The 72089-nt window shown below is 41.5% G+C and overlaps 11 non-coding genes across 11 annotated transcripts; 1 reads left to right on the top strand and 10 right to left on the bottom strand.

Annotated features, from left to right (window-relative positions):
• Positions 1-20677: 20677 nt before the first annotated feature.
• Positions 20678-20760, bottom strand: TRNAL-CAG (transfer RNA leucine (anticodon CAG)). Its single transcript has one exon. It is a non-coding gene; the product is annotated as a tRNA-Leu (tRNA).
• A 1184-nt stretch (positions 20761-21944) lies between these two features.
• TRNAF-GAA (transfer RNA phenylalanine (anticodon GAA)) lies at positions 21945-22017 on the bottom strand. The gene has a single exon. It is a non-coding gene; the product is annotated as a tRNA-Phe (tRNA).
• A 6093-nt stretch (positions 22018-28110) lies between these two features.
• Positions 28111-28193, top strand: TRNAL-CAG (transfer RNA leucine (anticodon CAG)). The gene has a single exon. It is a non-coding gene; the product is annotated as a tRNA-Leu (tRNA).
• A 15304-nt stretch (positions 28194-43497) lies between these two features.
• On the bottom strand, positions 43498-43580 carry TRNAL-CAG (transfer RNA leucine (anticodon CAG)). Its single transcript has one exon. It is a non-coding gene; the product is annotated as a tRNA-Leu (tRNA).
• Positions 43581-44764: 1184 nt separating this feature from the next.
• Positions 44765-44837, bottom strand: TRNAF-GAA (transfer RNA phenylalanine (anticodon GAA)). Its single transcript has one exon. It is a non-coding gene; the product is annotated as a tRNA-Phe (tRNA).
• A 6657-nt stretch (positions 44838-51494) lies between these two features.
• TRNAL-CAG (transfer RNA leucine (anticodon CAG)) lies at positions 51495-51577 on the bottom strand. The gene has a single exon. It is a non-coding gene; the product is annotated as a tRNA-Leu (tRNA).
• Positions 51578-52760: 1183 nt separating this feature from the next.
• Positions 52761-52833, bottom strand: TRNAF-GAA (transfer RNA phenylalanine (anticodon GAA)). The gene has a single exon. It is a non-coding gene; the product is annotated as a tRNA-Phe (tRNA).
• Positions 52834-53767: 934 nt separating this feature from the next.
• TRNAL-CAG (transfer RNA leucine (anticodon CAG)) lies at positions 53768-53850 on the bottom strand. The gene has a single exon. It is a non-coding gene; the product is annotated as a tRNA-Leu (tRNA).
• A 1184-nt stretch (positions 53851-55034) lies between these two features.
• Positions 55035-55107, bottom strand: TRNAF-GAA (transfer RNA phenylalanine (anticodon GAA)). The gene has a single exon. It is a non-coding gene; the product is annotated as a tRNA-Phe (tRNA).
• A 2200-nt stretch (positions 55108-57307) lies between these two features.
• On the bottom strand, positions 57308-57380 carry TRNAF-GAA (transfer RNA phenylalanine (anticodon GAA)). Its single transcript has one exon. It is a non-coding gene; the product is annotated as a tRNA-Phe (tRNA).
• A 935-nt stretch (positions 57381-58315) lies between these two features.
• Positions 58316-58398, bottom strand: TRNAL-CAA (transfer RNA leucine (anticodon CAA)). Its single transcript has one exon. It is a non-coding gene; the product is annotated as a tRNA-Leu (tRNA).
• Between the last annotated feature and the right edge of the window lie 13691 nt (positions 58399-72089).

Genomic DNA, 72089 nt, shown 5'->3' with positions numbered 1-72089 from the left:
GTTGACGTGCTTCCAGTACTACGTCACTGTCCAGGAAGGCGCAACCTGACCTCGTCGTCACTAGCATCTTCCTCCACCTCCTCTGCTGACCTCATCTCTTGGCTGACTGTGGGTTGACAGTAAGTGGGATCTCCAACCTCATCATCATCACCCTGTGCGTTATCTCACCCGTCGTCCTCAGAGCCAACCTGTTCCTGCCCTGACAAAAAACTAAAGTTGTCGCTACAATCAGGTATTTGAGTCTCATCATCGTCTTCCTCATTGTCTCCACCAACAGGAGTTACAGTTTGGGAATGAGGGTCTACATTATGGTCAGAACCTTCTGCGTCTGGTCCTGGATCCGACTCATAAAGATTCTGGGCATCAGTGCAGATCATTTCCTCGTCTGAATTCACAGAAGCGCTGGAGTCGACCTCTGATTCCCAGGCTATAGTATGAGTAAACAGCTCTGCAGACTCAACCATTTTTTCTACCTCATACTCAGACGGACGGCTGGAGATTTGGGAGCTGTGAGGAAGCAAGTGCGATTGGGGTGACACCTTTGAGGACTGGAGTATTTGTGATGTTGAAGTTGATGTGGAGGAGAGCCCACTTAAAGGAGCACTTGATATCCGTTGAAGCACCTGCTGTTTTTGTGCCTCATCTGGAATTTGTAGCGATTGGCGTGGCTGTTAGAAAGGGATCTTATCACATTGTCCGCTAAAAGAAGTAGACATTTTAGTTTGGCTGGAAGATGGTCTTTCTTCTGCAGATGTTACTGTTGCTTTAACACCTACCCCACGGACACAACCTTTTTTCCCCTTCCCAACACGCTTATTCCCCTTTCCACCAGCAGCAGGCCTTTTTCCACTCATTTTGGTGGTTAACTAATTCACAACTCTGGAGTTGTTTGCACAAAAAAACAATGGATGGGAACCGAGCAGAGCTGAGTGGACAAACTGTGGTATTAGGCCAAAACTATTGGCTGGGTTAGATGCAATAAAAAATTATATTCAATTTGCAACCTGATGGAGGTCAGTATAGATGGACTAATACAACAAGTCCCACACACAGCTAGAAGCCCAAATATTTTTTCAGAGGTAGATGCAGAAAAATTTTTTATTCAGTTTGCAACCTGATGGAGGTCTGTATAGATGGATTAATAGAACGAGTCCCACACACAGCTACAAGCCCAATATTTTTTTAGAGGTAGATGCAGAAAAAAAATATATTCAGTTTGCAACCTTATGGAGGTCAGTATAGATGGACTAATAGAGAAAGTCCCACACACTGCTAGAAGGCCAAATATTTTTTCAGAGCTAGATGCAGACAAAAAATTTTTTTGAATTTGCAACCTGATGGAGTTCAGTATAGGTGGACTAATAGAACAAGTCCCACACACTGCTAGAAGGCCAAATATTTTTTCAGAGCTAGATGCAGAAAAAAATTATATTCAGTTTGCAACCTGATGGAGGTCTGTATAGATGGATTAATAGAACAAGTCCAACACACAGCTAGAAGCCCAAATATTTTTTCAGAGGTAGATGCAGATAAAAATTATTTTTAATTTGCAACCTGATGGAGGTCAGTATAGATGGACTAATAGAGAAAGTCCCACACACTGCTAGAAGGCCAAATATTTTTTCAGAGCTAGATGCAGATAAAAATTATTTTTAATTTGCAACCTGATGGAGGTCAGTATAGATGGACTAATAGAGAAAGTCCCACACACTGCTAGAAGGCCAAATATTTTTTCAGAGCTAGATGCAGATAAAAATTATATTCAATTTGCAACCTGATGGAGGTCAGTATAGATGGATTAATAGATCAAGTCCCACACACAGCTAGAAGCCCAAATATTTTTTCAGAGGTACTGTAGATGCAGATAAATATTATTTTTAATTTGCAACCTGATGGAGGTCAGTATAGATGGACTAATACAACAAGTCCCACACACAGCTAGAAGCCCAATATTTTTTCAGAGGTAGAAGCAGAAAAAAATATATTCAGTTTGCAACCTGATGGAGGTCAGTATAGATGGAGTAATAGAACAATCCCACACACAGCTAGAAGCCCAAATATTTTTTCAGAGGTAGATGCAGATAAAAATTATTTTTAATTTGCAACCTGTAGCATCGGCGTCTCTGCCCCGTTCTAGGCAGAGACGCCGTCCCTCTCACCTCCCCGCTCCTGGCGCGGCGTCCTCCAGCGCTGCTCTCCCCGCTGCTTCCGGCAAGCGCTCCTTCCCCGGCAGTGTGCTTAGGGCGCGCGCGCGCGCTCCCCCTCTCTTAAAGGGACCGCGCGCGCCGTCCTAAGGAGTCTTCGGCCAATTGCCGGAGGACCTCCCATATAAAAGGCACCTCCTCCAAAATGGAGGTGCCCGAGCAATATTGTAGCACTGTTCACTACTCTGCTTCAGCCCTCAGGTCCCGTTGCCAGTTACCTGCCAGATACCTGCCAGTCTGCTGTCTAATTCCTGCCTGATATCCTGCTACCTGCCTGCTTGCCTGAGGTCCGACGGTCTGCCTTCCAGCTCCTGTCAGTCTGTCTAAGGACCAGCTTGCCCGCTCACCTGGGAGCGCACATCTGCTATCTGCCTGCTAGCCTACCTGGAGGCTCCGCCGTCACGTGCTGTGACCACCCGCCTGTTCAGAGACTCCTGCCCGCTCACCTGGGAGCGCTCATCTGCTACCTGTCTGTTGGTTCTCCTGGAGGCTCCTCCGTCACATGCTGTGACCACCCGTTCATCCAGAGACTCTCGCCTGCTCACCTGGGAGCTCAAGTCTATCATCTGCCGCCACAGGTCGTACCAATCCTTTACCTAGAGACTGCCCCGGTCACTTGCCGTGACCTCCTGCCCGTTCATCCAGAGACTGCCCCGGTCACTTGCCGTGACCTCCTGCCCGTTCATCCAGAGACTGCCCCGGTCACTTGCCGTGACCTCCTGCCCGTTCATCCAGAGACTGCCCCGGTCACTTGCCGTGACCTCCTGCCCGTTCATCCAGAGACTGCCCCGGTCACTTGCCGTGACCTCCTGCCCGTTTATCCAGAGACTGCCCCGGTCACTTGCCGTGACCTCCTGCCCGTTCATTCAGAGACTGTCCCGCTCACCTGCTGTGACTGCCTGCCCGTCTACCCTGGTTGCCACCCGCTCCCTTACAAGGACCGCCCCCTTGTATAGTAGCTCAGAGGTTCCGCCTCCCAGACCCGTTACACAACCTGATGGAGGTCAGCATAGATGGACTAATAGAGAAAGTCCCACACACTGCTAGAAGGCCAAATATTTTTTCAGAGCTAGATGCAAATAAAAATTATATTCAATTTGAAACCTGATGGAGGTCAGTATAGATGGACTAATAGAGAAAGTCCCACACACTGCTAGAAGGCCAAATATTTTTTCAGAGCTAGATGCAGATAAAAATTATATTCAATTTGCAACCTGATGGAGGTCAGTATATATGGACTAATAGAACAAGTCCCACACACAGCTAGAAGCCCAAATATTTTTTCAGAGGTACTGTAGATGCAGATAAAAATTATTTTTAATTTGCAACCTGATGGAGGTCAGTATAGATGGACTAATAGAGAAATTCCCACATACTGCTAGAAGGCCAAATATTTTTTCAGAGCTAGATGCAGATAAAAATTATTTTTAATTTGCAACCTGATGGAGGTCACTATAGATGGACTAATACAACAAGTCCCACACACAGCTAGAAGCCCAATATTTTTTCAGAGGTAGATGCAGAAAAAAATTATATTCAGTTTGCAACCTGATGGAGGTCAGTATAGATGGAGTAATAGAACAAGTCCCACACACAGCTAGAAGCACAAATATTTTTTCAGAGGTAGATGCAGATAAAAATTATTTTTAATTTGCAACCTGATGGAGGTCAGTATAGATGGACTAATACAGAAAGTCCCACACACTGCTAGAAGGCCAAATATTTTTTCAGAGCTAGATGCAGATAAAAATTATATTCAATTTGCAACCTGATGGAGGTCAGTATAGATGGACTAATAGAGAAAGTCCCACACACTGCTAGAAGCCCAAATATTTTTTCAGAGCTAGATGCAGATAAAAATTATCTTCAATTTGCAACCTGATGGAGGTCAGTATAGATGGACTAATAGAACAAGTCCCACACACAGCTAGAAGCCCAAATATTTTTTTAGAGGTACTGTAGATGCAGATAAAAATTATTTTTAATTTGCAACCTGATGGAGGTCAGTATAGATGGACTAATAGAGAAAGTCCCACACACTGCTAGAAGGCCAAATATTTTTTCAGAGCTAGATGCAGATAAAAATTATTTTTAATTTGCAACCTGATGGAGGTCAGAATAGATGGACTAATAGAGAAAGTCCCACACACTGCTAGAAGGCCAAATATTTTTTCATAGCTAGATGCAGATAAAAATTATATTCAATTTGCAACCTGATGGAGGTCAGTATAGATGGACTAATAGAACAAGTCCCACACACAGCTAGAAGCCCAAATATTTTTTCAGAGGTACTGTAGATGCAGATAAAAATTATTTTTAATTTGCAACCTGATGGAGGTCAGTATAGATGGACTAATAGAGAAAGTCCCACACACTGCTAGAAGGCCAAATATTTTTTCAGAGCTAGATGCAGATAAAAATTATTTTTAATTTGCAACCTGATGGAGATCAGTATAGATGGACTAATAGAACAAGTCCCACACACAGCTAGAAGCCCAATATTTTTTCAGAGGTAGATGCAGAAAAAAATATATTCAGTTTGCAACCTGATGGAGGTCAGTATAGATGGAGTAATAGAACAAGTCCCGCACACAGCTAGATGCCCAAATATTTTTTCAGAGGTAGATGCAGATAAAAATTATTTTTAATTTGCAACCTGTAGCATCGGCGTCTCTGCCCCGTTCTAGGCAGAGACGCCGTCCCTCTCACCTCCCCGCTCCTGGCGCGGCGTCCTCCAGCGCTGCTCTCCCCGCTGCTTCCGGCATGCGCTCCTTTGCCGGCAGTGTGCTTAGGGCGCGCGCGCGCGCGCTCCCCCTCTCTTTAAGGGACCGCGCGCGCCGTCCTAAGGAGTCCCCGGCCAATTGCCGGAGGACCTCCCATATAAAAGGCACCTCCTTCAAAATGGAGGTGCCCGAGCAATGTTGTAGCACTGTTCACTACTCTGCTTCAGCCCTCAGGTCCCGTTGCCAGTTACCTGCCAGATACCTGCCAGTCTGCTGTCTAATTCCTGCCCTATATCCTGCTACCTGCCTGCTTGCCTGAGGTCCTACGGTCTGCCTTCCAACTCCTGTCAGTCTGTCTAAGGACCAGCTTGCCCGCTCACCTGGGAGCGCACATCTGCTATCTGCCTGCTAGCCTACCTGAAGGCTCCGTCGTCACGTGCTGTGACCACCCGCCTGTTCAGAGACTCCTGCCCGCTCACCTGGGAGCGCTCATCTGCTACCTGTCTGTTGGTTCTCCTGGAGGCTCCTCCGTCACATGCTGTGACCACCCGTTCATACAGAGACTCTCGCCTGCTCACCTGGGAGCTCAAGTCTATCATCTGCCGCCACAGGTCGTACCAATCCTTTACCTAGAGACTGCCCCGGTCACTTGCCGTGACCTCCTGCCCGTTCATCCAGAGACTGCCCCGGTCACTTGCCGTGACCTCCTGCCCGTTCATCCAGAGACTGCCCCGGTCACTTGCCGTGACCTCTGCCCGTTCATCCAGAGACTGCCCCGGTCACTTGCCGTGACCTCCTGCCCGTTCATCCAGAGACTGCCCCGGTCACTTGCCGTGACCTCCTGCCCGTTCATCCAGAGACTGCCCCGGTCACTTCCCGTGACCTCCTGCCCGTTCATCCAGAGACTGCCCCGGTCACTTGCCGTGACCTCCTGCCCGTTTATCCAGAGACTGCCCCGGTCACTTGCCGTGACCTCCTGCCCGTTTATCCGGAGACTGCCCCGGTCACTTGCCGTGACCTCCTGCCCGTTCATTCAGAGACTGTCCCGCTCACCTGCTGTGACTGCCTGCCCGTCTACCCTGGTCGCCACCCGCTCCCTTACAAGGACCGCCCCCTTGTATAGTAGCTCAGAGGTTCCGCCTCCCAGACCCGTTACACAACCTGATGGAGGTCAGTATAGATGGACTAATAGAGAAAGTCCCACACACTACTAGAAGGCCAAATATTTTTTCAGAGCTAGATGCAGATAAAAATTATATTCAATTTGCAACCTGATGGAGGTCAGTATAGATGGACTAATAGAACAAGTCCCACACACAGCTAGAAGCCCAAATATTTTTTCAGAGGTACTGTAGATGCAGATAAAAATTATTTTTAATTTGCAACCTGATGGAGGTCAGTATATATGTACTAATACAACAAGTCCCACACACAGCTAGAAGCCCAATATTTTTTCAGAGGTAGATGCAGAAAAAAATATATTCAGTTTGCAACCTGATGGAGGTCAGTATAGATGGAGTAATAGAACAAGTCCCACACACAGCTAGATGCCCAAATATTTTTTCAGAGGTAGATGCAGATAAAAATTATTTTTAATTTGCAACCTGTAGCATCGGCGTCTCTGCCCCGTTCTAGGCAGAGACGCCGTCCCTCTCAACTCCCCGCTCCTGGCGCGGCGTCCTCCAGCGCTGCTCTCCCCGCTGCTTCCGGCACGCGCTCCTTCCCCGGCAGTGTGCTTAGGGCGCGCGCGCGCGCGCTCCCCCTTTCTTGAAGGGACCGCGCGCGCCGTCCTAAGGAGTCCCCGGCCAATTGCCGGAGGACCTCCCATATAAAAGGCACCTCCTCCAAAATGGAGGTGCCCGAGCAATGTTTTAGCACTGTTCACTACTCTGCTTCAGCCCCCAGGTCCCGTTGCCAGTTACCTGCCAGATACCTGCCAGTCTGCTGTCTAATTCCTGCCTGATATCCTGCTACCTGCCTGCTTGCCTGAGGTCCGACGGTCTGCCTTCCAACTCCTGTCAGTCTGTCTAAGGACCAGCTTGCCCGCTCACCTGGGAGCGCACATCTGCTATCTGCCTGCTAGCCTACCTGGAGGCTCCGCCGTCACGTGCTGTGACCACCCGCCTGTTCAGAGACTCCTGCCCGCTCACCTGGGAGCGCTCATCTGCTACCTGTCTGTTGGTTCTCCTGGAGGCTCCTCCGTCACATGCTGTGACCACCCGTTCATCCAGAGACTCTCGCCTGCTCACCTGGGAGCTCAAGTCTATCATCTGCCGCCACAGGTCATACCAATCCTTTACCTAGAGACTGCCCCGGTCACTTGCCGTGACCTCCTGCCCGTTCATCCAGAGACTGCCCCGGTCACTTGCAGTGACCTCCTGCCCGTTCATCCAGAGACTGCCCCGGTCACTTGCCGTGACCTCCTGCCCGTTCATCCAGAGACTGCCCCGGTCACTTGCCATGACCTCCTGCCCGTTCATCCAGAGACTGCCCCGGTCAGTTGCCGTGACCTCCTGCCCGTTCATCCAGAGACTGCCCCGGTCACTTGCCGTGACCTCCTGCCCGTTCATCCAGAGACTGCCCCGGTCACTTGCCGTGACCTCCTGCCCGTTTATCCGGAGACTGCCCCGGTCACTTGCCGTGACCTCCTGCCCGTTCATTCAGAGACTGTCCCGCTCACCTGCTGAGACTGCCTGCCCGTCTACCCTGGTCGCCACCCGCTCCCTTACAAGGACCGCCCCCTTGTATAGTAGCTCAGAGGTTCCGCCTCCCAGACCCGTTACACAACCTGATGGAGGTCAGTATAGATGGACTAATAGAGAAAGTCCCACACACTGCTAGAAGGCCAAATATTTTTTCAGAGCTAGATGCAGATAAAAATTATATTGAATTTGCAACCTGATGGAGGTCAGTATAGATGGACTAATAGAACAAGTCCCACACACAGCTAGAAGCCCAAATATTTTTTCAGAGGTACTGTAGATGCAGAAAAAAATTATTTTTAATTTGCAACCTGATGGAGGTCAGTATATATGTACTAATACAACAAGTCCCACACACAGCTAGAAGCCCAATATTTTTTCAGAGGTAGATGCAGAAAAAAATATATTCAGTTTGCAACCTGATGGAGGTCAATATAGATGGAGTAATAGAACAAGTCCCACACACAGCTAGAAGCCCAAATATTTTTTCAGAGGTAGATGCAGATAAAAATTATTTTTAATTTGCAACCTGATGGAGGTCAGTATAGATGGACTAATAGAGAAAGTCCCACACACTGCTAGAAGGCCAAAAATTTTTTCAGAGCTAGATGCAGATAAAAATTATATTCAATTTGAAACCTGATGGAGGTCAGTATAGATGGACTAATAGAGAAAGTCCCACACACTGCTAGAAGGCCAAATATTTTTTCAGAGCTAGATGCAGATAAAAATTATATTCAATTTGCAACCTGATGGAGGTCAGTATAGATGGACTAATAGAACAAGTCCCACACACAGCTAGAAGCCCAAATATTTTTTCAGAGGTACTGTAGATGCAGATAAAAATTATTTTTAATTTGCAACCTGATGGAGGTCAGTATAGATGGACTAATAGAGAAAGTCCCACACACTGCTAGAAGGCCAAATATTTTTTCAGAGCTAGATGCAGATAAAAATTATTTTTAATTTGCAACCTGATGGAGGTCAGTATAGATGGACTAATACAACAAGTCCCACCACAGCTAGAAGCCCAATATTTTTTCAGAGGTAGATGCAGAAAAAAATATATTCAGTTTGCAGCCTGATGGAGGTCAGTATAGATGGAGTAATAGAACAAGTCACACACACAGCTAGAAGCCCAAATATTTTTTCAGAGCTAGATGCAGATAAAAATTATTTTTAATTTGCAACCTGATGGAGGTCAGTATAGATGGACTAATAGAGAAAGTCCCACACACTGCTAGAAGGCCAAATATTTTTTCAGAGCGAGATGCAGATAAAAATTATATTCAATTTGCAACCTGATGGAGGTCAGTATAGATGGACTAATAGAGAAAGTCCCACACACTGCTAGAAGGCCAAATATTTTTTCATAGGTACTGTAGATGCAGATAAAAATTATTTTTAATTTGCAACCTGATGGAGGTCAGTATAGATGGACTATTAGAGAAAGTCCCACACACTGCTAGAAGGCCAAATATTTTTTCAGAGCTAGATGCAGATAAAAATTATTTTTAATTTGCAACCTGATGGAGGTCAGTATAGATGGACTAATAGAGAAAATCCCACACACTGCTAGAAGGCCAAATATTTTTTCAGAGCTAGATGCAGATAAAAATTATATTCAATTTGCAACCTGATGGAGGTCAGTATAGATGGACTAATAGAACAAGTCCCACACACAGCTAGAAGCCCAAATATTTTTTCAGAGGTACTGTCGATGCAGATAAAAATTATTTTTAATTTGCAACCTGATGGAGGTCAGTATAGATGGACTAATAGAGAAAGTCCCACACACTGCTAGAAGGCCAAATATTTTTTCAGAGCTAGATGCAGATAAAAATTATTTTTAATTTGCAACCTGATGGAGGTCAGTATAGATGGACTAATAGAACAAGTCCCACACACAGCTAGAAGCCCAATATTTTTTCAGAGGTAGATGCAGAAAAAAATATATTCAGTTTGCAACCTGATGGAGGTCAGTATAGATCGAGTAATAGAACAAGTCACACACAGAGCTAGAAGCCCAAATATTTTTTCAGAGGTAGATGCAGATAAAAATTATTTTTAATTTGCAACCTGATGGAGGTCAGTATAGATGGACTAATAGAGAAAGTCCCACACACTGCTAGAAGGCCAAATATTTTTTCAGAGCTAGATGCAGATAAAAATTATATTCAATTTGCAACCTGATGGAGGTCAGTATAGATGGACTAATAGAGAAAGTCCCACACACTGCTAGAAGGCCAAATATTTTTTCAGAGCTAGATGCAGATAAAAATTATATTCAATTTGCAACCTGATGGAGGTCAGTATAGATGGACTAATAGAACAAGTCCCACACACAGCTAGAAGCCCAAATATTTTTTCAGAGGTACTATAGATGCAGATAAAAATTATTTTTAATTTGCAACCTGATGGAGGTCAGTATAGATGGACTAATAGAGAAAGTCCCACACACTGCTAGAAGGCCAAATATTTTTTCAGAGCTAGATGCAGATAAAAAATATTTTTAATTTGCAACCTGATGGAGGTCAGTATAGATGGACTAATAGAGAAAGTCCCACACACTGCTAGAAGGCCAAATATTTTTTCAGAGCTAGATGCAGATAAAAATTATATTCAATTTGCAACCTGTTGGAGGTCAGTATAGATGGACTAATAGAACAAGTCCCACACACAGCTAGAAGCCCAAATATTTTTTCAGAGGTACTGTAGATGCAGATAAAAATTATTTTTAATTTGCAACCTGATGGAGGTCAGTATAGATGGACTAATACAACAAGTCCTACACACAGCTAGAAGCCCAATATTTTTTCAGAGGTAGATGCAGAAAAAAATATATTCAGTTTGCAACCTGATGGAGGTCAGTATAGATGGAGTAATAGAACAAGTCCCACACACAGCTAGAAGCCCAAATATTTTTTCAGAGGTAGATGCAGATAAAAATTATTTTTAATTTGCAACCTGATGGAGGTCATTATAGATGGACTAATAGAGAAAGTCCCACACACTGCTAGAAGGCCAAATATTTTTTCAGAGCTAGATGCAGATAAAAATTATATTCAATTTGCAACCTGATGGAGGTCAGTATAGATGGACTAATAGAGAAAGTCCCACACACTGCTAGAAAGCCAAATATTTTTTCAGAGCTAGATGCAGAAAAAAATTATATTCAATTTGCAACCTGATGGAGGTCAGTATAGATGGACTAATAGAACAAGTCCCACACACAGCTAGAAGCCCAAATATTTTTTCAGAGGTACTGTAGATGCAGATAAAAATTATTTTTAATTTGCAACCTGATGGAGGTCAGTATAGATGGACTAATAGAGAAAGTCCCACACACTGCTAGAAGGCCAAATATTTTTTCAGAGCTAGATGCAGATAAAAATTATTTTTAATTTGCAACCTGATGGAGGTCAGTATAGATGGACTAATAGAACAAGTCCCACACACAGCTAGAAGCCCAATATTTTTTCAGAGGTAGATGCAGAAAAAAATATATTCAGTTTGCAACCTGATGGAGGTCAGTATAGATGGAGTAATAGAACAAGTCACACACACAGCTAGAAACCCAAATATTTTTTCAGAGGTAGATGCAGATAAAAATTATTTTTAATTTGCAACCTGATGGAGGTCAGTATAGATGGACTAATAGAGAAAGTCCCAAACACTGCTAGAAGGCCAAATATTTTTTCAGAGCTAGATGCAGATAAAAATTATATTCAATTTGCAACCTGATGGAGGTCAGTATAGATGGACTAATAGAGAAAGTCCCACACACTGCTAGAAGGCCAAATATTTTTTCAGAGCTAGATGCAGATAAAAATTATATTCAATTTGCAACCTGATGGAGGTCAGTATAGATGGACTAATAGAACAAGTCCCACACACAGCTAGAAGCCCAAATATTTTTTCAGAGGTACTGTAGATGCAGATAAAAATTATTTTTAATTTGCAACCTGATGGAGGTCAGTATAGATGGACTAATAGAGAAAGTCCCACACACTGCTAGAAGGCCAAATATTTTTTCAGAGCTAGATGCAGATAAAAATTATTTTTAATTTGCAACCTGATGGAGGTCAGTATAGATGGACTAATAGAGAAAGTCCCACACACTGCTAGAAGGCCAAATATTTTTTCAGAGCTAGATGCAGATAAAAATTATATTCAATTTGCAACCTGATGGAGGTCAGTATAGATGGACTAATAGAACAAGTCCCACACACAGCTAGAAGCCCAAATATTTTTTCAGAGGTACTGTAGATGCAGATAAAAATTATTTTTAATTTGCCACCTGATGGAGGTCAGTATAGATGGACTAATAGAGAAAGTCCCACACACTGCTAGACGGCCAAATATTTTTTCAGAGCTAGATGCAGATAAAAATTATTTTTAATTTGCAACCTGATGGAGGTCAGTATAGATGGACTAATAGAACAAGTCCCACACACAGCTAGAAGCCCAATATTTTTTCAGAGGTAGATGCAGAAAAAAATATATTCAGTTTGCAACCTGATGGAGGTCAGTATAGATGGAGTAATAGAACAAGTCACACACACAGCTAGAAGCCCAAATATTTTTTCAGAGGTAGATGCAGATAAAAATTATTTTTAATTTGCAACCTGATGGAGGTCAGTATAGATGGACTAATAGAGAAAGTCCCACACACTGCTAGAAGGCCAAATATTTTTTCAGAGCTAGATGCAGATAAAAATTATTTTTAATTTGCAACCTGATGGAGGTCAGTATAGATGGACTAATAGAGAAAGTCCCACACACTGCTAGAAAGCCAAATATTTTTTCAGAGCTAGATGCAGATAAAAATTATATTCAATTTGCAACCTGTTGGAGGTCAGTATAGATGGACTAATAGAACAAGTCCCACACACAGCTAGAAGCCCAAATATTTTTTCAGAGGTACTGTAGATGCAGATAACAATTATTTTTAATTTGCAACCTGATGGAGGTCAGTATAGATGGACTAATACAACAAGTCCTACACACAGCTAGAAGCCCAATATTTTTTCAGAGGTAGATGCAGAAAAAAATATATTCAGTTTGCAACCTGATGGAGGTCAGTATAGATGGAGTAATAGAACAAGTCCCACACACAGCTAGAAGCCCAAATATTTTTTCAGAGGTAGATGCAGATAAAAATTATTTTTAATTTGCAACCTGATGGAGGTCATTATAGATGGACTAATAGAGAAAGTCCCACACACTGCTAGAAGGCCAAATATTTTTTCAGAGCTAGATGCAGATAAAAATTATATTCAATTTGCAACCTGATGGAGGTCAGTATAGATGGACTAATAGAGAAAGTCCCACACACTGCTAGAAGGCCAAATATTTTTTCAGAGCTAGATGCAGATAAAAATTATATTCAATTTGCAACCTGATGGAGGTCAGTATAGATGGACTAATAGAACAAGTCCCACACACAGCTAGAAGCCCAAATATTTTTTCAGAGGTACTGTGGATGCAGATAAAAAATATTTTTAATTTGCAACCTGATGGAGGTCAGTATAGATGGACTAATAGAGAAAGTCCCACACACTGCTAGAAGGCCAAATATTTTTTCAGAGCTAGATGCAGATAAAAATTATTTTTAATTTGCAACCTGATGGAGGTCAGTATAGATGGACTAATAGAGAAAGTCCCACACACTGCTAGAAGGCCAAATATTTTTTCAGAGCTAGATGCAGATAAAAATTATATTCAATTTGCAACCTGATGGAGGTCAGTATAGATGGACTAATAGAACAAGTCCCACACACAGCTAGAAGCCCAAATATTTTTTCAGAGGTACTGTAGATGCAGATAAAAATTATTTTTAATTTGCCACCTGATGGAGGTCAGTATAGATGGACTAATAGAGAAAGTCCCACACACTGCTAGACGGCCAAATATTTTTTCAGAGCTAGATGCAGATAAAAATTATTTTTAATTTGCAACCTGATGGAGGTCAGTATAGATGGACTAATAGAACAAGTCCCACACACAGCTAGAAGCCCAATATTTTTTCAGAGGTAGATGCAGAAAAAAATATATTCAGTTTGCAACCTGATGGAGGTCAGTATAGATGGAGTAATAGAACAAGTCACACACACAGCTAGAAGCCCAAATATTTTTTCAGAGGTAGATGCAGATAAAAATTATTTTTAATTTGCAACCTGATGGAGGTCAGTATAGATGGACTAATAGAGAAAGTCCCACACACTGCTGGAAGGCCAAATATTTTTTCAGAGCTAGATGGAGATAAAAATTATTTTTAATTTGCAACCTGATGGAGGTCAGTATAGATGGACTAATAGAGAAAGTCCCACACACTGCTAGAAAGCCAAATATTTTTTCAGAGCTAGATGCAGATAAAAATTATATTCAATTTGCAACCTGTTGGAGGTCAGTATAGATGGACTAATAGAACAAGTCCCACACACAGCTAGAAGCCCAAATATTTTTTCAGAGGTACTGTAGATGCAGATAACAATTATTTTTAATTTGCAACCTGATGGAGGTCAGTATAGATGGACTAATACAACAAGTCCCACACACAGCTAGAAGCCCAATATTTTTTCAGAGGTAGATGCAGAAAAAAATATATTCAGTTTGCAACCTGATGGAGGTCAGTATAGATGGAGTAATAGAACAAGTCCCACACACAGCTAGAAGCCCAAATATTTTTTCAGAGGTAGATGCAGATAAAAATTATTTTTAATTTGCAACCTGATGGAGGTCATTATAGATGGACTAATAGAGAAAGTCCCACACACTGCTAGAAGGCCAAATATTTTTTCAGAGCTAGATGCAGATAAAAATTATTTTTAATTTGCAACCTGATGGAGGTCAGTATAGATGGACTAATAGAGAAAGTCCCACACACTGCTAGAAAGCCAAATATTTTTTCAGAGCTAGATGCAGATAAAAATTATATTCAATTTGCAACCTGTTGGAGGTCAGTATAGATGGACTAATAGAACAAGTCCCACACACAGCTAGAAGCCCAAATATTTTTTCAGAGGTACTGTAGATGCAGATAACAATTATTTTTAATTTGCAACCTGATGGAGGTCAGTATAGATGGACTAATACAACAAGTCCTACACACAGCTAGAAGCCCAATATTTTTTCAGAGGTAGATGCAGAAAAAAATATATTCAGTTTGCAACCTGATGGAGGTCAGTATAGATGGAGTAATAGAACAAGTCCCACACACAGCTAGAAGCCCAAATATTTTTTCAGAGGTAGATGCAGATAAAAATTATTTTTAATTTGCAACCTGATGGAGGTCATTATAGATGGACTAATAGAGAAAGTCCCACACACTGCTAGAAGGCCAAATATTTTTTCAGAGCTAGATGCAGATAAAAATTATATTCAATTTGCAACCTGATGGAGGTCAGTATAGATGGACTAATAGAGAAAGTCCCACACACTGCTAGAAGGCCAAACATTTTTTCAGAGCTAGATGCAGATAAAAATTATATTCAATTTGCAACCTGATGGAGGTCAGTATAGATGGACTAGTAGAACAAGTCCCACACACAGCTAGAAGCCCAAATATTTTTTCAGAGGTACTGTAGATGCAGATAAAAATTATTTTTAATTTGCAACCTGATGGAGGTCAGTATAGATGGACTAATAGAGAAAGTCCCACACACTGCTAGAAGGCCAAATATTTTTTCAGAGCTAGATGCAGAAAAAAATTATATTCAGTTTGCAACCTGATGGAGGTCAGTATAGATGGACTAATACAACAAGTCCCACACACAGCTAGAAGCCCAATATTTTTTCAGAGGTAGATGCAGAAAAAAATATATTCAGTTTGCAACCTGATGGAGGTCTGTATAGATGGATTAATAGAACAAGTCTCACACACAGCTAGAAGCCCAATATTTTTTCAGAGGTAGATGCAGAAAAAAATATATTCAGTTTGCAACCTGATGGAGGTCAGTATAGATGGACTAATAGAGAAAGTCCCACACACTGCTAGAAGGCCAAATATTTTTTCAGAGCTAGATGCAGATAAAAATTATATTCAATTTGCAACCTGATGGAGGTCAGTATAGATGGACTAATAGAACAAGTCCCACACACAGCTAGAAGCCCAAATATTTTTTCAGAGGTACTGTAGATGCAGATAAAAAATATTTTTAATTTGCAACCTGATGGAGGTCAGTATAGATGGACTAATAGAGAAAGTCCCACACACTGCTAGAAGGCCAAATATTTTTTCAGAGCTAGATGCAGATAAAAATTATTTTTAATTTGCAACCTGATGGAGGTCAGTATAGATGGACTAATAGAGAAAGTCCCACACACTGCTAGAAGGCCAAATATTTTTTCAGAGCTAGATGCAGATAAAAATTATATTCAATTTGCAACCTGATGGAGGTCAGTATAGATGGACTAATAGAACAAGTCCCACACACAGCTAGAAGCCCAAATATTTTTTCAGAGGTACTGTAGATGCAGATAAAAATTATTTTTAATTTGCCACCTGATGGAGGTCAGTATAGATGGACTAATAGAGAAAGTCCCACACACTGCTAGACGGCCAAATATTTTTTCAGAGCTAGATGCAGATAAAAATTATTTTTAATTTGCAACCTGATGGAGGTCAGTATAGATGGACTAATAGAACAAGTCCCACACACAGCTAGAAGCCCAATATTTTTTCAGAGGTAGATGCAGAAAAAAATATATTCAGTTTGCAACCTGATGGAGGTCAGTATAGATGGAGTAATAGAACAAGTCACACACACAGCTAGAAGCCCAAATATTTTTTCAGAGGTAGATGCAGATAAAAATTATTTTTAATTTGCAACCTGATGGAGGTCAGTATAGATGGACTAATAGAGAAAGTCCCACACACTGCTGGAAGGCCAAATATTTTTTCAGAGCTAGATGGAGATAAAAATTATTTTTAATTTGCAACCTGATGGAGGTCAGTATAGATGGACTAATAGAGAAAGTCCCACACACTGCTAGAAAGCCAAATATTTTTTCAGAGCTAGATGCAGATAAAAATTATATTCAATTTGCAACCTGTTGGAGGTCAGTATAGATGGACTAATAGAACAAGTCCCACACACAGCTAGAAGCCCAAATATTTTTTCAGAGGTACTGTAGATGCAGATAACAATTATTTTTAATTTGCAACCTGATGGAGGTCAGTATAGATGGACTAATACAACAAGTCCCACACACAGCTAGAAGCCCAATATTTTTTCAGAGGTAGATGCAGAAAAAAATATATTCAGTTTGCAACCTGATGGAGGTCAGTATAGATGGAGTAATAGAACAAGTCCCACACACAGCTAGAAGCCCAAATATTTTTTCAGAGGTAGATGCAGATAAAAATTATTTTTAATTTGCAACCTGATGGAGGTCATTATAGATGGACTAATAGAGAAAGTCCCACACACTGCTAGAAGGCCAAATATTTTTTCAGAGCTAGATGCAGATAAAAATTATATTCAATTTGCAACCTGATGGAGGTCAGTATAGATGGACTAATAGAGAAAGTCCCACACACTGCTAGAAGGCCAAATATTTTTTCAGAGCTAGATGCAGATAAAAATTATATTCAATTTGCAACCTGATGGAGGTCAGTATAGATGGACTAATAGAACAAGTCCCACACACAGCTAGAAGCCCAAATATTTTTTCAGAGGTACTGTAGATGCAGATAAAAATTATTTTTAATTTGCAACCTGATGGAGGTCAGTATAGATGGACTAATAGAGAAAGTCCCACACACTGCTAGAAGGCCAAATATTTTTTCAGAGCTAGATGCAGATAAAAATTATTTTTAATTTGCAACCTGATGGAGGTCAGTATAGATGGACTAATAGAGAAAGTCCCACACACTGCTAGAAGGCCAAATATTTTTTCAGAGCTAGATGCAGATAAAAATTATATTCAATTTGCAACCTGATGGAGGTCAGTATAGATGGACTAATAGAACAAGTCCCACACACAGCTAGAAGCCCAAATATTTTTTCAGAGGTACTGTAGATGCAGATAAAAATTATTTTTAATTTGCAACCTGATGGAGGTCAGTATAGATGGACTAATAGAGAAAGTCCCACACACTGCTAGACGGCCAAATATTTTTTCAGAGCTAGATGCAGATAAAAATTATTTTTAATTTGCAACCTGATGGAGGTCAGTATAGATGGACTAATAGAACAAGTCCCACACACAGCTAGAAGCCCAATATTTTTTCAGAGGTAGATGCAGAAAAAAATATATTCAGTTTGCAACCTGATGGAGGTCAGTATAGATGGAGTAATAGAACAAGTCACACACACAGCTAGAAGCCCAAATATTTTTTCAGAGGTAGATGCAGATAAAAATTATTTTTAATTTGCAACCTGATGGAGGTCAGTATAGATGGACTAATAGAGAAAGTCCCACACACTGCTAGAAGGCCAAATATTTTTTCAGAGCTAGATGCAGATAAAAATTATTTTTAATTTGCAACCTGATGGAGGTCAGTATAGATGGACTAATAGAGAAAGTCCCACACACTGCTAGAAAGCCAAATATTTTTTCAGAGCTAGATGCAGATAAAAATTATATTCAATTTGCAACCTGTTGGAGGTCAGTATAGATGGACTAATAGAACAAGTCCCACACACAGCTAGAAGCCCAAATATTTTTTCAGAGGTACTGTAGATGCAGATAACAATTATTTTTAATTTGCAACCTGATGGAGGTCAGTATAGATGGACTAATACAACAAGTCCTACACACAGCTAGAAGCCCAATATTTTTTCAGAGGTAGATGCAGAAAAAAATATATTCAGTTTGCAACCTGATGGAGGTCAGTATAGATGGAGTAATAGAACAAGTCCCACACACAGCTAGAAGCCCAAATATTTTTTCAGAGGTAGATGCAGATAAAAATTATTTTTAATTTGCAACCTGATGGAGGTCATTATAGATGGACTAATAGAGAAAGTCCCACACACTGCTAGAAGGCCAAATATTTTTTCAGAGCTAGATGCAGATAAAAATTATATTCAATTTGCAACCTGATGGAGGTCAGTATAGATGGACTAATAGAGAAAGTCCCACACACTGCTAGAAGGCCAAACATTTTTTCAGAGCTAGATGCAGATAAAAATTATATTCAATTTGCAACCTGATGGAGGTCAGTATAGATGGACTAGTAGAACAAGTCCCACACACAGCTAGAAGCCCAAATATTTTTTCAGAGGTACTGTAGATGCAGATAAAAATTATTTTTAATTTGCAACCTGATGGAGGTCAGTATAGATGGACTAATAGAGAAAGTCCCACACACTGCTAGAAGGCCAAATATTTTTTCAGAGCTAGATGCAGAAAAAAATTATATTCAGTTTGCAACCTGATGGAGGTCAGTATAGATGGACTAATACAACAAGTCCCACACACAGCTAGAAGCCCAATATTTTTTCAGAGGTAGATGCAGAAAAAAATATATTCAGTTTGCAACCTGATGGAGGTCTGTATAGATGGATTAATAGAACAAGTCCCACACACAGCTAGAAGCCCAATATTTTTTCAGAGGTAGATGCAGAAAAAAATATATTCAGTTTGCAACCTGATGGAGGTCAGTATAGATGGACTAATACAACAAGTCCCACACACAGCTAGAAGCCCAATATTTTTTCAGAGGTAGATGCAGAAAAAAATATATTCAGTTTGCAACCTGATGGAGGTCTGTATAGATGGATTAATAGAACAAGTCCCACACACAGCTAGAAGCCCAATATTTTTTCAGAGGTAGATGCAGAAAAAAATATAATCAGTTTGCAACCTGATGGAGGTCAGTATAGATGGACTAATACAACAAGTCCCACACAGCTAGAAGCCCAATATTTTTTCAGAGCTAGATGCAGAAAAAAATTATATTCAATTTGCAACCTGATGGAGGTCAGTATAGATGGACTAATAGAATGATGCTATGCCCAAAAGATTTTACTTCACTAGGTGCAGTAAAAAAATTGGTATTCTATACACAGGTGGTATATCTTGCAACACAGATAGGCTACTCCACTGACTAACACACTCTGCAATAGGCCAAAAAGGATTATTTTTGCTAGATTCAGCCAAATGCTGTGAAAAAAACTTGCACAGCACTGGCACAGACCTGCCTGGCAAAAACTGATAGGAACTGATGTAACCTAGTCCTGTAAAGGACTCCAATTACAATTAGTCTTTACTCCCAAAATCTATCTATTTAAGAGCACAGACCTGCCTGATAAAAGTCGTAGGAAATGCTGTAACCTAGTCCTTAAAAGGACTGCAATCACAACTATTCCCTACTCCCAAGCTATCTGTAGATTTGTGCGAAAATTGGCTTGAAATTAACAAGGTATAGCGCACAGAGCAACAGCGGTGCCATCTAACACGCAGCTGCAGCAGTGAGAAAATGGTGGCGACGGGGAAAATGGCTTGGTCTTATAGGGCAAGGACATGTGACATACACTGCCATTGACACATGCCCTTGCTTGTGTGAAAAAAAGCACTTCGCTCCGTGTGTGCGCTGCTGATAGGCTGACAGATTGCACCTCCCCACTGTAAATGCGGGAAAGAGAAAAAAAAAATGGAGATCTTCATTGTTCCTGCAGAGATCCATCCCCTGCCCCTCCCCCCAACCCGCTGTACACTCAAACTGCGTATTAACATTAATTTTCATCATTACTGAGAAAAACTCCAGTTATGATTTTGGTGCACGAACAGTTATCGAACATAACCTCGAACAGCCAAATTTTTATCAAATTGTTCGTGATCGCCGAACGGCTCGAACACCGCCCAAAACAGCTCGAATTTGAGATTGGCGAACAGTTCGAGTAGAACAATGCTCATCTCTATTTAAGATTTGCCTCAAAGACCCCAAGGAATACTGCCAAAGTGCCAACGTTGAGAATTGGTTTTGCTAAGCCCCATCACTTTTAGTTATCAATTTGAGATTGCCACCAATAGAGCGGACCCCCAACTAATCAGTAACAGGAGTGAAGCTGTACAATTTCTTGAAATAAAATTCTAATGTCAGAAGTGGGATTTGAACCCACGCCTCCAGGAGAGACAGTGACCTGAACACAGCGCCTTAGACCACTCGGCCATCCTGACTTCTTTTTGCTTTTGTAATTTAACTCTTTCTAAGCTAAGCAGTAGAAAGATGAGCATTACTTGTGATGAAAGGAAATATGCCATGATTTCTTTTATTTTAATATTGATTTGTAACCTATTAGTTACAGCCAATTTTGAGCTTCATGACCAAGCACCGTTTTTTAAATTTGACATGTATCAATTTATGTGGCAATAACACTGGAATGCTTAACATATCCCCGTGATTCTGATAGTGTTATTTTGTAACACATTGTACTTTATATTAATGGTAAATTTAGGTCAATATATATTTAGTTTTTCTTGTGAAAATATCTAAAGTTGCACAATTTCATTGAAATGTGGTGATGCCCCATATGTCTTCAGAAACTACTGTTTGGTCACACAGCAGGGCTTTGAAAGTAAGAGTGCTATTTGGGTTTTGGGAATGCAGATTTTTCAAGAATATTTTGAGGGTGACATTTGCGGAGTTCCAAAAGTTCCAAAACAGCAGAAACCCCTCCAAAGTGATCCCATTTTATAAATTACTCCTCACAATGAATTCATCAACACCAGCAATTACTATTATTGTCCAACAGGTGTTTTCACTCTGCAACATCCAGAATTGCAAATAAGCCAGTTTAGTGCCCAGCTTGCGCTAATGGAGACAAGCACCCCATACATTTTAATTGGGCTCTCCTCGATACAGAAATGCCAAATCTGTGGATTCTTTGTCTTACCATTAACGTGGAAACCCCTATTTTTAGAATGAAAGATGACGGTCCTGAGTTGGGGCTTGTGTTTTTTGCCTTCCTGGCTTTTTTCCCAAACATCTTTGTTCCTGGCATATTATTTAAGCATATTTGTCTCAGTAATGCCACAGCGATTCATAGTCAAACATAAATGTCTGAAATCATTCAGCTAGTGTCTGATACATGCTGCCCGTATTAGCTATCAGGTTTCCTTTAAATCCTCATACAGCTAAGTCAAACTAAAATAAAACAAAGTGATGACGTCCAGAATGAAGGAAAAATGACAAAAAATATTATTTTCCTCAAAAGTTAAAAGTGTTCAGTTCTCAAGTTTCTATCATTTTATTTCCTGTAGATAGTTATAATGATTAGGATTTTTATATTCTCTGTAAACAGTCAGTCCATATGCTTTGTTTATTTTCTGCTTAAAATTTAATGGGTGAAGAAAAAAACTTTTGCCGAAACCCGGGATTGAACCAGGGACCTTTAGATCTTCAGTCTAACGCTCTCCCAACTGAGCTATTTCGGCAGGACACATTTAGATTCAGGAATGTTCAACACACTGTAGATGTCACAACTGGATGTATTTATTGTTACTTTGACTTGTTTTTGCAAGATTATCTATATTTGAAAGTCCCGCTATTTTGCGTACATATTTAAGAACTTACATTAATTCTTTGTGAATGAATAGAAAAAACAGCAATTCTGCATTTTTTTTACATTTTCAAATTTACTCAATTCACCAGGGTAATTCTGACTGTGTCTCTGTAGGACAGGTGATGATTGAGCATAAAACACAATTTGTAAGCATAATGTTGCATCAAGCTTTATTTTTTTCTTAGGTGCAAACAATTGGAGTGAAGAAAGGAGATGCAAATTTAGAGAAAATATTCTACTGATTGTTAATGTTGAAAGTGTAAACATTTGTCCCAAATTGTGGTGAAACTTTGATGTCAGTATCACATGCGCATTTCAGACTTGTTAAACTATGTTCATCTGCTCTTTTAGCTTTTGTTTATTAAGTATATATATAGTCTATTGATGCCTGAGGTAAAAAAATCTGAAATTAGACTTACTGGTAATTCGGTTTCTAGGAATCTTCCACGACAGCACCTTAGGAGGTTCACTCTCTGCCCTAATAGGGACAGAGAACACATAGAGATGAAATAGTCCCTCCCATTTTCCTATCCACAGTATTTTTCCGATGCCAAAGCAACAACTAGCATATGCACAAAGAAACTATTTGATGTTCCCAGAAGTCTTTTGTGAAAGCACAAATACAGGACATTTAAGATTTGCCTCAAGGACCCCCAGTAATACTGCCAAAGTTCCAACGTTGAGAATTGGTTTTGCTAAGCCCCATCACTTTTAGTTTTCGATTTGAGATTGCCACCAATAGAGCGGACCCCCAACTAATCAGTAACATGAGTAAAGCTGTACAATTTTTTGAAAGAAAATGCTAATGCCAGAAGTGGGATTCGAACCCACACCTCCAGGAGAGACAGTGACCTGAACACAGCACCTTAGACCGCTCGGCCATCCTGACTTCTTTTTGCTTTTGTAATTTAACTCTTTCTAAGCTAAGCAGTAGAAAGATGAGCATTACTTGCGATGAAAGGAAATATGCCATGATTTCTTTTATTTTAATATTGATTTGTAACCTATTAGTTACAGCCAATTTTGAGCTTCATGACCAAGCACCGTTTTTTAAATCTGACATGTATCAATTTATGTGCCAATAACACTGGAATGCTTAACATATCCCCGTGATTCTGAAAGTGTTATTTTGTAACACATTGTACTTTATATTAATGGTAAATTTAGGTCAATACATATTTAGTTTTTCTTGTGAAAATATCTAAAGTTGCACAATTTCATTGAAATGCGGTGATGCCCCATATGTCTTCAGAAACTACTGTTTGGTCACACAGCAGGGCTTTGAAAGTAAGAGCGCTATTTGGGTTTTGGGAATGCAGATTTTTCAAGAATATTTTGAGGGTGACATTTGCGGAGTTCCAAAAGTTCCAAAACAGCAGAAACCCCTCCAAAGTGATCCCATTTTATAAATTACTCCTCACAATGAATTCATCAACACCAGCAATTACTATTATTGTCCAACAGGTGTTTTCACTCTGCAACATCCAGAATTGCAAATAAGCCAGTTTAGTGCCCAGCTTGCGCTAATGGACACAAGCACCCCATACATTTTAAGTGGGCTCGCTAGAGAAATGCCAAATCTGTGGATTCTTTGTCTTACCATTAACGTGGAAACCCCTATTTTTAGAATGAAAGATGACGGTCCTGAGTTGGGGCTTGTGTTTTTTGCCTTCCTGGCTTTTTCCCCAAACAGCTTTGTTCCTGGCATATTTTTTAAGCATATTAATCTCAGTAATGCCACAGCGATTCATAGTCAAACATAAATGGCTGAAATCATTCAGCTAGTGTCTGATACATGCTGCCCGTATTAGCTATCAGGTTTCCTTTAAATCCTCATACAGCTAAGTCAAACTAAAATAAAACAAAATGATGACGTCCAGAATGAAGGAAAAATTACAAAAAATATTATTTTCCTCAAAAGTTAAAAGTGTTCAGTTCTCAAGTTTCTATCATTTTTTTTCCTGTAGATAGTTATAATGATTAGGATTTTTACATTCTCTGTAAACAGTCAGTCCATATGCTTTGTTTATTTTCTGCTTAAAATTTAATGGGTGAAGAAAAAAACTTTTGCCGAAACCTGGGATCTTTAAATCTTCAGTCTAACGCTCTCCCAACTGAGCTATTTCAGCAGGACACATTTAGATTCAGGAATGTTCAGCACACTGTAGAAGTCACAACTGGATGTATTTATTTTTACTTTGACTTGTTTTTGCAAGATTATCAATATTTGAAAGTCCCGCTATTTTGCGTACATATTTCAGAACTTACATTAATTCTTTGTGAATGAATAGAAAAAACAGCAATTCTGCATTTTTTTTACATTTTCAAATTTACTCAATTCGCCAGGGTAATTCTGACTGTGTCTCTGTAGGACAGGTGATGATTGAGCATAAAACACAATTTGTAAGCATAATGTTGCATCAAGCTTTATTTTTTTCTTAGGTGCAAACAATTGGAGTGAAGAAAGGAGATGCAAATTTAGAGAAAATATTCTACTGATTGTTAATGTTGAAAGTGAAAACATTTGTCCCAAAATGTGGTGAAACTTTGATGTCAGTATCACATGCGCATTTCAGACTTGTTAAACTATGTTCATCTGCTCTTTTAGCTTTTGTTTATTAAGTATATATATAGTCTATTGATGCCTTGAGGTAAAAAAATCTGAAATTAGACTTACTGGTAATTTGGTTTCTAGGAATCTTCCACGACAGCACCTTAGGAGGTTCACTCTCTGCCCTAATAGGGACAGAGAACACATAGAGATGAAATAGTCCCTCCCATTTTCCTATCCACAGTATTTTTCTGATGCCAAAGCAACAACTAACATATGCACAAAGAAACTATTTGATGTTCCCTGAAGTCTTTTGTGAAAGCACAAATTCAGGACATTTAAGATTTGCCTCAAGGACCCCAAGGAATACTGCCAAAGTGCCAACGTTGATAATTGGTTTTGCTAAGCCCCATCACTTTTAGTTTTCGATTTGAGATTGCCACCAATAGAGCGGACCCCCAACTAATCAGTAACAGGAGTGAAGCTGTACAATTTCTTGAAAGAAAATTCTAATGTCAGAAGTGGGATTCGAACCCACGCCTCCAGGAGAGACTGCGACCTGAACGCAGCGACTTAGACTGTTCCTGACTTCTTCTGGCTTTTGTAGTTTAACTCTTTCTAAGCTAAGCAGTAGAAAGATGAGCATTACTTGTGATGAAAGGAAATATGCCATGATTTCTTTTATTTTAATATTGATTTGTAACCTATTAGTTACAGCCAATTTTGAGCTTCATGACCAAGCACCGTTTTTTAAATCTGACATGTATAAATTTATGTGGCAATAACACTGGAATGCTTAACATATCCCCGTGATTCTGATAGTGTTATTTTGTAACACATTGTACTTTATATTAATGGTAAATTTAGGTCAATATATATTTAGTTTTTCTTGTGAAAATATCTAAAGTTGCACAATTTCATTGAAATGCGGTGATGCCCCATATGTCTTCAGAAACTACTGTTTGGTCACACAGCAGGGCTTTGAAAGTAAGAGCGCTATTTGGGTTTTGGGAATGCAGATTTTGCAAGAATATTTTGAGGGTGACATTTGGGGAGTTCCAAAAGTACCAAAACAGCAGAAACCCCTCCAAAGTGATCCCATTTTATAAATTACTTCTCACAATGAATTCATCAACGCCAGCAATTACTATTATTGTCCAACAGGTGTTTTCACTCTGCAACTAGAGATGAGCGTTGTTCTACTCGAACTGCTCGCCAATCTCAAATTCGAGCTGTTTTGGGCGGTGTTCGAGCCGTTCGGCGAACACGAACGATTTGAGAAAAATTCGGCTGTTCGAGGTTATGTTCGATAACTGTTCGTGCACCAAAATCATAACTGGATTTTTTCTCAGTAATGATGAAAATTAATGTTAATACGCAGTTTGAGTGTACAGCGGGGTGGGGGGAGGGGCAGGGGATGGATCTCTGCAGGAACAATGAAGATCTCCATTTTTTTTTCTCTTTCCCGCATTTGCAGTGGGGAGGTGCAATCTGTCAGCCTATCAGCAGCGCACACACGGAGCGAAGTGCTTTTTTTCACACAAGCAAGGGCATGTGTCATTGGCAGTGTATGTCACATGTCCTTGCCCTATAAGACCAAGCCATTTTCCCCGTCGCCACCATTTTCTCACTGCTGCAGCTGCGTGTTAGACGGCACCGCTGTTGCTGTGTGCGCTATACCTTGTTAATTTCAAGCCAATTTTCGCACAAATCTACAGATAGCTTGGGAGTAGGGAATAGTTGTGATTGCAGTCCTTTTAAGGACTAGGTTACAGCATTTCCTACGACTTTTATCAGGCAGGTCTGTGCTCTTAAATAGATAGATTGTGGGAGTAAAGACTAATTATAATTGGAGTCCGTTTCAGGACTAGGTTACATCAGTTCCTATCAGTTTTTGCCAGGCAGGTCTGTGCCAGTGCTGTGCAAGTTTTTTTCACAGCATTTGGCTGAATCTAGCAAAGCTAATCCTTTTTGGCCTATTGCAGAGTGTGTTAGTCAGTGGAGTAGCCTATCTGTGTTGCAAGATATACCACCTGTGTATAGAATACCAATTTTTTTACTGCACCTAGTGAAGTAAAATCTTTTGGGCATAGCATCATTCTATTAGTCCATCTATACTGACCTCCATCAGGTTGCAAATTGAATATAATTTTTTTCTGCATCTAGCTCTGAAAAAATATTGGGCTTCTAGCTGTGTGTGGGACTTGTTCTATTAATCCATCTATACAGACCTCCATCAGGTTGCAAACTGAATATATTTTTTTCTGCATCTACCTCTGAAAAAATATTGGGCTTCTAGCTGTGTGTGGGACTTGTTCTATTAATCCATCTATACAGACCTCCATCAGGTTGCAAACTGAATATATTTTTTTCTGCATCTACCTCTGAAAAAATATTGGGCTTCTAGCTGTGTGTGGGACTTGTTCTATTAATCCATCTATACAGACCTCCATCAGGTTGCAAACTGAATATATTTTTTTCTGCATCTACCTCTGAAAAAATATTGGGCTTCTAGCTGTGTGTGGGACTTGTTGTATTAGTCCATCTATACTGACCTCCATCAGGTTGCAAACTGAATATATTTTTTTCTGCATCTACCTCTGAAAAAATATTGGGCCTCTAGCTTTGTGTGGGACTTGTTCTATTAATCCATCTATACAGACCTCCATCAGGTTGCAAACTGAATATATTTTTTTCTGCATCTACCTCTGAAAAAATATTGGGCTTCTAGCTGTGTGTGGGACTTGTTCTATTAATCCATCTATACAGACCTCCATGATGTTGCAAACTGAATATATTTTTTTCTGCATCTACCTCTGAAAAAATATTGGGCATCTAGCTGTGTGTGGGACTTGTTGTATTAGTCCATCTATACTGACCTCCATCAGGTTGCAAACTGAAGATATTTTTTTCTGCATCTACCTCTGAAAAAATATTGGGCTTCTAGCTGTGTGTGGGACTTGTTCTATTAGTCCATCTATACAGACCTCCATCAGGTTGCAAACTGAATATATTTTTGTCTGCATTTAGCTCTAAAAAAATATTTGGCCTTCTATCTGTGTGTGGGACTTGTTCTATTAGTCCATCTCTACTGACCTCCATCAGGTTGCAAACTGAAAACTAAATATATATCGACCTAAATTTACCATTAATATAAAGTACAATGTTTTACAAAATAACACTATCAGAATCACGGGGATATGTTAAGCATTCCAGTGTTATTGCCACATAAATTGATACATGTCAAATTTAAAAAACGGTGCTTGGTCATGAAGCTCAAAATTGGCTGTAACTAATAGGTTACAAATCAATATTAAAATAAAAGAAATCATGGCATATTTCCTTTCATCACAAGTAATGCTCATCTTTCTACTGCTTAGCTTAGAAAGAGTTAAATTACAAAAGCAAAAATAAGTCAGGATGGCCGAGTGGTCTAAGGCGCTGTGTTCAGGTCACTGTCTCTCCTGGAGGCGTGGGTTCAAATCCCACTTCTGACATTAGAATTTTATTTCAAAAAATTGTACAGCTTCACTCCTGTTACTGATTAGTTGGGGGTCCGCTCTATTGGTGGCAATCTCAAATTGATAACTAAAAGTGATGGGGCTTAGCAAAACCAATTCTCAACGTTGGCACTTTGGCAGTATTCCTTGGGGTCTTTGAGGCAAATCTTAAATAGAGATGAGCATTGTTCTACTCGAACTGCTCGCCAATCTCAAATTCGAGCTGTTTTGGGCGGTGTTCGAGCCGTTCGGCGAACACGAACGATTTGAGAAAAATTCGGCTGTTCGAGGTTATGTTCGATAACTGTTCGTGCACCAAAATCATAACTGGATTTTTTCTCAGTAATGATGAAAATTAATGTTAATACGCAGTTTGAGTGTACAGCGGGGTGGGGGGAGGGGCAGGGGATGGATCTCTGCAGGAACAATGAAGATCTCCATTTTTTTTTCTCTTTCCCGCATTTGCAGTGGGGAGGTGCAATCTGTCAGCCTTTCAGCAGCGCACACACGGAGCGAAGTGCTTTTTTTCACACAAGCAAGGGCATGTGTCATTGGCAGTGTATGTCACATGTCCTTGCCCTATAAGACCAAGCCATTTTCCCCGTCGCCACCATTTTCTCACTGCTGCAGCTGCGTGTTAGACGGCACCGCTGTTGCTGTGTGCGCTATACCTTGTTAATTTCAAGCCAATTATCGCACAAATCTACAGATAGCTTGGGAGTAGGGAATAGTTGTGATTGCAGTCCTTTTAAGGACTAGGTTACAGCATTTCCTACGACTTTTATCAGGCAGGTCTGTGCTCTTAAATAGATAGATTGTGGGAGTAAAGACTAATTATAATTGGAGTCCGTTTCAGGACTAGGTTACATCAGTTCCTATCAGTTTTAGCCAGGCAGGTCTGTGCCAGTGCTGTGCAAGTTTTTTTCACAGCATTTGGCTGAATCTAGCAAAGCTAATCCTTTTTGGCCTATTGCAGAGTGTGTTAGTCAGTGGAGTAGCCTATCTGTGTTGCAAGATATACCACCTGTGTATAGAATACCAATTTTTTTACTGCACCTAGTGAAGTAAAATCTTTTGGGCATAGCATCATTCTATTAGTCCATCTATACTGACCTCCATCAGGTTGCAAATTGAATATAATTTTTTTCTGCATCTAGCTCTGAAAAAATATTGGGCTTCTAGCTGTGTGTGGGACTTGTTCTATTAATCCATCTATACAGACCTCCATCAGGTTGCAAACTGAATATATTTTTTTCTGCATCTACCTCTGAAAAAATATTGGGCTTCTAGCTGTGTGTGGGACTTGTTCTATTAATCCATCTATACAGACCTCCATCAGGTTGCAAACTGAATATATTTTTTTCTGCATCTACCTCTGAAAAAATATTGGGCTTCTAGCTGTGTGTGGGACTTGTTCTATTAATCCATCTATACAGACCTCCATCAGGTTGCAAACTGAATATATTTTTTTCTGCATCTACCTCTGAAAAAATATTGGGCTTCTAGCTGTGTGTGGGACTTGTTGTATTAGTCCATCTATTCTGACCGCCATCAGGTTGCAAACTGAATATATTTTTTTCTGCATCTACCTCTGAAAAAATATTGGGCATCTAGCTGTGTGTGGGACTTGTTGTATTAGTCCATCTATACTGACCTCCATTAGGTTGCAAACTGAAGATATTTTTTTCTGCATCTACCTCTGAAAAAATATTGGGCTTCTAGCTGTGTGTGGGACTTGTTCTATTAATCCATCTATACAGACCTCCATCAGGTTGCAAACTGAATATATTTTTGTCTGCATCTAGCTCTAAAAAAATATTTGGCCTTCTATCTGTGTGTGGGACTTGTTCTATTAGTCCATCTCTACTGACCTCCATCAGGTTGCAAACTGAATATCATTTTTTTCTGCATCTACTTCTGAAAAAATATTTGGGCTTCTAGCTGTGTGTGGGACTTGTTCTATTAGTCCATCTATACTGACCTCCATAAGGTTGCAAACTGAATATAATTTTTTTCTGCATCTACCTCTGAAAAAATATTTGGCCTTCTAGCAGTGTGTGGGACTTGTTCTATTAGTCCATCTATACTGACCTCCATCAGGTTGCAAATTCAAAATAATTTTTTGTCTGCATCTACCTCTGAAAAAATATTTGGCCTTCTAGCAGTGTGTGGGACTTGTTCTATTAGTCCATCTATACTGACCTCCATCAGGTTGCAAACTGAATATAATTTTTTTCTGCATCTACCTCTGAAAAAATATTTGGGCTTCTAGCTGTATGTGGGACTTGTTCTATTAGTCCATCTATACTGACCTCCATAAGGTTGCAAACTGAATATAATTTTTCTCTGCATCTACCTCTGAAAAAATATTTGGCCTTGTAGCTGTGTGCGGGACTTGTTCTATTAGTCCATCTATACTGACCTCCATAAGGTTGCAAACTGAATATAATTTTTTTCTGCATCTAGCACTCTAAAAATATTTGGCCTTCTAGCAGTGTGTTGGACTTGTTCTATTAGTCATCTATACTGACCTCCATCAGGTTGCAAATTCAAAATAATTTTTTGTCTGCATCTACCTCTGAAAAAATATTTGGCCTTCTAGCAGTGTGTGGGACTTGTTCTATTAGTCCATCTATACTGACCTCCATCAGGTTGCAAACTGAATATAATTTTTTTCTGCATCTACCTCTGAAAAAATATTTGGGCTTCTAGCTGTATGTGGGACTTGTTCTATTAGTCCATCTATACTGACCTCCATAAGGTTGCAAACTGAATATAATTTTTTTCTGCATCTACCTCTGAAAAAATATTTGGCCTTGTAGCTGTGTGTGGGACTTGTTCTATTAGTCCATCTATACTGACCTCCATCAGGTTGCAAACTGAATATAATTTTTTTCTGCATCTAACTCTGAAAAAATATTTGGCCTTCTAGCAGTGTGTGGGTCTCATTGTATTAGGCCATCTATACCAAGCTCCACCAGCTTTTCAATTAATAATAATTTTTCGCTGCATCTAGCCCTGAAAATAATTTTTCTTCCCAATAGTGGTAGCAATAGAAATATGGGGCGCGCTCCTGGCTTACAAAAATATACGCTTCATAACAATAAACACCAGCTTAGCGCACTGCATTAATAAGATGGCATCATCGTCTCTCCCAGTGCTAGGCCTACTACCCAGGCTAGCATTCCTGTGCCTAAAACACAATGTATGGGTCCGCGCTAGCCACTATGCTGAGGGGTCTAAAGCTGCTGCTAACGCTTTATAACAATTCAATTGGCAGATTTTCACAGAGCTCTTCCACAATGCCCACCCATCGGGACAACAGTTGCCCACCTTCCCTATGGGATCTAGTGGCGAATAGTTGATGCCATTAATCAGAGCGTCAGTTGCCCCGTTGACGTGGCAAGCATATGGTAAGGCATGGGAAGAGTGGACACGACTAGTAGCAGGCAGACGGGTTGACCAATGTGAACAAGCCAGATCACAAGTCACCATAGAATTTCTCCACCAGCTAATGATGAGGGGCATATCAGGGGCGTCAGCGCAGCCGTGGCTGACCGGAGTAGCATTTCACTTCCAACTACTGAATTGGGGAGATGTGACAAAGATTCATCATCAGACAATCCATAAAAGGGTGGAAAAGGGGTCAGCCAAGTCAGGAGTGTAGACGTCCCGTCCCGTGTCACTAAAACTGATTTCTCACATCATATCCCTAACACCATTAACATGACACTCACAATTTGAAGCATCACTACTGTCTACTGCATTTGTGATCGCCTTCTTCGGGGCGCTATGCATAAGCGAATTAGTCCCTCAATCCAAAATTAGCACCAGTGGAGGCTTATTACACCAGGACGTAGTCATAGGCAATAATGCAATACATCTACGCATACACAAATCGAAAATGGTTCCAGCGGGCAGGGGCACTTGGGTACTTCTACAACCCACAAACGGTACACTGAGTCGGGTAACAATAGTAAAACCATATCTAACCATCAGATCACAAAGTAATTTGTTCCTATCACACATTGATGGGACGCCATTATCAAGATACCAGTTCCAAGCTATATTTAATAAATGCATAACATCGGCAGGGAACCACCCCAAAGATTACGGGACACACTCATTCCGCATAGGCGCGGCCACAGAAGCAGCAAGAGCAGGACTGTCAGAAACGGAAGTTCAGAGGATAGAGAGATGGTGATCCACGTGTTTGGCAAGATACATAAGACCAGACTTGTTATCCTAACGTAGTTTGTTTCCTTTACAGGTGACGCTAAGCCAACAGTGTGGGTGATAGGCCACTCGTATATATACTGGGCAGATTAAAGGGCGAAAGTCCGCCCAGGCGGGAGGAAATTAGAGTTTCATAACACATATTTCAACTGGAGAGGTATTAGAGGCCTGCTATGGCCATAGGTACTAATGGAGGTAATCAAGGTAGGGAGAGAGGCAAGATGTCTGGTCATCTTAGTTATACAGGCCGGGGGAAACAACCTAGGTCATCACAAGAGGGCATAACTAATGGCAATAATGAAACTAGACACTGAGCGCTTCAGAGAATTTTTCACAAAACTAGCTATAGTATGGTCAGAGATTGTGCCGATAGCAGTATGGCAAGGTGCGCGAGACATCACGGCCATCGAACGGACAAGGCGGGTAATAAATATTCGGATGGCAAAATTTAGAAGAGACAGAGGCGATGTAGTGGTACGACACCGACAACTGGAAGGAGATAAAGCAGGCCTCATACGGCCCGACGGTGTTCACTTAATGGATATTGGACTGGACATATTCCTGTCAGGACTCCAGGACGGAGTGGAACAAGCGTTAAGAGTGATGGGTGGGGGTCAGAGTCCTGCATACGAGTACGCAGGATCCTCCGCGGCCTGGAAATAGAAAGGACATGTTGGAGAGTTACACTTGTTGGCCAAGTTGCCGGAGTGGAGACCCAGGGCATGCTGCAACAAGCTGAATTATTTTAGAAATAAAATGTCTTTCTAATGGAATGAGTATAAAGAGTTAATAAAGCTGTGACCGATCCTCACCCATCCAGTTGTAAGAGTTACATTATTGTATTGTCAAGGAAAAGGGGGCGGTAGGGGGGCTGAGCGTCTGGGTTTGGTTGGGGGTCCCCACAGTCTGCCTAGGCTAGATGCATTTAAAAATTCTTATTAGATACACAGGCGGTGCAGCTTGATTCGCAGCTGGGCTACTACGCCCAAAGTATTGCCTAGGCTAGATGCAGTTAAAAATTCTACGCTGACTAGCAGACACTGAAGATTTGGAGCAGACCTCTGAGTAAACAGCTCTTCAGACTCAATCATCTGTGTTACCCCAAGCCATAGTGTATGTAGTTTCTTACAGTTAAAAGGGGGGGGGGGAGCGACCCAACCCACCTGGAATTGACGATGCCAACGTCACGTAAGACACAGCAAGGGGACTCCAAAAAGAGTTTCCATTTTTTCCCAAAATTGTGGCACAGACACCACTTAACCCTAGAACGCATACCTGGGGCCTCGCAGTCCCGCCCTGTTAATTGTTTTCTATTTTCTGCAAGATTACTTTAGTTAGAATTTTGAAACTCTAGGTATTCTTCATGTATATACTTGTTTGTCATTTGAGTTTGAGTTATTCAATGTTATTTGCACACGGGCCTAAAAGGCCCCAGGTATATGAAAGTGTAGATTTTTATGGTCATGCGTTCTAGGGTTAAGTGGCATCAATTGCCCCACAGTTGCTTAAAACGGTTGGTGAGGTGATATTACCAAATCCTCAAGCTTTTAGCCTCCCAAGGATAACACAGGATTAGAAAAGTCCTTGCGAATCCATGATTTGTTCATCTTTATGAACGTGAGTCTGTCTACATTCTCAGTGGACAGCCGCGTGCGCTTATCTGTCAGCACACCATCAGCAGCGCTGAACACACGTTCAGAGAGAACACTGGCTGCAGGGCATGACAAGATCTCCAAGGCGTGAGTGGCGAGCTCCGGCCATTTTTCCAGATTGGAATACCAAAATGAGCAAGGGTCCAGTGACACAGTCATGGCTTCGATGTTCACTTGGAGATACTCCTGCACCATCCTCTCTAGGCATTGACTATGTGTCAGACTTCTTGTCTCCTGTGGCCTTGCAAAGGATGGTCTAAAAAAGTGGTGAAACGATTTCACAAAATTGCTGTTACCAGCAGATACTGTGTTACTGTTACGGTTTGAGTGATGAAGACTCGACAGTCCCGTGGTTGGCAAGTTAGAACTGTGAGATTCACTTCGTGCACCACTGGTGTTTTGTGGAAAAGCACATGTAAGATTCTGCAACAGCGTCTGCAGATACTCCTGCATGCGTCAATCCCTTTTTATGGCAGGAATTATTTGGGCAAATTTACTTTTGTACCGGGGATCTAAGAGTGTGGCAACCCAGTAGTCGAGATTACTTCGAATTCTGCAATCTGAGGGTCATGTTGCAGGTAGTGCAGCAAGAAGGCACTCATGTGTCTTGCGCATCCAGGAGGACCAAGTCCTTGTTGTGTTGGTAGCGAGGTAAGAATCATGCTTCTTTCCTCTGCCCTCTCCCCCCAACCTCGCACAACAGAAATGTGATCAAGGTCTCCCTCATCTGATGAGTCTTCCATGCCCATCGCCAGTTCACTCTCCACTTCTTCCTCGGCTCCTGCACCTTCCTCAACAGTTTGGCTGCTACCATGCGCCCTGTTTAATCCCTCTCCCTCACCCTCCCATGCCTGCCTCCTTGGTGCTGCCAACCGTCTGGACCTTGGAGATGTTATCCCTTCCGCATACGACTCCTCCTCTACTTCCTCCACCTCCTCTTGTCCGACCACCTGACTCTGAATTCTGTTTAATGTGTGCTCCAGCATGTAAATCACCGGAATAGTTATGCTGATAATGGCATCGTCGTCAGCACTAAACATCTTCGTCGCCATTTCAAAACTGTGCAGAAAGGTGTGTGGCGCCCCTGAGGGTGCAGTCACCACAGAGTTACTGCATCTCACCCAGAGGTGTGGTATCTCACCCTCAGGTAAGGAAGGCGTATGGCTCGGGACCCTAACACCTGCATCCAACACATACCCGCAGTGGGGTTAGGGCGAGATTGCTCCTAAGGGAGAGCACAGTCCCAGGTCCCTAGCTGGTGGGAGGATCCTATGTAGTGGGTGCTTAGGGGAGCAGCTTAGGGGAGCACATGACAGGGAGAGTATAAATAGGAAGCTATCTTAGAAAGAGCAAGCCAGTCAGAGGAGGAAAAGTGACAGGAGCAGAGGCTCGGCATGAGCTCTGCTCCGGAGGCGGGCCTAGCCTGGGTGGCCCAGGACTGAAGGAGAGAAGAGAGGAGTGGGAGCAGGAAGGCTCCAGGAACCGAAGGGACCCTAGGGCTACCGGCCGTGCAGAAGGCCACCTGTACTCCCGCTGCTACCAGGAGGTAGAGGGGTCAGGCCAGATAAGGGGAACCGGTCCCTCAACTAGAGGAGAAACAGCAAGGCTCAACTAGAAACCGGAGGCTGCAGCATTTCATGTACTGCAGGCAAAAGTCCACACCAGTCTCACTAAGAAGGTAGCCACATAGGACCCAGGGGACGGAACACAAGTCGCCCGCCAAGGCCCGAGGATACCGGATAGAAGTGTCACTGGGTGTGAGGTGCAGGGAGAAGGCCAGAGAAAGGACACACAGAAGGGGGTCCTGCTAAGTACTCCGGAGCTATCTGGGGGTGGACTGAGCCCCTCACTGAGTACGCAAAGCACTCACAATTCGAGGGTCATGTTGCAGGTAGTGCAGCAAGAAGGCACTCATGTGTGTTGCGCATCCAGGAGCACCAAGTCCCTGTTGTGTTGGTGGCGAGGTAACAATCATGCTTCCTTCCTCTGTCCTCTCCCCCCAACCTCGCACAACAGAAATGTGATCAAGGTCTCCCTCATCTGATGAGTCTTCCATCAGTTCGTCCTCCACTTCTTCCTGGGCTCCTGCACCTTCCTCACTAGTTTGGCTGCTACCATGCGCCCTGGTAAAACCATCTCCCCCACCCTCACATGCCTGCCGCCTTGGTGCTGCCGACCTTCTGGACCTTGCAGATGTTAGCCCTTCCGCATACAACTCCTCCTCCTCTACTTCCTCAACCTCCTCTTGTGCCACCACCTGACTCCGAATTCTGTTTAAAATGTGCTCCAGCATGTAAATCACCGGAATAGTCATGCTGATAATGGCATCGTCAGCACTAAACATCTTCGTCGCCATTTCAAAACTGTGCAGAAGGGTGCATAGGTCCCTGATCTGAGACCACTCCTCCAGCGTGATTTGCCCCACCTCTGAATCTCGTTGGCCCAGGCTATACGTCAGAACGTATTGCACCAGGGCTTGTCGGTGCTGCCACAGTCGCTGCAACATGTGCAGAGTTGAATTCCACCGGGTAGGCACATCGCATTTTAGCCGGTGAAGTGGCAGGCCCAACGACTTCTGTAGAGATGTAAGTCGCTGAGCTGCGGGATGCGAACGGCGGAAGTGAGCACACAGCGACCGTGCCCTCTGCAGAAGGCCATCTAGTCTGGGATAGTGGGCTAAAAATTGCTGGACAACCAGGTTCAACACGTGAGCCATACAAGGCACGTGTGTGACATTGCCCCGGCGAAGGGCCGCACCCAGGTTTGCAGCATTGTCGCACACGGCCTTCCCTGGTTTCAGGTCCAGTGGAGACAACCATTCATGAAATTGGTTCTCCAGAGCTGACCACAACTCCTCAGCTGTGTGACTCACATTTCCCAGACATTTCAATGTAAAAACCGCCTGATGACGTTGAGCCCTACTGCCAGCATAGTAAGGAGGTGTGCAGGATCCCTTCTGCGCAGTTAGAAAGCTTGTGGCATGACCAGACAGGCTTTGGGTGCAGGTGGAAGACCGAGAGGAGGTTGAGGAGGCAGAAGCAGTGGAGGAACTTTGACATAAAGAGGATTGACGCACAACTCGTGGGGACGGCAAGACTTGGACAGCAGCCCCTTGTCCTGCTGTCACCATAGTTACCCAGTGCCCAGTCAGCGACATGTAACGCCCCTGTCCATGCCTACTCGTCCAAGTGTCTGTGGTGAAATGCACCCTGTCACACACAGAGTTTCTCAAAGAAGCGGTGATGTTGTGTGCGACATGCTGGTGGAGCGCAGGCACACCTTTCTTTGAGAAGTAGTGCCGACTGGGCATCTGGTACTGGGGCACTGCGACGGACATAAGGTCTCGAAAATCCTCTGTGTCCACCAGGCGGAAAGGCAGCATTTCTGTAGCCAAGAGATTGCAGATGGTGAAATTCAACCTCTTAGCTTTCTCATGGCTAGGAGGAAATGGTCTTTTACTTGTCCACATCTGAGGGACCGAGGGCTGGCTATTGTGCTTAGACGGGGTTGATAAGGGTGTCCCCGGCAAACTGCCGGTCTGTGAGGAAGATGCAGGCGGACATGTTAGGTTGCCTTCATCCAAAGGTGGTGCTATCGATGTCGGACAGCGCTCAACACCAGCTGGTGTTACCACCTTCAAAGAAAATGATGACCTGCCAATCACGCTGGCTGTTGCGGGTAAAGAGGTGGCAGGTCTGCGCCCCAAAACAGGTGTGACTGCTGTCCCCCCAGTCACAGAGGATGAAGAGGCCGCGGATGCACAAGATATGGCAGACTGTGGTTGGCCCGGCTGGCTAGGCCGCATTGTAGCACACTGAGCTTCCAACTGCAACTTATGCTTCATGTCCATGTGCCGGTTCATGCATGAAGTACTCAAACTATGTATTTTTTGGCCTCTACTTAGCTTTTGCTGACAAATGTTACAGATAACACGAGTTGGGTCATCTTTATCGATCTGAAAAAATGCCCAGGCTATGCAAGGCTTAGCACCCATGCGACCTGAAGAGCCACCACGACTTGTGGTGAGAGGCAGAGTTGTGTTTGAGGATGCAGTTGTTGACGTGCTTCCAGTACTACGTCTCTGTCCAGGAAGGCGCAACCTGACCTCGTCGTCACTAGCATCTTCCTCCACCTCCTCTGCTGACCTCATCTCTTGGCTGACTGTGGGTTGACAGTAAGTGGGATCTCCGACCTCATCATCATCACCCTGTGCGTTATCACACCCGTCGTCCTCAGAGCCAACCTGTTCCTGCCCTGACAAAAAACTAAAGTTGTCGCTCCAATCAGGTATTTGAGTCTTATCATCGTCTTCCTCATTGTCTCCACCAACAGGAGTTACAGTTTGGGAATGAGGGTCTACATTATGGTCAGAACCTTCTGCGTCTGGTCCTGGATCCGACTCATAAAGATTCTGGGCATCAGTGCAGATCATTTCCTCGTCTGGATTCACAGAAGCGCTGGAGTCGACCTCTGATTCCCAGGCTATAGTATGAGTAAACAGCTCTGCAGACTCAACCATCTGTTCTACCTCATACTCAGACGGGCAGCTGGAGATTTGGGAGCTGTGAGGAAGCAAGTGCGATTTGGGTGACACCTTTGAGGACTGGAGTATTTGTGATGTTGAAGTTGATGTGGAGGAGAGCCCACTTAAAGGAGCACTTGATATCCGTTGAAGCACCTGCTGTTTTTGTGCCTCATCTGGAATTTGTAGCGATTGGCGTGGCCGTAAGAAAGGGATCTTATCACATTGTCCGCTAAAAGAAGTAGACATTTTAGTTTGGCTGGAAGATGGTCTTTCTTCTGCAGATGTTACTGTTGCTTTAACACCTACCCCACGGACACAACCTTTTTTCCCCTTCCCAACACGCCTATTCCCCTTTCCACCAGCAGCAGGCCTTTTTCCACTCATTTTGGTGGTTAACTAATTCACAACTCTGGAGTTGTTTGCACAAAAAAACAATGGATGGTAACCGAGCAGAGCTGAGTGGCCAAACTGTGGTATTAGGCCAAAACTATTGGCTGGGTTAGATGCAGAAAAAAATTATTTTGAATTTGCAACCCGATGGAGGTCAGTATAGATGGACTAATACAACAAGTCCCACACACAGCTAGAAGCCCAAATATTTTTTCAGAGGTACTGTAGATGCAGATAAAAATTAGTTTTAATTTGCAACCTGATGGAGGTCAGTATAGATGGACTAATAGAGAAAGTCGACACACTACTAGAAGGCCAAATATTTTTTCAGAGCTAGATGCAGAAAAAAATTATATTCAGTTTGCAACCTGATGGAGGTCAGTATAGATGGATTAATAGAACAAGACCCACACACAGCTAGAAGCCCAATATTTTTTCAGAGGTAGATGCAGAAAAAAATATATTCAGTTTGCAACCGGATGGAGGTCAGTATAGATGGACTAATACAACAACTCGCACACACAGCTAGAAGCCCAATATTTTTTCAGAGGTAGATGCAGAAAAAATTATATTCAGTTTGCAACCTGATGGAGGTCAGTATAGATGGATTAATAGAACAAGACCCACACACAGCTAGAAGCCCAATATTTTTTCAGAGGTAGATGCAGAAAAAAATATATTCAGTTTGCAACCTGATGGAGGTCAGTATAGATGGATTAATAGAACAAGACCCACACACAGCTAGAAGCCCAATATTTTTTCAGAGGTAGATGCCGAAAAAAATATATTCAGTTTGCAACCTGATGGAGGTCAGTATAGATGGATTAATAGAACAAGACCCACACACAGCTAGAAGCCCAATATTTTTTCAGAGGTAGATGCAGAAAAAAATATATTCAGTTTGCAACCTGATGGAGTTCAGTATAGATGGACTAATACAACAAGTCCCACACACAGCTAGAAGCCCAATATTTTTTCAGAGGTAGATGCAGAAAAAAATATATTCAGTTTGCAACCTGATGGAGGTCAGTATAGATGGATTAATAGAACAAGACCCACACACAGCTAGAAGCCCAATATTTTTTCAGAGGTAGATGCAGAAAAAAATATATTCAGTTTGCAACCTGATGGAGGTCAGTATAGATGGATTAATAGAACAAGACCCACACACAGCTAGAAGCCCAATATTTTTTCAGAGGTAGATGCAGAAAAAAATATATTCAGTTTGCAACCTGATGGAGGTCAGTATAGATGGATTAATAGAACAAGACCCACACACAGCTAGAAGCCCAATATTTTTTCAGAGGTAGATGCAGAAAAAAATATATTCAGTTTGCAACCTGATGGAGGTCAGTATAGATGGACAAATACAACAAGTCCCACACACAGCTAGAAGCCCAATATTTTTTCAGAGGTAGATGCAGAAAAAAATATATTCAGTTTGCAACCTGATGGAGGTCAGTATAGATGGATTAATAGAACAAGACCCAGACACAGCTAGAAGCCCAATATTTTTTCAGAGGTAGATGCAGAAAAAAATATATTCAGTTTGCAACCTGATGGAGGTCAGTATAGATGGACTAATACAACAAGTCCCACACACAGCTAGAAGCCCAATATTTTTTCAGAGGTAGATGCAGAAAAAAATATATTCAGTTTGCAACCTGATGGAGGTCAGTATAGATGGATTAATAGAACAAGACCCACACACAGCTAGAAGCCCAATATTTTTTCAGAGGTAGATGCAGAAAAAAATATATTCAGTTTGCAACCGGATGGAGGTCAGTATAGATGGACTAATACAACAAGTCCCACACACAGCTAGAAGCCCAATATTTTTTCAGAGGTAGATGCAGAAAAAAATATATTCAGTTTGCAACCTGATGGAGGTCAGTATAGATGGACTAATAGAATGATCCTATACCCAAAAGATTTTACTTCACTAGGTGCAGTAAAAAAATTGGTATTCTATACACAGGTGGTATATCTTGCAACACAGATAGGCTACTCCACTGACTAACACACTCTGCAATAGGCCAAAAAGGATTAGCTTTGCTAGATTCAGCCAAATGCTGTGAAAAAAACTTGCACAGCACTGGCACAGACCTGCCTGGCAAAAACTGATAGGAACTGATGTAACCTAGTCCTGAAAAGGACTCCAATTACAATTAGTCTTTACTCCCACAACCTATCTATTTAAGAGCACAGACCTCCCTGATAAAAGTCGTAGGAAATGCTGTAACCTAGTCCTTAAAAGGACTGCAATCACAACTATTCCCTACTTCCAAGCTATCTGTATATTTGTGCGAAAATTGGCTTGAAATTAACAAGGTATAGCGCACACAGCAACAGCGGTGCCGTCTAACATGCAGCTGCAGCAGTGAGAAAATGGTGGCGACGGGGAAAATGGCTTGGTCTTATAGGGCAAGGACATGTGACATACACTGCCAATGACACATGCCCTTGCTTGTGTGAAAAAAAGCACTTCGCTCCGTGTGTGCGCTGCTGATAGGCTGACAGATTGCACCTCCCCACTGCAAATGCGGGAAAGAGAAAAAAAAATGGAGATCTTCATTGTTCCTGCAGAGATCCATCCTCTGCCCCTCCCCCCACCCCGCTGTACACTCAAACTGCGTATTAACATTAATTTTCATCATTACTGAGAAAAAATCCAGTTATGATTTTGGTGCACGAACAGTTATCGAACATAACCTCGAACAGCCGAATTTTTATCAAATTGTTCGTGTTTGCCGAACGGCTCGAACACCGCCCAAAACAGCTCGAATTTGAGATTGGCGAACAGTTCGAGTAGAACAACGCTCATCTCTAGTTATCACACCCGTCGTCCTCAAAGCCAACCTCTTCCTGCCCTGACCGAAAAGTCAAGTTGTCGCTCCAATCAGGTATTTGAGTCTCATCATCGTCTTCATCATTGTCTCCACCAACAGGAGTTACAGTTTGGGAACGAGGGTCTACATTATGCTCAGAACCTTTTTCATCTGGTCCTGGATCCGACTTATAAAGATTCTGGGCATCAGTGCAGATCATTTCCTCATCTGGATTAACAGAAGCTCTGGAGCAGACCTCCGTTTTCCAGGTAATAGTATGAGTAAACAGCTGTGCAGACTCAACCATCTGTGTTACCCCATACTCAGACGGGCAGCTGGAGACTTGGGAGCTGTGAGGAAGCAAGTGCGATTGGGGTGACACCTCTGAGGACTGGAGTATTTGTGATGTTGAAGTTGAGGTGGAGGAGAGCCCACTTGAAGGAGAACTTGATATCCGCTGAAGCACCTGCTGTTTTTGTGCCTCATCTGGAATTTGTAGCGATGGGCGTGTCCGTAACAAAGGGATCGTATCACATTGTCCACGAAAAGAAGTCGACATGTTAGTTTCCCTGGAAGATGGTCTTTCTTCTGCAGATGTTACTCCCCACCCACCGCGGGGGGCTCGACCCACCAGCGGACAGGCACCAGTATTAGGAGAGGGGGGCTGGCCGTCAGGGTCCACCGCGGCTCTGGCACAAACCCGGCGACACGGAGGTGGCACGGGCAGGAACGGACTGGCCGTGTCGGCTTCTCACTTTTTGGATTTTAGAAGGGCATGACATGCCTATATCTGTGTCTCCCCCTCCTTTTACTCCTCCACCTCTTTTATTTTCGCATGACTATATGTACTTGTCACTTTTCCATGTGTTAGTTATGTCTTCTGAGCAGTTTGTCAGCTTTTGGACACCTTTGAAGGTGTTTTCTATGTGTTTCTATGTGTTTTTGTTTGCCTGCCATTGGTTTTAACGGTGTTCGAAGGTGTTCGACGAACAGTTCGACGAACAGTTCGGCGAACACACGGGTGTTCGACGAACCGAACTCGAACACTACGGGGGTGGCTCAACACTAGATAGGAGATGCAAATTTAGAGAAAATATTCTACTGATTGTTAATGTTGAAAGTGAAAACATTTGTCCCAAAATGTGGTGAAACTTTGATGTCAGTATCACATGCGCATTTCAGACTTGTTAAACTGTGTTCATCTGCTCTTTTAGCTTTTGTTTATTAAGTATATATATAGTCTATTGATGCCTTGAGGTAAAAAAATCTGAAATTAGACTTACTGGTAATTTGGTTTCTAGGAATCTTCCACGACAGCACCTTAGGAGGTTCACTCTCTGCCCTAATAGGGACAGAGAACACATAGAGATGAAATAGTCCCTCCCATTTTCCTATCCACAGTATTTTTCCGATGCCAAAGCAACAACTAACATATGCACAAAGAAACTATTTGATGTTCCCAGAAGTCTTTTGTGAAAGCAAAAATTCAGGACATTTAAGATTTGCCTCAAGGACCCCAAGGAATACTGCCAAAGTGCCAACGTTGAGAATTGGTTTTGCTAAGCCCCATCACTTTAAGTTATCTATTTGAGATTGCCACCAATAGATCGGACCACCAACTAATCAGTAACAGGAGTGAAGCTGTACAATTTCTTGAAAGAAAATTCTAATGTCAGAAGTGGGATTTGAACCCACGCCTCCAGGAGAGACTGCAACCTGAACGCAGCGCCTTAGACCACTCGGCCATCCTGACTTCTTCTGGCTTTTGTAATTTAACTCTTTCTAAGCTAAGCAGTAGAAAGATGAGCATTACTTGTGATGAAAGGAAATATGCCATGATTTCTTTTATTTTAATATTGATTTGTAACCTATTAGTTACAGCCAATTTTGAGCTTCATGACCAAGCACCGTTTTTTAAATCTGACATGTATCAATTTATGTGGCAATAACACTGGAATGCTTAACATATCCCCGTGATTCTGATAGTGTTATTTTGTAACACATTGTACTTTATATTAATGGTAAATTTAGGTCAATATATATTTAGTTTTTCTTGTGAAAATATCTAAAGTTGCACAATTTCATTGAAATGCGGTGATGCCGCATATGTCTTCAGAAACTACTGTTTGGTCACACAGCAGGGCTTTGAAAGTAAGAGCGCTATTTGGGTTTTGGGAATGCAGATTTTGCAAGAATATTTTGAGGGTGACATTTGCGGAGTACCAAAAGTACCAAAACAGCAGAAACCCCTCCAAAGTGATCCCATTTTATAAATTACTCCTCACAATGAATTCATCAACGCCAGCAATTACTATTATTGTCCAACAGGTGTTTTCACTCTGCAACATCCAGAATTGCAAATAAGCCAGTTTAGTGCCCAGCTTGCGCTTATGGAGACAAGCACCCCATACATTTTAAGTGGGCTCTCCTCGCTAGAGAAATGCCAAATCTGTGGATTCTTTGTCTTACCATTAACGTGGAAACCCCTATTTTTAGAATGAAAGATGACGGTCCTGAGTTGGGGCTTGTGTTTTTTGCCTTCCTGGCTTTTTCCCCAAACAGCTTTGTTCCTGGCATATTTTTGAAGCATATTTGTCTCAGTAATGCCACAGCGATTCATAGTCAAACATAAATGGCTGAAATCATTCAGCTAGTGTCTGATACATGCTGCCCGTATTAGCTATCAGGTTTCCTTTAAATCCTCATACAGCTAAGTCAAACTAAAATAAAACAAAGTGATGACTTCCAGAATGAAGGAAAAATTACAAAAAATATTATTTTCCTCAAAAGTTAAAAGTGTTCAGTTCTCAAGTTTCTATCATTTTATTTCCTGTAGATAGTTATAATGATTAGGATTTTTACATTCTCTGTAAACAGTCAGTCTATATGCTTTGTTTATTTTCTGCTTAAAATTTAATGGGTGAAGAAAAAAGCTTATGCCGAAACCCGGGATTGAACCAGGGACCTTTAGATCTTCAGTCTAACACTCTCCCAACTGAGCTATTTCGGCAGGACACACTTAGATTCAGGAATGTTCAACACACTGTAGATGTCACAACTGGATGTATTTATTTTTACTTTGACCTGTTTTTGCAAGATTATCTATATTTGAAAGTCCCGCTATTTTGGGTACATATTTAAGAACTTACATTAATTCTTTGTGAATGAATAGAAAAAACAGCAATTCTGCATTTTTTTTACATTTTCATATTTACTCAATTCACCAGGGTAATTCTGACTGTGTCTCTGTAGGACAGGTGATGATTGAGCATAAAACACAATTTGTAAGCATAATGTTGCATCAAGCTTTATTTTTTTCTTAGGTGCAAACAATTGAAGTGAAGATAGGAGATGCAAATTTAGAGAAAATATTCTACTGATTGTTAATGTTGAAAGTGAAAACATTTGTCCCAAAATGTGGTGAAACTTTGATGTCAGTATTAGTGTTGAGCCACCCCCGTAGTGTTCGGGTTCGGTTCGTCGAACACCGGGATGTTCGAGGAACTGTTCGTCGAACTGTTCGTCGAACACCTTAGAACACCGTCGAACACGGTTAAAACCAATGACAGGCAAACAAAAACACATAGAAACACATAGAAAACACCTGCAAAGGTGTCCAAAAGCTGACAAACTGCTCAGAAGACACTCTCTTTAAAAAAGCCGGCCGGCAAATTCAGCAGCGGCATACACCGGTACCCGACAATTTAGACAAGAAGGAATAGAGTATCACACATAGATTAGATAGATAGAAACATGTCAGTCACACATATAAGAAGCACAGTGACAGTGTTGGTTACTGCACTTGTCATTTAGTGTAAAGGATTTATTAAAAAAAATATTAGTGTTTTCATGCACCGTCTCTTTAAGAAAGCCGGCCGGCAATTCAGCATCTGTACCCCACAATTTATAACAGACAGAATAGAGCTTCACACATAGATTAGATAGATAGAAACATGTCAGTCACATATATATGAAGTACAGTGACAATGTTGCTTACTGTACTTGTCATTTAGTGTAAAGGATTTATTAAAAAAAATAATAGTGTTTTCATGCACCGTCTCTTTAAAAAAGCCGGCCGGCAATTCAGCAGCGGTACCCGACAATTTAGAACAGAAAGATAGAGCATCACACATAGATTAGATAGATAGAAACATGTCAGTCACATATATATGAAGTACAGTGATAGTGTTGGTTACTGTACTTGTCATTTAGTATTAAAATAAAGGATTTATTATTAAAAAAATTGGCGTGGGGTTCCCCTTAATTTTAGGCTCTAGCGGAGGTTAAGCAGACGGCTGGGGCAGATGTTTGAAGCCTGGGAAGGGGGTAATACCCACGGAGCTTCCCAGGCTACTAATATCAGCCCTCAGCTGAATACATAGCCTTTACTAGCTATTAAAATGGGGGACCCCCCAAAAAAAATGACGTGGGGTCCCCCCTAATTTAATAGCTAGCAAAGGCTAGGCAGACAGCTGGGGGCTGATATTAATAGCCCAGGAAGGGAGCCATGAATATTGGCCCCCTCCCAGGCTAGAAACACCAGCCGTCAGCCGCCCCAGAAATGGCGCATTCATAGGATGCGCCAATTCTGGCACTTAGCCTCGCTCTTCCACGCTGCCCTGGTGCGGTGGCAGGGGGTAATAGGGTTGGGGTTGATGTCAGCTTATAATGCCAGCTGACATCAAGCCCAGGTTAGTAATGGAGAGGCGTCTATAAGACACCCCCATTACTAACCCCATAGTCAAAGTTAAAAAAAACACAAACACCCAGAATAAAGTCCTTTAATTGAAATAAAGACACAATCCTTTATTGTTCTAAATTAAACCATACTTACCATCACGCCCATTCCAGCTGAAGCCAACGATCTCCTGCAATAAAAGAAAAATAATAAAGCAACCTCATCCTTACCTTTCCATGGTTCCCACGACAGCTTCAGCTCTGCTACATCGAGATGACAGGCTGGACCGCAGCAGAACGCTGCCATCCAGCCTGTCATCCCGCAGACACTGAGAAGCGCAAGCTTGCTTGCGCTGCTCAGCGTCTCTCTGTGACGACATCCAGATGAGCCGAGTTCATGTCCAATGAACTCGGCTCACCTCATGCACGTCACTGACAGCGTGGGAAAATTCTCACGCTGAAGCGCTGATTGCAGGAGAATTTTCCCACGCTGTCAGTGACGTGCATGAGGTGAGCCGAATTCATTGGACATGACCTCGGCTCATCTGGATGCCGTCACAGCGAGACAGTGAGGAGCGCAAGCATGCCTGCGCTTCTCAGTGTCTGCGGGATGACAGACTGGATGGCAGCGTTCTGCTGCGGTCCAGCCAGTCATCTCGATGTAGCAGAGCTGAAGCTGTCGTGGGAACCATGGAAAGGTAAGGATGAGGTTGGTTTATTATTTTTCTTTTATTGCAGGAGATCGTTGGCTTCAGCTGGAATGGGTGTGATGGTAAGTATGGTTTAATTTAGAACAATAAAGAATTGTGTCTTTATTTCAATTAAAGGACTTTATTCTGGGTGTTGTGTTTTTTTTAAATACTTTACTAGAAATTCATGGCGGTCATGTCTAATACTGGCGTGACCCCATGAATTTTGGGCTTGGGGCCAGCTGATAATACCAAGCTGGCCCTAACCCCTTTATTACCCAGTGAGCCACCGCACCAGGGCCCTGGATGAGTTGGGTACAGCGCCAGAAGATGGCGCTTCTATGAACGCGCCATTTTCCGGGGTGGCTGCGGACTGCAATTTGTAGCGGGGGGGGCCCAGAAAGCTTGGGCCTCCCTGCGCTGCAGATTCCAGCCCCCAGCTGCCTAGTTGTACCTGGCTGGACACAAAAATAGGGCGAAGCCCCACGTACTTTTTTTTTAATTATTTCATGAAATTCATGAAATAATTAAGAAAAAAAGGGCTTCCCTATATTGTTGTGTCCGGCCAGGTACAAATAGGCAGCTGGTGGTTGGGGGCAGCCCGTTCCTGCCTGCTGTACCTGGCTGGACACAAATATAGTGCGAAGCCCCACTTCAATTTTTTTTAATTATTTCATGAAATTCATGAAATAATTAAGAAAAAAAGGGCTTCCCTATATTGTTGTGTCCGGCCAGGTATAAATAGGCAGCTGGTGGATGGGGGCAGCCCGTTCCTGCCTGCTGTACCTGGCTGGACACAAATATAGTGCGAAGCCCCACTTCAATTTTTTTTAATTATTTCATGAAATTCATGAAATAATTAAGAAAAAAAGGGCTTCCCTATATTGTTGTGTCCGGCCAGGTACAAATAGGCAGCTGGTGGATGGGGGCAGCCCGTTCCTGCCTGCTGTACCTGGCTGGACACAAATATAGTGCGAAGTCCCACTTCAATTTTTTTAAATTATTTCAGGAAATTCATGAAATAATTTAAAAAAAATTGACGTGGGGCTTCGCACTATATTTGTGTCCAGCCAGGTACAGCAGGCAGGAACGGGCTGCCCCCAACCACCAGCTGCCTATTTGTACCTGGCCGGACACAACAATATAGGGAAGCCCTTTTTTTCTTAATTATTTCATGAAATAATTTAAAGAAAATTGACGTGGGGCTTCGCCCTGTTTTTGTGTCCAGCCAGGTACAACTAGGCAGCTGGGGGCTGGAATCCGCAGCGCAGGGAGGCCCAAGCTTTCTGGGCCACCCCCGCTGCAAATTGCAGTCCGCAGCCACCCCGGAAAATGGCGCGTTCATAGAAGCGCCATCTTCTGGCGCTGTACCCAACTCATCCAGGGCCCTGATGCGGTGGCTCACTGGGTAATAAAGGGGTTAGGGCCAGCTTGGCATTATCAGCTGGCCCTAAGCCCGAAATTCATGGGGTCACGCCAATATTAGACATGACCACCATGAATTTCTAGTAAAGTATTTAAAAAAAACACAACACCCAGAAAAAAGTCCTTTAATTGAAATAAAGACACAATTCTTTATTGTTCTAAATTAAACCATACTTACCATCACGCCCATTCCAGCTGAAGCCAACGATCTCCTGAAATAAAAGAAAAATAATAAAGCAACATCATCCTTACCTTTCCATGGTTCCCATGACAGCTTCAGCTCTGCTACATCGAGATGACAGGCTGGACCGCTGCAGAACGCTGCCATCCAGCCTGTCATCCCGCAGACACTGAGAAGCGCAGGCTTGCTTGCGCTCCACAGTGTCTCTCTGTGAGGGCATCCAGATGAGCCGAGTTAATGTCCAATGAACTCGGCTCACCTCATGCACGTCACTGACAGCGTGGGAAAATTCTCCTGCACTCAGCGCTACAGCGTGGGAGAATTCTCACACTGAAGCGCTGAGTGCAGGAGAATTCTCCCACGCTGTCAGTGACGTGCAGGAGGTGAGCTGAGTTCATTGGACATGAGCTCACCTTATGCACGTCACTGACAGCGTGGGAAAATTCTCCTGCACTCAGCGCTTCAGCGGGAGAATTCTCCCGCTGAAGCGCTGAGTGCAGGAGAATTCTCCCACGCTGTCAGTGACGTGCAGGAGGTGAGCTGAGTTCATTGGACATGAGCTCACCTTATGCACGTCACTGACAGCGTGGGAGAATTCTCCTGCACTCACCGCTTCAGCTTGAGAATTTTCCCACGCTGTCAGTGACGTGCATGAGGTGAGCCGAGTTCATTGGACATGAACTCGGCTCATCTGGATGTCGTCACAGAGAGACGCTGAGCAGCGCAAGCAAGCCTGCGCTTCTCAGTGTCTGCGGGATGAGAGGCTGGATGGCAGCGTTCTGCTGCGGTCCAGCCTGTCATCTCGATGTAGCAGAGCTGAAGCTGTCGTGGGAACCATGGAAAGGTAAGGATGAGGTTGCTTTATTATTTTTCTTTTATTGCAGGAGATCGTTGGCTTCAGCTGGAATGGGCGTGACGGTAAGTATGGTTTAATTTAGAACAATAAAGGATTGTGTCTTTATTTCAATTAAAGGACTTTATTCTGGGTGTTTGTGCTTTTTTTAACTTTGACTATGGGGTTAGTAATGGGGGTGTCTTATAGACGCCTCTCCATTACTAACCTGGGCTTGATGTCAGCTGGCATTATAAGCTGACATCAACCCCAACCCTATTACCCCTGCCACCGCACCAGGGCAGCGTGGAAGAGCGAGGCTAAGTGCCAGAATTGGCGCATCCTATGAATGCGCCATTTCTGGGGCGGCTGACGGCTGGTGTTTCTAGCCTGGGAGGGGGCCAATATTCATGGCTCCCTTCCTGGGCTATTAATATCAGCCCCCAGCTGTCTGCCTAGCCTTTGCTAGCTATTAAATTAGGGGGGACCCCACGTCATTTTTTTGGGGGGGTCCCCCATTTTAATAGCTAGTAAAGGCTATGTATTCAGCTGGGGGCTGATATTAGTAGCCTGGGAAGCTCCGTGGGTATTACCCCCTTCCCAGGCTTCAAACATCTGCCCCAGCCGTCTGCTTAACCTCCGCTAGAGCCTAAAATTAAGGGGAACCCCACGCCAATTTTTTTAATAATAAATCCTTTATTTTAATACTAAATGACAAGTACAGTAACCAACACTATCACTGTACTTCATATATATGTGACTGACATGTTTCTATCTATCTAATCTATGTGTGAAGCTCTATTCTGTCTGTTATAAATTGTCGGGTACCGCTGCTGAATTGCCGGCCGGCTTTTTTAAAGAGACGGTGCATGAAAACACTATTATTTTTTTTGATAAATCCTTTACGCTAAATGACAAGTACAGTAAGCAACACTGTCACTGTACTTCGTATATATGTGGCTGACATGTTTCTATCTATCTAATCTATGTGTGAAGCTCTATTCTTTCGGTTCTAAATTGTCGGGTACCGGTGTATGCCGCTGCTGAATTGCCGGCTTTTCATGTTTCACTGTTGGCACTGTTCCCATCGATTTGGGCAATCACTGTAATGCCACAACCACCATGGCTGTGGCATTACAGTGAGTGGCAGACAATCCCTGCATGATTGGTGCTCTAAATAGCGCCAGACATGCAGGACACGCTTTTGGTGCACGAACAGTTATCGAACATAACCTCGAACAGCCGAATTTTTTGCAAATCGTTCGGGTTCGTCGAACAACTCGAACACCGCCCAAAACAGCTCGAATTTGAGATTGGCGAACAGTTCTAGTCGAACACCGCTCATCTCTAGTCAGTATCACATGCGCATTTCAGACTTGTTAAACTGTGTTCATCTGCTCTTTTAGCTTTTGTTTATTAAGTATATATATATAGTCTATTGATGCCTTGAGGTAAAAAAATCTGAAATTAGACTTACTGGTAATTTGGTTTCTAGGAATCTTCCACGACAGCACCTTAGGAGGTTCACTCTCTGCCCTAATAGGGACAGAGAACACATAGAGATGAAATAGTCCCTCCCATTTCCTTTCCACAGTATTTTTCCGATGCCAAAGCAACAACTAACATATGCACAAAGAAACTATTTGATGTTCCCAGAAGTCTTTTGTGAAAGCACAAATTCAGGACATTTAAGATTTGCCTCAAGGACCCCAAGGAATACTGCCAAAGTGCCAACGTTGAGAATTGGTTTTGCTAAGCCCCATCACTTTAAGTTATCGATTTGAGATTGCCACCAATAGAGCGGACCACCAACTAATCAGTAACAGGAGTGAAGCTGTACAATTTCTTGAAAGAAAATTCTAATGTCAGAAATGGGATTTGAACCCACGCCTCCAGGAGAGACTGCAACCTGAACGCAGCGCCTTAGACCACTCGGCCATCCTGACTTCTTCTGGCTTTTGTAATTTAACTCTTTCTAAGCTAAGCAGTAGAAAGATGAGCATTACTTGTGATGAAATGAAATATGCCATGATTTCTTTTATTTTAATATTGATTTGTAACCTATTAGTTACAGCCAATTTTGAGCTTCATGACCAAGCACCGTTTTTAAATCTGACATGTATCAATTTATGTGGCAATAACACTGGAATGCTTAACATATCCCCATGATTCTGATAGTGTTATTTTGTAACACATTGTACTTTATATTAATGGTAAATTTAAGTCAATATATATTTAGTTTTTCTTGTGAAAATATCTAAAGTTGCACAATTTCATTGAAATGCGGTGATGCCCCATATGTCTTCAGAAACTACTGTTTGGTCACACAGCAGGGCTTTGAAAGTAAGAGCGCTATTTGGGTTTTGGGAATGCAGATTTTGCAAGAATATTTTGAGGGTGACATTTGCGGAGTTCCAAAAGTACCAAAACAGCAGAAACCCCTCCAAAGTGATCCCATTTTATAAATTACTCCTCACAATGAATTCATCAACACCAGCAATTACTATTATTGTCCAACATATGTTTTCACTCTGCAACATCCAGAATTGCAAATAAGCCAGTTTAGTGCCCAGCTTGCCCTTATGGAGACAAGCACCGCATACATTTTAAGTTGGCTCTCCTCGCTAGAGAAATGCCAAATCTGTGGATTCTTTGTCTTACCATTAACGTAGAAACCCCTATTTTTAGAATGAAAGATGACGGTCCTGAGTTGGGGCTTGTGTTTTTTGCCTTCCTGGCTTTTTCCCCAAACAGCTTTGTTCCTGGCATATTATTTAAGCATATTTGTCTCAGTAATGCCACAGCGATTCATAGTCAAACATAAATGGCTGAAATAATTCAGCTAGTGTCTGATACATGCTGCCCGTATTAGCTATCAGGTTTCCTTTAAATCCTCATACAGCTAAGTCAAACTAAAATAAAACAAAGTGATGACGTCCAGAATGAAGGAAAAATTACAAAAAATATTATTTTCCTCAAAAGTTAAAAGTGTTCAGTTCTCAAGTTTCTATCATTTTATTTCCTGTAGATAGTTATAATGATTAGGATTTTTACATTCTCTGTAAACAGTCAGTCCATATGCTTTGTTTATTTTCTGCTTAAAATTTAATGGGTGAAGAAAAAAACTTTTGCTGAAACCCGGGTTTGAAGCAGGGACATTAAGATCTTCAGTCTAACGCTCTCCCAACTGAGCTATTTCAGCAGGACACGTTTAGATTCAGGAATGTTCAACACACTGTAGATGTCACAACTGGATGTATTTATTTTTACTTTGACTTGTTTTTGCAAGATTATCTATATTTGAAAGTCCCGCTATTTTGCGTACATATTTAAGAACTTACATTAATACTTTGTGAATGAATAGAAAAAACAGCAATTCTGCTTTTTTTTTTACATTTTCAAATTTACTCAATTCGCCAGGGTAATTCTGACTGTGTCTCTGTAGGACAGGTGATGATTGAGCATAAAACACAATTTGTAAGCATAATGTTGCATCAAGCTTTATTTTTTTCTTAGGTGCAAACAATTGGAGTGAAGAAAGGAGATGCAAATTTAGAGAAAATATTCTACTGATTGTTAATGTTGAAAGTGAAAACATTTGTCCCAAGATGTGGTGAAACTTTGATGTCAGTATCACATGCGCATTTCAGACTTGTTAAACTATGTTCATCTGCTCTTTTAGTTTTTGTTTATTAAGTATATTTATAGTCTATTGATGCCTGAGGTAAAAAAATCTGAATAAGACTTACTGGTAATTTGGTTTCTAGGAATCTTCCACGACAGCACCTTAGGAGGTTCACTCTCTGCCCTAATAGGGACAGAGAACACATAGAGATGAAATAATCCCTCCCATTTTCCTATCCACAGTATTTTTCCGATGCCAAAGCAACAACTAACATATGCACAAAGAAACTATTTGATGTTCCCAGAAGTCTTTTGTGAAAGCACAATTTCAGGACATTTAAGATTTGCCTCAAGGACCCCAAGGAATACTGCCAAAGTGCCAACGTTGAGAATTGGTTTTGCTAAGCCCCATCACTTTTAGTTTTCGATTTGAGATTGCCACCAATAGAGCGGACCCCCAACTAATCAGTAACAGGAGTGAAGCTGTAAAATTTCTTGAAAGAAAATTCTAAAGTCAGAAGTGGGACTCGAACCCACACCTCCAGAAGAGACTGCGACCTGAACGCAGCGCCTTAGACCGCTCGGCCATCCTGACTACTTCTGGCTTTTGAAATTTAACTCTTTCTAAGCTAAGCAGTAGAACGATGAGCATTACTTGTGATGAAAGGAAATATGCCATGATTTCTTTTATTTTAATATTGATTTGTAACCTATTAGTTACAGCCAATTTTGAGCTTCATGACCAAGCACCGTTTTTTAAATCTGACATGTATCAATTTATGTGGCAATAACACTGGAATGCTTAACATATCCCCGTGATTCTGAAAGTGTTATTTTGTAACACATTGTACTTTATATTAATGGTAAATTTAGGTCAATATATATTTAGTTTTTCTTGTGAAAATATCTAAAGTTGCACAATTTCATTGAAATGCAGTGATGCCCCATATGTCTTCAGAAACTACTGTTTGGTCACACAGCAGAGCTTTGAAAGTAAGAGCGCTATTTGGGTTTTGGGAATGCAGATTTTGCAAGAATATTTTGAGGGTGACATTTGCGGAGTTCCAAAAGTACCAAAACAGCAGAAACCCCTCCAAAGTGATCCCATTTTATAAATTACTCCTCACAATGAATTCATCAACACCAACAATTACTATTATTGTCCAACATGTGTTTTCACTCTGCAACATCCAGAATTGCAAATAAGCCAGTTTAGTGCCCAGCTTGCGCTTATGGAGACAAGCACCCCATACATTTTAAGTGGGCTCTCCTCGCTAGAGAAATGCCAAATCTGTGGATGATTTGTCATACCATTAACGTAGAAACCCCTATTTTTAGAATGAAAGATGACGGTCCTGAGTTGGGGCTTGTGTTTTTTGCCTTCCTGGCTTTTTCCCCAAACAGCTTTGTTCCTGGCATATTATTTAAGCATATTTGTCTCAGTAATGCCACAGCGATTCATAGTCAAACATAAATGGCTGAAATAATTCAGCTAGTGTCTGATACATGCTGCCCGTATTAGCTATCAGGTTTCCTTTAAATCCTCATACAGCTAAGTCAAACTAAAATAAAACAAAGTGATGACGTCCAGAATGAAGGAAAAATTACAAAAAATATTATTTTCCTCAAAAGTTAAAAGTGTTCAGTTCTCAAGTTTCTATCATTTTATTTCCTGTAGATAGTTATAATGATTAGGATTTTTACATTCTCTGTAAACAGTCAGTCCATATGCTTTGTTTATTTTCTGCTTAAAATTTAATGGGTGAAGAAAAAAACTTATGCCGAAACCCGGGATTGAACCAGGGACCTTTAGATCTTCAGTCTAACACTCTCCCAACTGAGCTATTTCGGCAGGACACATTTAAATTCAGGAATGTTCAACACACTGTAGATGTCACAACTGGATGTATTTATTTTTACTTTGACCTGTTTTTGCAAGATTATCTATATTTGAAAGTCCCGCTATTTTGCGTACATATTTAAGAACTTACATTAATTCTTTGTGAATGAATAGAAAAAACATCAATTCTGCATTTTTTTTACATTTTCAAATTTACTCAATTCACCAGGGTAATTCTGACTGTGTCTCTCTAGGACAGGTGATGATTGAGCATAAAACACAATTTGTAAGCATAATGTTGCATCAAGCTTTATTTTTTTCTTAGGTGCAAACAATTGAAGTGAAGATAGGAGATGCAAATTTAGAGAAATATTCTACTGATTGTTAATGTTGAAAGTGAAAACATTTGTCCCAAAATGTGGTGAAACTTTGATGTCAGTATCACATGCGCATTTCAGACTTGTTAAACTATGTTCATCTGCTCTTTTAGCTTTTGTTTATTAAGAATATATATAGTCTATTGATGGCTTGAGGTAAAAATATCTGAAATTAGACTTACAGGTAATTTGGTTTCTAGGAATCTTCCACGACAGCACCTTAGGAGGTTCACTCTCTGCCCTAATAGGGACAGAGAACACATAGAGATGAAATAGTCCCTCCCATTTTCCTATCCACAGTATTTTTCCGATGCCAAAGCAACAACTAACATATGCTCAAAGAAACTATTTGATGTTTCCAGAAGTCTTTTGTGAAAGCACAAATTCAGGACATTTAAGATTTGCCTCAAGGACCCCAAGGAATACTGCCAAAGTGCCAACATTGAGAATTGGTTTTGCTAAGCCCCATCACTTTAAGTTATCGATTTGAGATTGCCACCAATAGAGCAGACCCCCAACTAATCAGTAACAGGAGTGAAGCAGTAAAATTTCTTGAAAGAAAATTCTAATGTCAGAAGTGGGATTCGAACCCACGCCTCCAGAAGAGACTGCAACCTGAACGCAGCGCCTTAGACCGCTCGGCCTTCATGACTTCTTCTGGCTTTTGTAATTTAACTCTTTCTAAGCTAAGCAGTAGAAAGATGAGCATTACTTGTGATGAAAGGAAATATGCCATGATTTCTTTTATTTTAATATTGATTTGTAACCTATTAGTTACAGCCAATTTTGAGCTTCATGACCAGGCACCGTTTTTTAAATCTGACATGTATCAATTTATGTGGCAATAACACTGGAATGCTTAACATATCCCCGTGATTCTGATAGTGTTATTTTGTAACACATTGTACTTTATATTAATGGTAAATTTAGGTCAATATATATTTAGTTTTTCTTGTGAAAATATCTAAAGTTGCACAATTTCATTGAAATGCGGTGATGCCCCATATGTCTTCAGAAACTACTGTTTGGTCACACAGCAGGGCTTTGAAAGTAAGAGCGCTATTTGGGTTTTGGGAATGCAGATTTTGCAAGAATATTTTGAGGGTGACATTTGCGGAGTTCCAAAAGTACCAAAACAGCAGAAACCCCTCCAAAGTGATCCCATTTTATAAATTACTCCTCACAATGAATTCATCAACACCAGCAATTACTATTATTGTCCAACATATGTTTTCACTCTGCAACATCCAGAATTGCAAATAAGCCAGTTTAGTGCCCAGCTTGCCCTTATGGAGACAAGCACCCCATACATTTTAAGTGGGCTCTCCTCGCTAGAGAAATGCCAAATCTGTGGATTCTTTGTCTTACCATTAACGTAGAAACCCCTATTTTTAGAATGAAAGATGACGGTCCTGAGTTGGGGCTTGTGTTTTTTGCCTTCCTGGCTTTTCCCCAAACAGCTTTGTTCCTGGCATATTATTTAAGCATATTTGTCTCAGTAATGCCACAGCGATTCATAGTCAAACATAAATGGCTGAAATAATTCAGCTAGTGTCTGATACATGCTGCCCGTATTAGCTATCAGGTTTCCTTTAAATCCTCATACAGCTAAGTCAAACTAAAATAAAACAAAGTGATGACGTCCAGAATGAAGGAAAAATTACAAAAAATATTATTTTCCTCAAAAGTTAAAACTGTTCTGTTCTCAAGTTTCTATCATTTTATTTCCTGTAGATAGTTATAATGATTAGGATTTTTACATTCTCTGTAAACAGTCAGTCCATATGCTTTGTTTATTTTCTGCTTAAAATTTAATGGGTGAAGAAAAAAACTTTTGCTGAAACCCAGGTTTGAAGCAGGGACATTTAGATCTTCAGTCTAACGCTCTCCCAACTGAGCTATTTCGGCAGGACACGTTTAGGTTCAGGAATGTTCAACACACTGTAGATGTCACAACTGGATGTATTTATTTTTACTTTGACTTGTTTTTGCAAGATTATCTATATTTGAAAGTCCCGCTATTTTGCGTACATATTTAAGAACTTACATTAACTCTTTGTGAATGAATAGAAAAAACAGCAATTCTGCATTTTTTTTACATTTTCAAATTTACTCAATTCGCCAGGGTAATTCTGACTGTGTCTCTGTAGGACAGGTGATGATTGAGCATAAAACACAATTTGTAAGCATAATGTTGCATCAAGCTTTATTTTTTTCTTAGGTGCAAACAATTGGAGTGAAGATAGGAGATGCAAATTTAGAGAAAATATTCTACTGATTGTTAATGTTGAAAGTGAAAACATTTGTCCCAAAATGTGGTGAAACTTTGATGTCAGTATCACATGCGCATTTCAGACTTGTTAAACTATGTTCATCTGCTCTTTTAGCTTTTGTTTATTAAGTATATATATAATCTATTGATGCCTTGAGGTAAAAAAATCTGAAATTAGACTTACTGGTAATTCGGTTTCTAGGAATCTTCCACGACAGCACCTTAGGAGGTTCACTCTCTGCCCTAATAGGGACAGAGAACACATAGAGATGAAATAGTCCCTCCCATTTTCCTATCAACAGTATTTTTCCGATGCCATAGCAACAACTAACATATGCACAAAGAAACTATTTGATGTTCCCAGAAGTCTTTTGTGAAAGCACAAATTCAGAACATTCAAGATTTGCCTCAAGGACCCCAAGGAATACTGCCAAAGTGCCAACGTTGAGAATTGGTTTTGCTAAGCCCCATCACTTTTAGTTATCGATTTGAGATTGCCACCAATAGAGCGGACCCCCAACTAATCAGTAACAGGAGTGAAGCTGTAAAATTTCTTGAAAGAAAATTCTAAAGTCAGAAGTGGGATTCGAACCCACGCCTCCAGAACAGACTGCGACTTGAACGCAGCGCCTTAGACCGCTCGGCCATCCTGACTACTTCTGGCTTTTGTAATTTAACTCTTTCTAAGCTAAGCAGTAGAAAGATGAGCACTACTTGTGATGAAATGAAATATGCCATGATTTCTTTTATTTTAATATTGATTTGTAACCTATTAGTTACAGCCAATTTTGAGCTTCATGACCAAGCACCGTTTTTTAAATCTGACATGTATCAATTTATGTGGCAATAACACTGGAATGCTTAACATATCCCCATGATTCTGATAGTGTTATTTTGTAACACATTGTACTTTATATTAATGGTAAATTTAGGTCAATATATATTTAGTTTTTCTTGTGAAAATATCTAAAGTTGCACAATTTCATTGAAATGCGGTGATGCCCCATATGTCTTCAGAAACTACTGTTTGGTCACACAGCAGGGCTTTGAAAGTAAGAGCGCTATTTTGGTTTTGGGAATGCAGATTTTGCAAGAATATTTTGAGGGTGACATTTGCGGAGTTCCAAAAGTACCAAAACAGCAGAAACCCCTCCAAAGTGATCCCATTTTATAAATTACTCCTCACAATGAATTCATCAACACCAGCAATTACTATTATTGTCCAACATATGTTTTCACTCTGCAACATCCAGAATTGCAAATAAGCCAGTTTAGTGCCCAGCTTGCCCTTATGGAGACAAGCACCCCATACATTTTAAGTGGGCTCTCCTCGCTAGAGAAATGCCAAATCTGTGGATTCTTTGTCTTACCATTAACGTAGAAACCCCTATTTTTAGAATGAAAGATGACGGTCCTGAGTTGGGGCTTGTGTTTTTTGCCTTCCTGGCTTTTTCCCCAAACAGCTTTGTTCCTGGCATATTATTTAAGCATATTTGTCTCAGTAATGCCACAGCGATTCATAGTCAAACATAAATGGCTGAAATAATTCAGCTAGTGTCTGATACATGCTGCCCGTATTAGCTATCAGGTTTCCTTTAAATCCTCATACAGCTAAGTCAAACTAAAATAAAACAAAGTGATGACGTCCAGAATGAAGGAAAAATTACAAAAAATATTATTTTCCTCAAAAGTTAAAACTGTTCAGTTCTCAAGTTTCTATCATTTTATTTCCTGTAGATAGTTATAATGATTAGGATTTTTACATTCTCTGTAAACAGTCAGTCCATATGCTTTGTTTATTTTCTGCTTAAAATTTAATGGGTGAAGAAAAAAACTTTTGCCGAAACCTGTGACCTTTAGAACTTCAGTCTAACGCTCTCCCAGCTAAGCTATTTCGGCTGGACACATTTAGCTTCACGAATGTTCAACACACTGTAAATGTCACAACTGGATGTTTTTATTTTTACTTTGACTTGTTTTTGCAAGATTATCTATATTTGAAAGTCACGCTATTTTGCGTACATATTTAATAACTTACATTAACTCTTTGTGAATGAATAGAAAAAAACAGCAATTCTGCATTTTTTTTACATATTAAAATTTACTCAATTCGCCAGGGTAATTCTGACTGTGTCTCTGTAGGAGAGGTGATGATTGAGCATAAAACACAATTTGTAAGCATAATGTTGCATCAAGATTTATTTTTTCTTAGGTGCAAACAATTGGAGTGAAGAAAGGAGATGCAAATTTAGAGAAAATATTCTACTGATTGTTAATGTTGAAAGTGAAAACATTTGTCCCAAAATGTGGTGAAACTTTGATGTCAGTATCACATGCGCATTTCAGACTTGTTAAACTATGTTCATCTGCTCTTTTAGCTTTTGTTTATTAAGTATATTTATAGTCTATTTATTCCTGAGGTAGAAAAATCTGAAATTAGACTTACAGGTAATTAAGTTTCTAGGAATCTTCCACGACAGCACCTTAGGAGGTTCACTCTCCGCCGTAATAGGGACAGAGAACACATAGAGATGAAATAGTCCCTCCCATTTTAATATCCACAGTATTTTTCTTTTGTGAAAGCACAAATTCAGGACATTTAACATTTGCCTCAAGGACCCCCAGGAATACTGCCAAAGTGCCAACGTTGAGAATTGGTTTTGCTAAGCCCCGTCACTTTTAGTTTTCGGTTTGAGATTGCCACCAATAAAGCAGACCCCCAACTAATCAGTAACAGGAGTGAAGCTGTACAATTTCTTGAAAGAAAATGCTAATGTCAGAAGTGTTATTCGATCCCAAGCCTCCAGTAGAGACTGTGACCTGAACGCAGCGCTTTAGACCGCTCAGCAACCTGACTTCTTCTGGCATTTTGTGATTTAACTCTTTCTAAGCTAAGCAGTAGAAAGATGAGCATTACTTGTGATGAAAGGAAATATACCATGATTTCTTTTATTTTAATATTGATTCGTAACCTATTAGTTACAGCTAGTGTTGATCGAGCACTAAAATGTTCGGGTGCTCGAAGCTTGGGCCGAGCTCGCCGTGATACTCGGGTGCTCGTCCCGAGCAACGAGCCCAATGTTAGTTTAAGGGAGACCCGAGCATTTTTGGCGTCACACCCCCGGCAGTCTTTTAAAAGCCTAACAAGTGCCCAAAACAATAGTGACAGTGCTCAAATGACATGGGGACAGCATGGGGATCGCCCCAGGAAGCATTTCTGATGCCCAGGTCACTGCTCTCAACAACGTGGTCAGAGGTAGTAAGCCACTTTTAAGGGCTCACAATAAAACGTTCAAAAATGAAACTGAAACTGCTTTCCTGTGAAATATGTTAAGGAACTTCCTTTCCAGGGTAAAAACTTGTGTATAAGGTAAAATAAATAACCCCCCCCAAAAAATACTCCTCCACACCTTGGGCTATGTTCACAAGTATCATTTTTTATGCGTTTTTGCACTTTTGTATTGCTTTCAACCGTGACAAATGCATTCACCGGGAAATGTAATTTTAACATTTTACAACCTTATCTGGCCATGTGCTGTGTGACACATGCATACAGTGCTGAAAAGACATGGGAACAGCATGGGGAAGACCCCTGTAAGCATCTCTTACACCCAGGTCACTGCCTAAAAGTGTGCCCATCAGAAGTCATCCTTGCCGCATCAGAAGATGCAGACTTGCCACTATCCCCGGGTGTCCACACTCGGTCCCCAGCCACCCTGCAGCCGGTTGTCCACACACGATCCCCAGCCGCCTGGGGGCAGCCGGGTGTCCATAAACGGTCCCCAGCCACCCTTATTTCTCCTTGGAACATCCCCCCACACACTTTTCTTAGCCCGGCCTGCTTTAGGGCAGCATTGGACAAGCCCACCAGAGAACCAGACTACTCCGGTGGGCCCTGGCTTCTCCATCAGGGGAGTTGAGAGTGCCAAGGTGAGGACCATGATGATGATGATACAAGTTAGCATCTGCTTTGTTTTCTTGGAATGCAAGCGCATGTATGTAGTAGCGGCTAGGCCTGAGGTGGTCAGCGTTTTGGTGCATATCCTACCTCCTCTGAGGATTGCTGGATGTTTTCCTGCTACTATTCCAGTTCTATGACTCCCTTTAAAACAAAGCTTCAGGTGATAAATGATGGATGAGGTAGTGGCAAAGGAGAAAGAGGAGGAGAAACAGGGACCATTCATATCAATATCAGGCCAGTCAACCACATATGTCTTGTAGGATATGTTTCAGTAACAAAAGGAGCAGTTCGTCTACACAGTTATAGTTCATACAGTGAGTGCAATGCCTACCAAAAATTTTGAGGCACTCCAATGCCCCTTGGAAATGACATGGAGGTCAGAGGGCCCTAACTAAACCATTTTTTCCATTTATAGCAACTGGATGTCCTGTACACTGTTGGCCTAAGCAGTGAATGGAAGGCTTTCCAAAAATTATGAGGAACTGCAATGCCCCATGAAACAGACGTGGATTAGAGCTTACTAAAAACCTTCTACCCATTATTGGGGAGTTGGTCTCCCTTAGTTTTCGCCTTTGCATTGAAAAGCAAAAACTGACTAAAATTAGGAGGAAATGCAATGCCCGTTGGAAGAGTCGTGGACGTTAGAGGTAATTAAAAACAACATTTCAATGGCCCTTGGAAGAGCTGTGGAGTTCAGAGTGGCTTAATAAGATGATTTTAATGCCCCTTTGAAGAGACGTGGAGGTCACAGTAGCTTAACAAGACGGTTTTAATGCCCCTCGGAAAAGACGTGGAGGTCCCAGTATCTTAACAAGACGGTTTGAATGCCCCTTGGAAGAGACGTGGAGGTCACAGAAGCTTAACAAGACGGTTTTAATGCCCCTCGGAAAAGTGGTGGAGGTCGCAGTAGCTTAACAAGAGGGTTTTAATGCCGCTCGGAAAAGATGTGGAGGTCCCAGTAGCTTAACAAGATGGTTTGAATGCCCCTTGGAATAGACGTGGAGGTCACAGTAGCTTAACAAGACACTTATAATGCCCCTTACAAGAGCCATACAGTACAGCATCTTAAAAATATTATTCCTATTATTGGGGAGTGGGTCTCCCATAGTATTTGCTCATGCCTTCCAAGCAAAAGCTTCCAAAAATTAGGATGGAGCAATTTGAAATGCCCCTTACAAGAGCCATGCAGTACAGCATATTACAAACATTATTCCCATTATTGGGGAGCGGGTCTCCCATAGTATTTGCTTATGCCTTCCAAGCAAAAGCTACCAAAAATTAGGACGGAGCAACTTGCAATGCACCTTACAAGAGCCATGTAGTACAGCATATTACAAACATTATTCCCATTATTGGGGAGTGTGTCTCCCATAGTTTTTGCTTATGCCTTCCAAGCAAAAGCTTCCAAAAATTAGGATGGAGCAACTTGCAATGTCCCTTACAAGAGCCATGCAATACAGCATATTACAAACATAAGTCCCATTATTTGGGAGTGGGCCTCCCATAGTATTTGCTTATGCCTTCCAAGCAAAAGATTCCAAAAATTAAGACGGAGCAACTTGCAATGCCCCTTACAAAAGCCATGCAGTACAGCATATTACAAACATAAGTCCCATTATTCTGGAGTGGGTCTCCCATAGTATTTGCTTATGCCTTCCAAACAAAAGCTTCAAAAAATTAAGACGGAGCAACTTGCAATGCCCCTTACAAGAGCCATGCAGTACAGCATATTAAAAACATAAGTCCCATTATTGAGAAGTGGGTCTCCCATAGTATTTGCTTATGCCTTCCAAGCAAAAGCTTCAAAAAATTAGGAGGAAATGCAATGCCCGTTCGAAGACTCGTGGAGGTCCCAGTAGCTTAACAAGATGGTTTTAATGCCCATTACAAAAGACGTGGAGGTCAGAGTGGTATAACAAGACGCTTTTAATGCCCCACAGAAGAGACGTGGAGGTCAGAGTGGTATAACAATACCCTTTTAATGCCCCTCAGAAGAGACGTGGGGGTCAGAGTGGTATATCAAGACGCTTTTAATGCCCCTTACAAGAGACGTGGAGGTCAGAGTGGTATAACAAGACACTTTTAATGCCCATTACAAGAGACGTGGAGGTCAGAGTGGTATAACATGAAGCTTTTAATGCCCCTTACAAGAGACGTGGAGATCAGAGTGGTATAACAAGACGCTTTTAATGCCCATTACAAGAGACGTGGAGGTCAGAGTGGTATAACAAGACGCTTTTAATGCCCCTTACAAGAGACGTGGAGGTCAGAGTGGTATAACAAGATGGTTTTAATGCCCCTCAGAAGAGACGTGGAGGTCAGAGTGGTATAACAAGACGCTCTTAATGCCCCTCAGAAGAGACGTGGAGGTCAGAGTGGTATAACAAGACGGTTTTAATGCCCCTCAGAGGAGACGTGGAGGTCAGAGTGGTATAACAAGACAGTTTTAATGCTGCTTACAAGAGATGTGGAGGTCAGAGTGGTATAACAAGATGCTTTTAATGCCCCTTACAAGAGACGTGGAGGTCAGAGTGGTATAGCAAGACGCTTTTAATGCCCCTTACAAGAGATGTGGAGGTCAGAGTGGTATAACAAGATACTTTTAATGCCCCTTACAACAGACGTGGAGTTCAGAGTGGTATAACAAGATGCTTTTAATGCCCCTTACAAGAGACGTGGAGGTCAGAGTGGTATAACAAGACGGTTTTAATGCCCCTCAGAAGAGACGTGGAGGTCAGAGTGGTTTAACAAGACGCTTTTAATGCCCTTTACAAGAGACGTGGAGGTCAGAGTGGTATAATAAGACGGTTTTAATGCCCCTCAGAAGAGACGTGGAGGTCAGAGGCGTATAACAAGATGGTTTTAATGCCCCTTACAAGAGCCACACAGTACAGCATCTTAAAAATATTATTCCCATTATTGGGGAGTGGGTCTCCCACAGTCTTTGCTTATGCCTTCCAAGCAAAAGCTGACAAAAATAAGGACGGAGGAACTTTCAATAATGGCAACATGGACCACGGTCACCCTGGTGGTATAGTGGTGGTGGAGGCTGAGGATAAGGAGAAGAACATAAAACAGCCGAAATGAGGAAGCCTATACCCATGTGTGGGTGTGAAGCGGTGCATATGAATACACCTCCCGAAATAACAGAGTGGATTTGACTTTATGTTACTCTGTTGTCATTTGGTGGTGATGAGAAGTCTGGCCCAATCCAGCCCTTGTTCATTTTGATAAGGGTCAGCTTGTCAGCATTGTCAGTTGACAGGTGAGTGCGCTTATCAGTTATAATTCCCCCAGCGGCACTAAAAACACGCTCCGATAACACGCTAGCAGCAGGGCAGGCCAGGACCTCCCAGAGCGAGGTCATTCCAAGTGTCCAGCTTGGATTCCCAATAATTAAAAGGCACAGAGGAATCACGGAGGACGCTGGTACGGTCGGCAAGGTTCTCCCTAACCATCTTTTGAAACTTTCCACTCTATGTGAGAGTACCCAGCGCCTCAGGGTCTGTTCGAAGGGAGGGTCTGAGAAAACTGTCCCAGAACATTGACAGTGTTCCACTGCCTCTGCTGTATTGGAGTTGCCTCTCTCTCGCTTGTACGCTTTGGTTGGTCAACGAACTGTGACCTCTGCCGCTAGCGTGTTCAGATGGGAATTTTTTTAACAGTTCTGCAGCAAGGCACTTCTGGTACTGGCCCATTTTTGTAGACCTCTCCACCTCAGGAATAAGAGAGTGAAAGTTCTCCTTGTAGCGGGGGTCTACAAGTGTCACCAACCAGTAATAAATGTCACCCAACATTTTGACGACGCGAGGGTCACGGTTAAGGCAGCGTAACATAAAGTGAGCTATGCATGCCAAACTGGTAACGGGAAAGATTTCCGTGTCCTCACCAAGATGACGACTGACCATGCTCTCCTCCTCCTCCTCCTCCTCCTCCCCCCTGTCCTCAGGCCACCCACGCTGAACCGACAGTATGATACTTGTACAGGTACTACCGTCTACTGCGCATGATAACTGCTCCTGTTCTCTCTCCTCCTCTCCCTCATTGTCCCCCAATGCACATTGGGATGAGAAGAGGCTGGGCTGTGTGTAATCGCCCACTATGGCTTCTTAATCCATCTCATCATACTCTGGCTGCAATGCCTCCTCTTTAATTCTCTGCAGAGAGCGTTGCAAAAGACAGACAAGTGGGATGCTGACACTAATGATGGCGTCATCGCCACTCACCATCTTGGTGGCCTCCTCAAAGTTTGTCAGGATGGTACATATGTCAGACATCCAGGTCCACTCATGAGGTCTTATGTGTGGAGTCTGACCTGAATATCGACGGCCTTGTTGCAGCTGGTATTCCACAACTGCTCTCTTCTGCTCACAAATCCTTTGCAACATGTGGAGGGTAGAGTTCCAATGTGTGGGGACATCACACACCAGTCGGTGTGCCGGAAGCTGCAAACTCTGCTGCAACACAGCAAGGGCGGCGGAAGCTGTAGCCGATTTGCGAAAATGAGCTGACAGGCGGCGTACTTTGACGAGCAGATCTGGCAACTCAGGGTACGATTTAAGAAACCGCTGAACGAGGAGGTTAAGCACATGAGCCAGGTATGGTACGTGTGTGATCTCGCCTCGCCTCAGAGCCGCCACCTTGTTACGGCCATTGTCACACACGACCATGCCTGGATGTAGGTTCAGCGGTCTCAGCCACAGATCTGCCTGCTCTTTCACAGCTGTCCACAACTCACAAGAAGAGATGAGCGGTGTTCGAATCGAACTGTTTGCCAATCTCAAATTCGAGTTGTTTTGGGCGGTGTTCGAGCCGTTCGACGAACCCGAACGATTTGAAAAAAATCAGGCTGTTCGAGGTTATGTTCGATAACTGTTAGTGCACCAAAATCGTAACTGGATTTTTTCACAGTAATGCTGATAATAAATGTTAATACACAGTTTGAGCGTACAGCGGTGCGGAGGGAGGGGCATGGGATGGATCTCTGCAGAAATAATGAAGATCTTCATTTTTTTTCTCTTTCCCGCATTTACAGTGGGGAGCTGCAGTCTGTCAGCCTATCAGTGCTTTTTTTCACACAAGCAAGGGCATGTGACATTGGCTGTGTATGTCACATGTCCTTGCCCTATAAGACCCAGCCATTTTCCCCATCGCCACCATTTTCTCACTGCTGCAGCTGAGTGTTAGACGGCACCGCTGCTGCTGTGGGTGCTATATTTTGTAACTGTGTGAATTGCAAGCGAATTTGCTCTTAAATAGACAGATAGGTTTAGGGAGTAGGAACTAGAGATGAGCGTTGTTCTACTCGAACTGTTCGCCAATCTCAAATTCGAGCTGTTTTGGGCGGTGTTCGAGCCGTTCGGCGAACACGAACGATTTGAGAAAAATTCGGCTGTTCGAGGTTATGTTCGATAACTGTTCGTGCACCAAAATCATAACTGGATTTTTTCTCAGTAATGATGAAAATTAATGTTAATACGCAGTTTCAGTGTACAGCGGGGTGGGGGGGAGGGGCAGGGGATGGATCTCTGCAGGAATAATGAAGATCTCCATTTTTTTTTCTCTTTCCTGCTTTTGCAGTGGGGAGGTGCAGTCTGTCAGCCTATCAACAGCGCACACACGGAGCGAACTGCTGTTTTTCACACAAGCAAGGGCATGTGTCATTGGCAGTGTATGTCACATGTCCTTGCCCTATAAGACCAAGCCATTTTCCCCATCGCCACCATTTTCTCACTGCTGCAGCTGAGTGTTAGACGGCACCGCTGTTGCTGTGTGCGCTATACCTTGTTAATTTCAAGCCAATTTTCGCACAAATCTACAGATAGCTTGGGAGTAGGGAATAGTTGTGATTGCAGTCTTTTTAAGGACTAGGTTACAGCATTTCCTACGACTTTTATCAGGCAGGTCTGTGCTCTTAAATAGATAGATTGTGGGAGTAAAGACTAATTGTAATTGCAGTCCTTTTTAGGACTAGCTTACATCAGTTCCTATCAGTTTTTGCCAGGCAGGTCTGTGCCAGTGCTGTGCAAGTTTTTTTCACAGCATTTGGCTGAATCTAGCAAAGCTAATCCTTTTTGGCCTATTGCAGAGTGTGTTAGTCAGTGGAGTAGCCTATCTGTGTTGCAAGATATACCACCTGTGTATAGAATACCAATTTTTTTACTGCACCTAGTGAAGTAAAATCTTTTGGGCATAGCATCATTCTATTAGTCCATCTATACTGACCTCCATTAGGTTGCAAATTGAATATAATTTTTTTCTGCATCTAGCTCTGAAAAAATATTTGGACTTCTAGCAGTGTGTGGGACTTGTTCTATTAGTCCATCTATACTGACCTCCATCAGGTTGCAAACTGAATATAATTTTTTTCTGCATCTAGCTCTGAAACAATATTTGGCCTTCTAGCAGTGTGTGGGACTTTCTCTATTAGTCCATCTATACTGACCTCCATCAGGTTGCAAACTGAATATATTTTTTTTCTGCATCTACCTCTGAAAAAATATTGGGCTTCTAGCTGTGTGTGGGACTTATTCTATTAATCCATCTATACAGACCTCCATCAGGTTGCAAACTGAATATATTTTTTTTTTGCATCTACCTCTGAAAAAATATTGGGCTTCTAGCTGTGTGTGGGACTTGTTCTATTAATCCATCTATACAGACCTCCATCAGTTTGCAAACTGAATATAATTTTTTTCTGCATCTAGCTCTGAAAATATAGTTGGCCTTCTAGCAGTGTGTTGGACTTTCTCTATTAGTCCATCTATACTGACCTCCATCAGGTTGCAAATTAAAAATAATTTTTATCTGCATCTAGCTCTGAAAAAATATTTGGCCTTCTAGCAGTGTGTGGGACTTTCTCTATTAGTCCATCTATACTGACCTCCATCAGGTTGCAAATTAAAAATAATTTTTATTTACATCTACCTCTGAAAAAATATTTGGGCTTCTAGCTGTGTGTGGGACTTGTTCTATTAGTCCATCTATACTGACCTCCATCAGGTTGCAAACTGAATATAATTTTTTTCTGCATCTAGCTCTGAAAATATATTTGGCCTTCTAGCAGTGTGTGGGACTTTCTCTATTAGTCCATCTATACTGACCTCCATCAGGTTGCAAATTAAAAATAATTTTTATCTGCATCTAGCTCTGAAAAAATATTTGGCCTTCTAGCAGTGTATGGGACATTCTCTATTAGTCCATCTATACTGACCTCCATCAGGTTGCAAATTAAAAATAATTTTTATCTGCATCTAGCTCTGAAAAATTATTTGGCCTTCTAGCAGTGTGTGGGACTTTCTCTATTAGTCCCTCTATACTGACCTCCATCAGGTTGCAAATTAAAAATAATTTTTTTTCTGCATCTACCTCTGAAAAAATATTGGGCTTCTAGCTGTGTGTGGGACTTGTTCTATTAATCCATCTATACAGACCTCCATCAGGTTGCAAACTGAATATAATTTTTTTCTGCATCTACCTCTGAAAAAATATTTGGGCTTCTAGCTGTGTGTGGGACTTGTTCTATTAGTCCATCTATACTGACCTCCATCAGGTTGCAAACTGAATATAATTTTTTTCTGCATCTATCTCTGAAAATATATTTGGCCTTCTAGCAGTGTGTGGGAATTCTCTATTAGTCCATCTATACTGACCTCCATCAGGTTGCAAATTAAAAATATTTTTTATCTGCATCTAGCTCTGAAAAAATATTTGGCCTTCTAGCAGTGTGTGGGACTTTCTCTATTAGTCCATCTATACTGACCTCCATCAGGTTGCAAATTAAAAATAATTTTTATCTGCATCTAGCTCTGAAAAAATATTTGGCCTTCTAGCAGTGTGTGGGACTTTCTCTATTAGTCCATCTATACTGACCTCCATCAGGTTGCAAATTAAAAATAATTTTTTTCTGCATCTACCTCTGAAAAAATATTGGGCTTCTAGCTGTGTGTGGGACTTGTTCTATTAATCCATCTATACAGACCTCCATCAGGTTGCAAACTGAATATAATTTTTTTCTGCATCTACCTCTGAAAAAATATTTGGGCTTCTAGCTGTGTGTGGGACTTGTTCTATTAGTCCATCTATACTGACCTCCATCAGGTTGCAAACTGAATATAATTTTTTTCTGCATCTAGCTCTGAAAATATATTTGGCCTTCTAGCAGTGTGTGGGACTTTCTCTATTAGTCCATCTATACTGACCTCCATCAGGTTGCAAATTAAAAATAATTTTTATCTGCATCTAGCTCTGAAAAAATATTTGGCCTTCTAGCAGTGTGTGGGACTTTCTCTATTAGTCCATCTATACTGACCTCCATCAGGTTGCAAATTAAAAATAATTTTTTTCTGCATCTAGCTCTGAAAAAATATTTGGACTTCTAGCAGTGTGTGGGACTTGTTCTATTAGTCCATCTATACTGACCTCCATCAGGTTGCAAACTGAATATAATTTTTTTCTGCATCTAGCTCTGAAACAATATTTGGCCTTCTAGCAGTGTGTGGGACTTTCTCTATTAGTCCATCTATACTGACCTCCATCAGGTTGCAAACTGAATATATTTTTTTTCTGCATCTACCTCTGAAAAAATATTGGGCTTCTAGCTGTGTGTGGGACTTATTCTATTAATCCATCTATACAGACCTCCATCAGGTTGCAAACTGAATATATTTTTTTTTTGCATCTACCTCTGAAAAAATATTGGGCTTCTAGCTGTGTGTGGGACTTGTTCTATTAATCCATCTATACAGACCTCCATCAGTTTGCAAACTGAATATAATTTTTTTCTGCATCTAGCTCTGAAAATATAATTGGCCTTCTAGCAGTGTGTTGGACTTTCTCTATTAGTCCATCTATACTGACCTCCATCAGGTTGCAAATTAAAAATAATTTTTATCTGCATCTAGCTCTGAAAAAATATTTGGCCTTCTAGCAGTGTGTGGGACTTTCTCTATTAGTCCATCTATACTGACCTCCATCAGGTTGCAAATTAAAAATAATTTTTATTTACATCTACCTCTGAAAAAATATTTGGGCTTCTAGCTGTGTGTGGGACTTGTTCTATTAGTCCATCTATACTGACCTCCATCAGGTTGCAAACTGAATATAATTTTTTTCTGCATCTAGCTCTGAAAATATATTTGGCCTTCTAGCAGTGTGTGGGACTTTCTCTATTAGTCCATCTATACTGACCTCCATCAGGTTGCAAATTAAAAATAATTTTTATCTGCATCTAGCTCTGAAAAAATATTTGGCCTTCTAGCAGTGTATGGGACATTCTCTATTAGTCCATCTATACTGACCTCCATCAGGTTGCAAATTAAAAATAATTTTTATCTGCATCTAGCTCTGAAAAATTATTTGGCCTTCTAGCAGTGTGTGGGACTTTCTCTATTAGTCCCTCTATACTGACCTCCATCAGGTTGCAAATTAAAAATATTTTTTTTTCTGCATCTACCTCTGAAAAAATATTGGGCTTCTAGCTGTGTGTGGGACTTGTTCTATTAATCCATCTATACAGACCTCCATCAGGTTGCAAACTGAATATAATTTTTTTCTGCATCTACCTCTGAAAAAATATTTGGGCTTCTAGCTGTGTGTGGGACTTGTTCTATTAGTCCATCTATACTGACCTCCATCAGGTTGCAAACTGAATATAATTTTTTTCTGCATCTATCTCTGAAAATATATTTGGCCTTCTAGCAGTGTGTGGGAATTCTCTATTAGTCCATCTATACTGACCTCCATCAGGTTGCAAATTAAAAATATTTTTTATCTGCATCTAGCTCTGAAAAAATATTTGGCCTTCTTGCAGTGTGTGGGACTTTCTCTATTAGTCCATCTATACTGACCTCCATCAGGTTGCAAATTAAAAATAATTTTTATCTGCATCTAGCTCTGAAAAAATATTTGGCCTTCTAGCAGTGTGTGGGACTTTCTCTATTAGTCCATCTATACTGACCTCCATCAGGTTGCAAATTAAAAATAATTTTTTTCTGCATCTACCTCTGAAAAAATATTGGGCTTCTAGCTGTGTGTGGGACTTGTTCTATTAATCCATCTATACAGACCTCCATCAGGTTGCAAACTGAATATAATTTTTTTCTGCATCTACCTCTGAAAAAATATTTGGGCTTCTAGCTGTGTGTGGGACTTGTTCTATTAGTCCATCTATACTGACCTCCATCAGGTTGCAAACTGAATATAATTTTTTTCTGCATCTAGCTCTGAAAATATATTTGGCCTTCTAGCAGTGTGTGGGACTTTCTCTATTAGTCCATCTATACTGACCTCCATCAGGTTGCAAATTAAAAATAATTTTTATCTGCATCTAGCTCTGAAAAAATATTTGGCCTTCTAGCAGTGTGTGGGACTTTCTCTATTAGTC

This window comes from Phyllobates terribilis, unplaced genomic scaffold (assembly GCF_046119375.1).
Source record: "Phyllobates terribilis strain yellow unplaced genomic scaffold, ASM4611937v1 Scaffold_65__1_contigs__length_7625178, whole genome shotgun sequence".
Lineage (NCBI taxonomy): Eukaryota > Metazoa > Chordata > Amphibia > Anura > Dendrobatidae > Phyllobates > Phyllobates terribilis.
The sequence above is the reverse complement of the archived record's forward strand: the minus strand, read 5'-3'. Positions and strand labels throughout refer to the sequence as shown.